The sequence below is a fragment of the Myotis yumanensis genome, unplaced genomic scaffold (assembly GCF_028538775.1).
Source record: "Myotis yumanensis isolate MYYU_CA2020_CCGP unplaced genomic scaffold, mMyoYum1.0.hap1 SCAF_12, whole genome shotgun sequence".
In the NCBI taxonomy this organism is placed as follows: domain Eukaryota; kingdom Metazoa; phylum Chordata; class Mammalia; order Chiroptera; family Vespertilionidae; genus Myotis; species Myotis yumanensis.
The window spans coordinates 25,496,441-25,568,529 of NW_027223763.1; the positions used below are offsets into that span (position 1 = coordinate 25,496,441).

Below are 72,089 nucleotides of genomic sequence, written 5' to 3' on the forward strand. Positions count from 1 at the left end.
TCAGTGAGCACCAAAGCCCCACTGAAGCAAGTCCTGCCCCATAAGGGTGTCTCCTGCGAAACAGATCTTCCAGTGTAGACACAGCTGGTCATCACTGCCAATTGGCCTGGAGGTCAATTCCTCCCAGTAATACCAACAGCAATCAAAGGTTAACTACAACAAGACTGTGCAAACAGCCCACAAAGGGGTGCACCAAGAGTGTCCACCTCAGGTGACTGGGGAGGCTGAACCACTGGGCCCTATATGACACCTACCACACAAGGCCACTCTATCAACTCAAGGAGACTTAGCAGCTACCCAGCACATAGAAACAAACACAGGGAAGCAGCCAAATTGCGGAGACAAAGAAACAAGTCACAAATGAAAGAAATGGATGAAAGCAAACTACTGGATAGAGTTCAAAACCACAGTTATAAGGTTACTCAAGAGTCTTCTAGAGGAGAATCGAAGATGGCGGCATAGGTAAACACCGGAGATTGCTGCCGCAAACAACCACTTCAAAAATACAACTAAAAGTCGGAACGGACATCAACCAGAACCACAGGAAGGCTGGCTGAGGAGAGACTCTTCAACTAGAAGGAAAAACAACAGCATTACGAGGCTCAGAGGAGGCGCAGTGTGGAAAATTTAAAGGTGCGGTGGTGCGCGCGCAAAGCGGGCTGGTGGCTGAGGGCACGGTTGTCGTTTTCAATCAGGGGGGAGTCTCAGACTCTGGGCTACAGATCCGGGCGAGTCTCTAGGGACCCAGACTCAAACGGGAGAAGCGGGACTGTCTGGCTATGGTCCCTCCGAGGTTTGCAGCGGTTGCTGGGGCAGAGAGGCAGAGCCCCTGGGGACGGACTGAGAGCAGCCATAGCTGCTCCCTCCCCCGCGCCCTGTTGATCCTGCCCCGCCCAAGCCCTGCGCAGAGCCATTTGCCAATCGCCTCAGGCAAAGGCTAGATTAGCACCTCCCCAGAGGACAGAAGTTTTCTACACAGCTGATTTTCACAGCCAGTCGGCCTGGTGGTCAAATCCCTCTAGTATTAACTACAACAATTAAGGCTTAACTAGAACAAGACTGCGCACAAAGACCACAAGGGGGTGCACCAAGAAAGCATAAAAGATGCAGAGACAAAAAAACATGACAGAAATGGAGGATATGGAGCTAAAAATCGCAATTTTGAGGGCTTGCAATAAACTTGAGCAGAGCCTCACGAAAACTAATGAGACCCTTGATGCTACGATAAAGAAATTAGAAAGTAAGCATACACGGACTGAAATAAAGAATATTATACCCAATAGCAGACCAGAGGAGCACAAGAATCAAACCAAAGATTTGAAATTCGAAGAAGCAAAAAACACCCAACTGGAAAAGCAAAATGAAAAAAGAATCTGAAAGTGTGAAGATAGTGTAAGGAGCCTCTGGGACAGCTTCAAGCGGACTAATATCAGAATTATAGGAGTGCCAGAAGATGAGAGACAGCAAGATATTGAAAACCTATATGAAGAAATAATGGCAGAAAACTTCCCCCACTTGGTGAAAGAAATGGACTTACAGGTCCAAGAAGCGCAGAGAACCCCAAACAAAAGGAATCCAAAGAGGACCACACCAAGACACATCATCATTAAAATGCCAAGAGCAAAAGACAAAGAGAGAATCTTAAAAGCAGCAAGAGAAAGAGACTCAATTACCTACAAGGGAATACCCATACGACTGTCAGCTGATTTCTCAACAGAAACTTTGCAGGCCAGAAGGGAATGGCAAGAAATATTCAAAGTGATGAATACCAAGAACCTACAACCAAGATTACTTTATCCAGCAAAGCTATCATTCAGAATTGAAGGTCAGATAAAGAGCTTCACAGATAAGGAAAAGCTAAAGGAGTTCATCACCACTAAACCAGTATTATACGAAATACTGAAAGGTATCCTTTAAGAAGAGGAAGAAGAAAAAGGTAAAGATACAAATTGTGAACAACAAACATGCATCTATCAACAAGTGAATCTAAGAATCAAGCGAATAAATAATCTGATGTACAAAATGAACTGGTGATTATAATGAATCAGGGACATAGAAAGGGAATGGACTGACTATTCTTGGGGGGGTAAGGGGAATGGGAGATTCGGGAAGAGACTGGACAAAAATCGTGCACCTATGGATGAGGACAGTGGGTGGGGAGTGAGGGTGGAGGGTGGGGCGGGAACTGGAAGGAGGGGAGTTATGGGGGAGGGGAAGAGGAACAAATGTAATCTGAACAATAAAAATTTAATTAAAAAAAAAAGAATCTTCTAGAAACCTCTGAGAAATTTAGTGAGACCCTCTAGGATATGAAAAAGGACCAATCAGAAATTAAGCATACACTGACTGAAATAAAGAATAATATACAGAGATTCAACAGCAGACTAGAGGATCCCAAGAATCAAGTCAAAGATTTGAAATACAAAGAAGCAAAAAACACCCAACCGGAAAAGCAAAAAGAAAAAAGAATCCAAAAATATGAAGATAGTGTAAGGAACCTCTAAGACAACTTCAAGCGTACCAACATCCAAATTATGGGGGTGCCAGAAGAAGAGATAGAGCAAGATATTGAAAACCCATTTGAAGAAATAATGACAGAAAACTTCCCCTACCTGGTCAAAGAAATAGTCTTACAAGTCCAGGAAGCGCAGAGAACCCCAAACAAAAGGAATCCAAAGAGGAACACACCAAGACATATCATAATTAAAATGCCAAGGGCAAAAGACAAAGAGAGAATCTTAAAAGCAGCAAGAGAAAAACAGTTACCTACAAGGGAGTACCCATACAACTGTCAGCTGATTTCTCAACAGAAACTATGCAGGCCAGAAGGGAGTGGCAAGAAATATATGAAGTGATGAATAGCAAGAACCTACAACCAAGATTACTCTACCCAGCAAAGCTATCATTTAGAATTGAAGGTCAGATAAAGAGCTTCACAGACAAGAAAAAGCTAAAGGATTTCATCACCACCAAACCAGTATTATATGAAATGCTGAAGGGTATTCTCTAAGAAAAGGAAAAAGAATAAAAGGGTAAAGATAAAAAAATTATGAACAACAAAGTGACAACAAATACATATCTATCAATAAATGAACCTAAAAGTCAAATGAATAAAAAACCTGATGAACAGAACAGACTGGTGAATGTAATAGAATCAGGGGCTTGGAAAGGGAGCAGACTGACAATTCTAGGGGGGGAGAGATTGTGGGGGGTGCGGGAAGAGACTGGACAAAGAGCTTACACATTGTCTCAGCGTGGAGGGGATTGAGTTTTGCTTTCATTAGGGGGCAGTGTGCACATTTGGACACAGAGCTCAATTTGTCAGCACAGAAGAGAAGCTGGGCTGAGGGCTGCCACTAGCAACCTCCTACTCAAACAGAGCCTCATTTCTTTAGAGAATAGCTGTTTGGCACAGCACCATTTAGGTAAAAATGGAGAGGGGGCTATATGTATGTGTGTGTTTGTATGTGTATGTATATACACATGTATGCATTCATGAATGTACTTGTGTATTTGTTCATCTGTGCATGAAATATCCCTGGAAGGATCCAGTAATATGTTCTCATTGGTTACCTACAGGGAAGAGAACTGAGTAGTCCAGAGATTGTATCAGGTAGAGACAGGATAGGCTGCTGTAAGAAGTGACCCCAGAATACAAGGCTTAAACAAGATAGCATTTCATTTCTCTCTCACATACCAGGGCTGGCATAATGGTGACGAAGTGTCAGGAACCCAGGCTCCTTCTGTTTTGTTGCTCAGCCATCCCTACAGTGTAGCCCTTCTCAGGATAGACAAGGGTGGCTCCCACCCCTACCCCTGCAATTGCATTCCGGACAGTAAGAAGGCGGAAAATATGCACATCATTGCCTGTTAGATGCTGAGCAAGCTACTTCTGCTCACCTACCATTGGCCAGCACCCAATCACTTGGCCACACCTAGGAAGTGTCTTTCTTAGCTGAGTAGTCATGAGCCCAGTTAAAATTAGGGGCTTTTTAAAAAAAAAAAGAAGAAGAAGAAGAAGAAGAAGAAGAAGAAGAAGGGGAGAATAGACATAAGGGGACAACCAGTAGAGGAATAGGGTGAAAGGGATATTTTCACTTCATAGATCTGTCTTATACCTTTTGAACCACATGAATTAAGAAAGAACATTGAAAGTCACAAATTGAGCACATATATTTACCTCTCCACTAGGCCATGGCCCATTAGAATAAAATAGAAGGTATTTTTAAAAGAATTAAATCATATTAGTGCTAGAAAACAAGAGAAGTTGCCAGCAGATCAGAAAGTCTGAGAAAACTAGAAAGGTAAACCATAGCTCTAAATGCCAGGACCAAGAACATCCCTTCTCAAAGTAATTCCAGAAAAACTCCAAACTCAGAGCCAAGAAAGAGAAGGCAAGAGTAGACCACAGGGCAATCATCAGGATAGCTGGGCGAAGAACTACATTCACAGTGGCTGGGCCAGTGAGCCTCCCACCTTTTCCCTCCCTCCCTCTGCCCTCTAACATACCCCCAACCCATAAGGAGCAACTTGGCCCAGGACCCAAACATTACTCTCCAAATAATAAGTGATCTATCCAGGAAGGGACCCTAATATGGATGTTGAAACTCAAGAGAGAAGTGGAATAGAGATTTAAATTGCTCTAGACATTTACGAGAAACATATAGGACAAGGGGGGGGGGGGGGGGGGGGGGCGGGATGGCTCTTCCCAAGAGGAAAGCATTATTTTTGCTCTAGTCCTTTAAGCCTCTCTGTACATCGGCCAGTGTGGGGATCCCCAGGCTGTAATCTAGAGGTGAGCCTGCTGACACATGGATCAACAGCCTATAGGAGCCTGTAGCCAGCCCTCCCCTTCAAGGGGTGGCTTCCCCGGAAAACAGGCTTTACCAGAGATCTAGACATATTAATGTCGTCCTTCATTATGAAAGTGGATGAATGGCCAAATATTAGAGGAAAACCAATAGCACGAAAGAGCTAAACAAAGATAAGTAATGGAAGGAGTCATCCTGGAAAAACAAGACATAATAGGGAATATTCAAGAAGAAAACTCTACGGAGAGGTTTGAGAGAATGTTAAGCCTCTAAAAAAACAAGAGCTGGCTGCCATTACAAAGGGAACCATCAGTGAACAAGAAATCATTTTGGGGAATTTAAAATGACTGTCAAAAAACTATTTTCGGCAAACAGAAGGAATTATAGAATAGCCAAGACTAAAAACCATACCAGTTATCTGTAAGTCAATGAAATCTCCTACAACACAGGAAAAGCACAAAGCAGTGAAAAATTAAAGTCCAGGAACAAAGAAAGATCCAAGAGGTCAACACACATTCATTGGGGAGTTTGAGAAAAAAAAGAGAGGGGGTGGGGATCACACATAATAGAAACACTTTCTGAGCTAGAAGAAAACACAAATCTTCAGATAAGCCCACCAGGTACCAGTCAGGATAAATAACAGTAAGATCCATACCTAGACACCTGTAGAAATTTCAAAACCCCAGGAACAACGAGAGTCTTAAAAAGAAAAAAAAAATAGGTCAGCTACAAAGGAATGAGAATGTGACTGAAATGACTTCCCAGCAGAAATACTTTTAAACTATGTCTTTAAAATCCCAACCATCTACTCTGGAATAGGAATTTGAGCCTAAATTATATTCCTGGCCAAACCATCAATCAGTAAGGGTGGGGGGAGGGATATTTTCAGCTGTGCAGAGAAAGCAATGCACTCAAATTCACACATGTACTTGAGCAAAGCAAAAGGAATCTAAGAATGAGATTTCAAGGAACATGAGGTTAAAACAAACTAATGAAAAGTTGTGATTGCTGGGAAAGTGAGGAAAATAAAAATGAAATTAAAAGACAGCTTTGAACCTTGACAATTGTGGGGTAGGGGTTAAGCACATGGAATTAACTTTATTTCTCTACTAGAGGCCTGATGCACGAAATTCCTGCAAGGGGCTTGGCCTCTGCGGCGGCAGTGGCTGCCTCTGCCTCTGCCCCTGAGGCTTCATTCAGAAGGACGTCCGGTCTAGTTAGCATATTATGCTTTTATTATTATAGATAGATCTGACCACGTTTTGTTCTACAGTGATTGGTATTTACACAACCATGATATGGGAAATGCTATTTTTATTAGGTTTAAGTATTCAGAAGTTCACCTAGATGACTTGATTATAGTTCTGGAGCAGAATGTAGACATTATAAATTGTGAAAGTTGGGAAGGATGGAGACCACAGCTGTTCATGTAGAGGAATGGGCATGATGGAAAGAGGCACAGAGAAGCTGCAGAATAAACTGAATTATATGACCCCATTTATATGTTATATGTCTATTTTATGTGCATAGTAAAACAGCTGGAAAACTTACAATCACTTTTACTTTCTGCACTTCCACATATTTTAAATTTTTACAAGCATAACTTTGACAATTAAAAAACTTTAACTAGAATACTAAAGATGTATTTATTTTATTAGCTTGCAAGGGCACTTAGGGTTTTTGGTAAGGCCCTGAGCAACAAAGACTGAGTAAAATGAACTGCATTTCGTGAAACCCACAATCTAAAGCTAAACAGAAGCCTGCAGTTCTAAACAAAACAACGCCCCCATCACCATCACCACAAAAAAAAAAAAAAAAAAAAAGCTCAACACTGCCATCTACTGAGGATTTCTTGGAGAATCTGAGTTAGGAAGGCTTTTTGTTTTGTTTTATAAGTAACACTAGAGGTCCAGTGCACAGATTCGTGGGGTCCCTCGGCCTGGCCTGCAGGGATCGAGCCGAAACCGACTCTCCGACATCCCCTGAGGGGTCCTGGATTGTGAGAGGGCACAGGGCAGGCAGAGGGACCCCACTAGTGCACAATCGGGGCTGGGGAGGGACCGCGGGAGGGCTCCAGGGTGTCTGGCCCATCTCACCCAGGCCCAATAGGCCAGATCCCAGCCACAAGCAAACCTACCAGTTGGAGCGTATGCCCCCTGGTGGTCAGTGCGCATCACAGCTACTGGTCGAATGGTCGAACGGTCACTTAGGCTTTTATATATATACTAGTAGCCCTGTACACGAATCCGTGCGCCAGTAGCTCGCTGCTGCCCTCCTGTAGCTCTCTGCCTGCTGCCCCTCCCTCCTGTAGCTCCCCCGCCCCCAGACCCTCCCCCTCCCCTCCTCCTCATAGCTTGCTGCCCTGCCCCCTCCTGCTGATCCGTGATCCGGTCATTACGCGGTCAGTCGTTACATAACGACCATTTGCATATTACATCTTTATTATATAGGATAGATTGCCTTTTGACACTTGCACAAACTTGAAATCTGGCTTGTCTTCTACCAGCAGCAGGGATTACTAGCGACATATGTACAAAATCAGGATGGTATGGAGAGATACTTGGGCAAGTCTGGGCAACAGTTTAAGACATGGAGTTTGTTCACCTCAGCAAAGAACTGACCCAAGGATATGGCCTCATTTCTGACACGGCTGAAGGGTACAGGACCAGTGAAGAGTAGGGATAGGGTACCAGAAAGAACCTTTAATAAGTCTTGCTTTCCAAAAATAACTTGTCCAGTGAAATAGTGAATGCATCCCTGGTCTCTGGAAATGGGAGAACAGGGAGAGCCTGTCCTGGAGCTACAGAAAGAATGCTGGTGTTCCTGAGCTCGATGACATGGCCAAGGCATTCAGCTCATGTTTTGGAATGACTCGAATATACCAAGGAGCCGGAGTCTAAGAGGAACCAAGTTGCATCTGATTAGCCATCTTGCCACACCCAACCTGTTAGCAGGCACTGGATTTGCATATCTTACTTACCCACCCTTAGGACACGTTCCCTAAAAACTCAGGCCCTGAAATCTAATAAACCAAACTCTTGTTCCTTTTTAAAGTAAAGGTTGAAAATATCAACATCCCAATAAGATCAAAGCAACCTTCAACCCAACTTATGGTTTTAAAAAAGGAACACAAAACAAAACAAACAAGTAAAACCGCCACCGTATTAGAATTACAAATGTAGTGGAACTGAAAAGACTTCCAAAATCATCTGGTTCACTAAGCTCAGACACTGGGCTGCTGTAAATAAGAATTCTCAATGTGGTTGTGTTTGTTTTTTGTTTGTTTGTTTTTGGAAGGCTAGTACAAGAACTAGGAAGAGGGGGATGATAGGTACAGGATGTTATCTAGTCAATGCTCAATAAATATATATTGAGAATGTAAAAATGTCCTTTCACATTAATTTCAATCGAGCTCCAAACTTCCACTTTATTAAAAGTTGCTGGGCTCTAAGGAGAGCCCATTGTTTTAAAGAAAACAACAAGTATGAGAAAAATACAGAATAATAAGACAATAGAAGTAGAGCCCTTGCTGGTTTGGCTTCGTGGATAGAGCATTGGCCAGTGGACTGAAGGGCCTCAGGTTCGATTCCGGTCAAGGGCACGTACCTCAGTTGCAGGCCAGATCCCTGGTCCTGGTCAGGGCGTGTGTGGGAGGCAACCAATCGATGTGTCTCTCACATCGATGTTTCTCTCTGTCTCTCCCCTTCCCTTCTACTCTAACAACCAATGAAAAAATATCCTCGGGAGAGGATTGATTAACCAAAAAAAGAAAAAGAAAAAGAAAAAGAAAAAGAAAAAGAGGGAAGCCAGGCCCTCCACTTGGAGAGCCCCAGCGTGAAAGACTTGCTCCTTTAAAGTGAACATCCAGCTCCACAGCTGCGCTCAGATCAATTCATGCTCATTTAGGATTCCTTTAGCAGGATGATCGTTCGTTCAGGCTCTCCTTGTTCTGATCCAAACCCTGGGCTAGGCAATAGGTTCCCAGAAATGAGTGACTCTTGAAGTCTTCATTTCCAGCTGCAGAGGCAGGCCTCAGAACCATTCAAAGACACAGAATTTGCATAAGGGCTTAACGGGAAGCATGTGTACAATATGACATGGCTTTACAGAGCTACACAGAGAAGATTCCACTAAGATGAGGCACTGTGCTCCTTGACAGGGCACCCCAGACATGCCTGGGTCCCTGGAAGACAAGGGCCCCAGCCTTGTAACATCAAGTTTTTCTACTCATTTCTCAGAATAGCCCCATTTTGTAAATCCTTGATTAGGAAGCTAAAAAAGTGCAGTTGCCAGATATATCTAGCAGGCCATATATGTAAAAACACCTTTTCCAAATCAGGAAACACCAGAGGCAGAAGAGACCTATATAAAGCTAGTCAAGCTGTTTTTCTGAATCTATGTTTTTTTAAAGAAAATGTCAGTTTTTCCAATGAAAGCTCTACAGAGGTGTCTTATTATGAAGAAAGAAAAAAACCCCTAAGTCCAGTCTTTGAGTTGAAGTGACTAGTCTCTGCTTTGAGGGCAATCTAACCTGCAACCCCTATGTCCCAGCCAGTCAGGGGTTCGAGCACATCTCCTCCAGCAGTTCTTTAAAGAATCAAAATAATAATATGGCTCTAACACAAACTTAGCAAACTTGCTGAGTCAGAAGCAAAGCAGTTCCCCTGCAGACAGGTCCTATCCTGACCACTGGCAGCTCAACAGCCCCCAGCAGGTGGGAAGAAGCCAGCACAGAGATGCACCCTGGGCAGGTGAGCAATTCTCTAACATGTTTCGATACTGTAATTTTTCCTGGGTAGGAATCCAAAGATTCTAGTCTCTAACTTCAGCAACTACATTTCATAACAGCATGGCTCACTCGGTCAGACACACTTTATTTTAAACTAGAGGCCCAGTGCATGAAATCTGTACACGGGTAGGGTCGCTAGGCCTGGCCGGTGATCAAGGCCGATCGGGGCCTCCCTCCCCCGGCTGCTGGATGCTGGCCGGGCGGGGCCTTCCTTCATTCTGTGCCACCCCTTGGTGGTCAACGCACGTCATAGCGAGTGATCAGTCTCCTGGTCGACCTCTAGTGGGGACAATCTGCATATTAGACTTTTAGATAGATAGATAGATAGATAGATAGGTGACGCCATTGTCACTTGGGGGAAAAGTAATTTATTTGCATTGTTTCCATTGTTCTACTGTAGTGTTAGGACTTGACATTAAGTATCACTCTTCTACTTCCTATTTACAGTTCATTCAGAATATTACTACAAATACAATATACATACTTTAAAAACTTATGAGGAACTGCAGTTTTTGTTTTTCTCTCCTCTTTACAGGTTTCTCAAAATCATTCAACTTAAAGGAAAATTTATATGGACATTTTCTGTACACATCTGAAAGAGCAGAGATTACATGATAAAAGCCAAAAGGATTTTACACAAATACAATAAAATACAGAAAACAGAAAGTAAGAAGATGTTATTTGGGGTACAAATATAAACAATACAGTACCATTTGAGTAATGTAACAATATAATACTCACGCTTTATAGAAATAAAACTGCAAACCTGGAGAATGCTCTGACAAATATTTAAACACATATATACAATGAGGTAAATGTACCTTGGTCTCTTGAGAGGTAATTTAAGTTTAAAGCAATTGACATTTTGAAGCATCTCCTTGACATATAAAGAAATAGCAAACACCCCATTCCATTGGCACAATGTGAAAAAGGGATTATCAAAACACAGTTCATCATATTCATTCACAAATCTAGTTAAAAAAATAAAAATAAATTCAATGAAGTTCTTTTTAAGCTTTAAGAAACAGGTTGAATGTTATTAACCACATTTTTAAAGTTTACAATTAAAAATAAGATTGCATAACGGGATGGAAAACTTTGAATGTACTGACAATCCTCAACGTCCTAGAAGTCCAGCATTCCTAGACAGAGGGCCATGGCTAACCCAGTGTTCCAAAACAGACATAAGAAGCTGTACTACATGTCCAGAGCTATCCCTAAGATCTCAAAAATATGTGAATTGGCATTTTTTGCCAAGTTGTAACAGAATCATAATTTGGAATCTCTATTATCTGGAGCCAAAACACCGCCACAATCAAGAAACAAAAAACAGGTGACTTACAATTGCTCTTTCAGTGTGAGGATAAAAATTAACTCTTGATGTGACATGTCCAATGGGATACTGATTTTGTTATGCATTTTAATTAGCACTTTGCCATCATGTTTTACAGAATATTCTATGTGACAGTTCTCAGATGTAGAGAAAAATAAAAGGTAACTCATGCATAAGCTGCAAAGTGGACAAGTGACCAGTTACATTTGTAGTAAGAACTGAAATTTGGAATTCTTGATGGCATGGCACTCTATACCAACTCAAGGCACTTCTTGAGCACTATTATTACAGTAGAATTATAGGCTCAGCTCTTTGGGCTTCACCCTGTCCTATAGGGAATACAACTGGCCACGGCTTCCGGCATATCTCCGACTGCCATAGCTGCCACTCGTTGGCCAAGGCTGAAGTCAAAGTAGGGCAGCCAGCAGGACCATCATCTGCCCGATCTCCAAACTTGGAGATCCTTCTCAGTAACATCCAATATTCAAGGAAATGAAAAATGAAAGTATGTCCCACAACTTCCACAACCATTTTAGATATCACAATAGATATCAAAGTCAGCTATTTAGTGGAAAGGCTGCTGGGGAAGGGGAAGGGGAAGGTTGGCAAGGTTATGGTATCTGAGTCAGGGATCAGCAGGAAGGCAGGTTGAAAGAAACAGAGCTGAAGTTATAAAAGGAAGGACCATGAGTGTCTGTGCCCCCGTAGGCCATACCTCCCCATCCTCATTCCTCCAGGGTACTGACAAAATGGATGTGGACAGGTAATTTGCCTGAAGGTATATATTAGCCAAGTTGAATCTTAGAAGGTGAGCACCTGAAGACAGGCAGTATAAACAAAGGCTTAAGTTTCTAAACGACAAAATTAATACTCTAGTCAAACTTAACTGCAGATGATCTGTTTCATTTTTTAAATTACTTTCATTTTCAATATTAGCCAATTGAGGTTTATCAAACTGTCATTAGCCAAACAAGGAACTAGCTGCAATATGTAAATAAAATTTAGAACTAAATTTCAACTTTAAAAAAATTCCCTGACTCATCAAAAATACATTTTATCAACTTAAGAAAAGTATAATTGTAACTCAATCTTTGATTTCATAAACAATATAATCAACAAAATTCGATTACCTTGTATGAAAGTGAGCAATCATATGTCACAACTTTAAATCAGACAAGAACTTTTGGTAGGTTCTTAAAATTATATAAAAATAGTTTGTGATAAAATACATTGGTCCCCTGGATTTCATAAAGCAGATCTGGTAGGTTTAGAAATGGCAGGCGCGGGGGAAAAAGAGTGCCTAATCACAGAGCTAGAGATTATTAAACAGGAAATATAACACAATTATAAAAACAAACCTGTCAAACTCATATATCTGCTTTAATGAAATTATGGAAACTACAAAAATAATTCAAAATATTGGAGTCAAAATATTAACTTCTAAGCACATTTCCCCATGACATTTTTAAACACATGAAATTGACACTAAATTCCTGTGTAATGTCATTTTTTCTAAAATTACTTTGGTTTTAAGACCAAATAGTCTTTCAAACTTAGTCTATGTATAAGAGATAAGACATTATCAGAATGCAGTTTAGTCAGCGTCAATAACCACTACCTCTTACTGACCTGAATACTGTAAAGGTTATTCTAACTCTTTCACTGGGAAATCGACGGCACCATAAAGTCAGTGTCTGCCTCACAGCTAAATAGTTTTGCCCCTCAGAATAAGATCACAGTGATAAAGAAAACGTTAAAAACTGTAAAAGCTCTGCAAAGACTTTTAGCACTGGAAGTAAAACCAGTTGTTATAAGCTAGTTTCAACTTAATGTGAGAAGACCATGACCAGTTTATTGTAAACATTCAATTTGACCAAAAACATTTGTAAATGGAGAACCTATACTCAGAATACGCTTTAGCTACCACTCTCCCAAATACCACGAGTGTGCTGAATTTATTACAGAGCCATGTAAATTAAGCAGTTAAAATATCTGCACACAGAAGGAAAGACTGAATTAAAAGCTGCCTTCCTCAAAATGTAGTGACACCTCAAAACCACACTAACTCTAACCTCAGTTACAGACAGAAAACCCACCAGTGACTCCTACGTAACAAATGTGACTCTCTCGCACACCTGTTATCTACTCAATTAACTACCTTTACCTTCCTAGAAAAAGGCCTATCATTTAACATTAACCATATTCTAACTTCAAACGTAATTCATTTCTTAAAAAAATAACACTGTCTTTGATCACATAAAGAACAAAATGGCTTACAGAATGCCACACAACTTTCCACAAGCAGCTAGACAAATTTTCCTTTTTAGAAAAATTAGTCTGTATGCTACCAATTTTAAATTAAAGTACTATAAGCATCTAGAGTGCCACTTGATATTTTTTAAAGTATACTTAGACAACACAACTAAAATGCAAAACCCTAATGAGAGACTATCCAACATGACCATGATAACAATTTACCAATTAATGCCACTTCACTTCTTTAGTGGTTTAAACACATTCTGGTAGGAGAAAGGCATTTTCAAACTGGAATACAAAATGACATCAGAAAAACTCTCCAAAAAAAAAAAAAGCAAAAGAGAAGATGTCTGGTTTACCCAGATAAACTATCTGAATTGAAACACTACAGGTTTTAACACGCACAGACTTTAAGCAATTCCACTCATTTCCATTACAAAGACACAGAAGTGGCACTTACTGGTATAGTACAATCCCATTTGAAGGCATGTAATATTCTGAATATGTGAAAGAACGATAATAGTATACAAAATAAAACTGCATAAATTATGTTCTTCACTACTATATGAGGTCATTTTTAGACTCAAGCTAAGAGTTTAAGTGTTAGTTTTAAGATCCTGAAATTTACAGAAGAGTACATTCAACGTCTGAATCAAGAAAACTCTTTAGTGGTTCAGAATCCTCTGAGAATGTACTAACCAGGAGTAAATTCTTTCTTTAAAAATAAGAAATGCTTCGGATAACTCAGCAATCCAGCTCCTTTACCCTTAACAATGATCTTCAGCACAGCAGAGTTACCTAACGTTAAGACCAGCAATTTTAGCTTTAAAAAACAAAAAGTTTTGTATTAATAAAAAATAAAGGTAGACTATACAACACTTTGTAACTGTCCTGGGAAAGAAGAGTTCATAGTGCACAGAAAGGACCCACATGGCTGATTCCTGGGCCCAAAGAAACCCTGGGAAGTTTTAAATTGACCTATTACACTGTTGCAAAAGGAGCAATGTCCTTCCGTTCCCTCTCAGTGAGGTAGAACAAGTGACCTCCCAAATTAGAGCCCAGGAGCAGATCTGAAGAAAAGGAGAGTTCAGGCAAAGCCGCAGAGTTACATTTTGATGCCTTCCTGTTGACTGAGTTGTGACAAAGTTTTCTTAATCCGCAAAGCTGTAAGCCTCGCTGCTCCATTGGCATACCAACATTCTCTCATAATTTTAGCCATTACTCTCAAGGCCTACAAGAAAATACAAGAAAAAGAATTAATGCATGCACTCTATCAATCCATCTAGATAAGAATATAATTTATCTGCGAGTTTTACTTCTAAATGACATTTCTAAATGTACAAGTTTTTTGTTTGAGCATTTGTAATACCATGTGAACAGAAATAACCTAAATTCCCATTGATGAGGTACCAATACTAGCAGCTGGAAAGGAGACACAGAGTGACTCACTCACCTGAAAAAGCTGAATCCTAAATCAGAGCTCTGTAAGGCAAAGAAGGAACTTGACTCACACTAATTTAGAGGGAAATTCAGGCGAAAAATAGAAGCATTAGCTAGAAGAGCTGGAACCCCAGATACCTGCCCTTCCCCCTTCCCTACCCCAGTAATAGACTAGAGGTTTGTATCTGAGAGGGTAAAATAGAAATTTCTGACTTGGGGAACATAGATGAGAAAATTCCATACTGACAATACACTAAATGCTAAGACCATAGGCTTTCTCCCCAAAACACAGGCAGCAACATGTACATACTACGCCAGGCAAGAGCCTGGAAGAGTCTTCTCTGGAGCATGTGAGCAGCCCTTAGAGGAGAGACCTGAAGGGACTGAGATCAGTGGCCCCTGTCAGATCACTTAAAGATTACAGTCAAAAAGCTCCATTCCTTTGCACAGAGCTTCCTATAAGCATTCAGTGCCCTGTTTTTAAACAGAGCATGAGTTTCATCAAACATTTGAGAGAAGTCTATAAAATGCAGAAGCTGACACAAACAGAGAAAAGCAGCTTGGAGAAAACAGAAGCTGTATACAGAGAAAAAAAAAAATCAACAATCTATCATTAACATCCTCAAAGAGATCCAAAAAATATGGTATTGGATATTTCATTGATAGGTTTTTATTTCTGAGGTCTAACATTCATAATCAGAGTTGAAAAAAGCAAAGAGTGGGAAATGAAAGAGGAAATCAAATAAATATTTCAGAAACATTTCCTAGAAGTGAACATTTGTTTCTAGATTAAAAAGGACCAAGTGCCCATCACAGACATATATTCATTCAACAAATATTTACTGAGTACCTACCACATACCAGATTCTGTCCTAGGTACTAGGGATATGGCAGTGGACAAACACAAAATCCCTGCCTTCATAAACCTTATATTCTAGAGAGTTAAAGCATAACATTAACAAATAAGTAAAATACATGGAGTGTCAGCGGTAAGTGCTAAGGAGAAACATCATTTAGGGAAGAAGATAAAATATGCTAGATGAGGAGGATGCTTTGTTGTTGGTGGTGTTGTTAACCCTCATCTGGGGATATTTTTTCCCACTGATTTTTAGAAAGTAGAAGGGAGGGGAGGGGGAAGAGGAAGAAGAGAGAGAGACACAGAGGGGGGGAGAGAAAGAGAAAGAGAGAGAGAGAGAGAGAGAGAGAGAGAGGCATCGATGTGAAAGGTACACATGGATTAGTTGCCTCCCACATGCGCCCAGACTGGGGCTGGGGATGAAACCTACAACCCAGGTACATGCCCTTGACCAGAAATCAAACCTGTGAGTGGGCAGACACTGTAACCACTGAGCCACGCCAGCCAGGTCAAGAGGGATGCTATTTTAAACAGATGGAGAAGTAACATCTCATTGACAAGGTAACATTTAAGCAGAGACCTAAAGGAGGGGAGGAATGAGCAAACCAAGAAACATGAAAACATGTGATCCAGGAAGGAGAATTCACGACAAAACAGGCAAAGAGAATCCCAGGACCAAAGGTGAGGGATATCCCAAGATGAAAGCTGTACAGCTGGGTTAGAGAGCAACCAATCCCGACTGGAAAAGGTCAGAAGGTTCTTAAAGGCATTTCTTTAGTCAGTTTCATCTATTTTTTAAAATATGTTTCAACTATTGAGAGGAGATTTATAAAACCCTAGGAAAGTGAAAAACTGAATTAGTGATAAGTACATAAAAAACTAACTAAATGGAGAAAAAACAAACTGAATGGCATTAATTCAGCATGATGTGGTAGTCACTGCAAGTTCAGGTATGCTCTTAAACTTTTCTTGATGGGTAAAAAGCCACCTATCTGTTCAGGAAGAATCTGTTCGAATTATAGAGTAAATACACAAATACTCAAGTCTGTACTGCAGTATTAAGATCAAATTTTTCAGAGGCAAAATCCAGCCCAATTTCATTTGTTAAACATGCCGATTCTTTGCACACATAAGACGTATCTGGGTCTAAGTACATGGTTTTGTTGGAGATAGCTAAGGAGAGCTCTTGATGTCAAAGGTTCTACTGAGTCCTACATTATTTTGAGATGTAAAATCAACTACTTAGTGGTCAGCTTTTAATTCCTCCTAAAGTACAAAACTTCAAATCTGGAGGGAAATGTTCTGCCTCACCAGTATTATGATTAGTAACAGGCAACAATTAAAGATGGATTCCATAAAATTTGTCTTAAAAGTTCTTTAAATTTACAACTACAAAGAGATTTCTAAAACTTTTTGTAAGAGCTAGGGTTGAGAAGCTCAGACACTGTGGGGGGAGCTTTTTCCCCAAATTCCTGGTGAGTGATCATACGGGCAATGAGAAGAATAAGACATAAAACTATCAGAACCATCTTCATAATCATCTTATCCAAGTTCTTCATTTTACAAAAAGTCATGCTAAAGTTAGAGAACTGAAGGCATTTGCCCAGCGTCGCTCTGAAACGGTACCCAGGCTTGACCTAGAATACTGGTCTCCCGATTCCTGTCAGCACGCATCCCACTATTCTGGACTGCCCTGATTGAAGGGAAGTATTCATTTAAAATGCAGGTGCTTTGGTTATCGGCAGGTCCAAATAAACACTGTTCTCATGGCCAGTGCAACTACACCATGGCCCTTTCAATGTGCTTAAAAACTAACATGAAAAACAAATTATTCCGTTTCACTCAGTTTAACTGCTATGAAAAAGAAAAAGAGAACCTGTGTCTGTTTTCCTTAAAGAAAAGTAGCAAATTTGCAGTTACTAAACAGTAGTTTAGAAAACTGCATAGTGTCTAAAAAAAATACTCACTTCACAGCTCTGCCATCTGTTTGGAATATTTGGCCTCAACTTCTGTTCACAAACAACTTTTCTCATTTCTTCAACTGATGGATCAGAAGGTACAAGATCATAATAAGGCAGCTGGTAATCTTCATGAATTCCTATATTGGTAAAAGAAAGAAAGAAAAAATGGATTTTTTTTTTTTTTTTTTTCTTAAATATATTTTATTGATTTTTTACAGAGAGGAAGGGAGAGAGATAGAGAGTTAGAAACATCGATGAGAGAGAAACATCGATCAGCTGCCTCCTGCACATCTCCCACTGGGGATGTGCCCGCAACCCAAGCACATGCCCTTGACCGGAATCGAACCTGGGACCCTTCAGTCCGCAGGCTGATGCTCTATCCACTGAGCCAAACCGGTTTTGGCCGAAAAAATGGATTTTAAAGAGTTTACTCAGATAATGCCAGACCATTCTTTGACCAGGCAGGAAAGGAAGTCCTGAGCGTGCTATCACAGGGTTCCATTACTAAACTAGGTGAGTGAACAGGGTTCACAGCTTGCTCTGTCTCATCCGCATCTCTATCAACAACCTACCTCCCTAACCTGATTGGGCTCACACCCTGAAACTATATATTACTGTGGGATCATAAAGGCTATTTGAATGATGGTGAATTATGAGCTGTGGGGACTAGATTGATAGTTTCCTCTAGAACTCTTAAGAGTTTTAATGAGTTTTTCTTCCATGAGTGCATGGCCTCTCACTTGGCATGGGGATATACCCTCTATCACTGAGATGGGAATCCTACAAGACAAGCCTGAGGTGCAAATCCCTTCCTTTACTTGCATCTGTCAATGACCTGTTCTCTCTGCTACAATGCAGAGCACACTCTGCCCCTCACTGCCTCAAAAACCTGAGACCCTAGTCCAGTGATGGCGAACCTATGACACGCGTGTCAGAGGTGACAGGCGAACTCATTTTTTTGATTGACTTTTCTTTGTTAAATGGCATTTAAAATATAAAATAAATATCAAAAATATAAATCTTTGTTTTACTATGGTTGCAAATATCAAAAAATTTCTATATGTGACACGGCACCAGAGTTAAGTTAGGGTTTTTCAAAATGCTGACACGCCGAGCTCAAAAGGTTCACCATCACCTAGTCTCAGCCAAGTGTGGGCTCCCAGATAAGAGCCTTTCTCAAGGAAACATCAAAAGTGCTCTACCGCCAGAACCGGTTTGGCTCAGTGGATAGAGCGTCGGCCTGCAGACTCAAGGGTCCCAGGTTCGATTCCGGTCAAGGGCATGTACCTTGGTTGCGGGCACATCCCCAGTGGGGGGCATGCAGGAGGCAGCTGATCGATGTTTCTCTCTCATCGATGTTTCTGGCTTTCTATCCCTCTCCCTTCCTCTCTGTAAAAAATCAATAAAATATATTAAAAAAAAAAGTGCTCTACCTAAAACTAAATTTAAAAGTTAAAACAGACCTGGTCAGCATGGCTCAGTGGCTAGAGCATCAGCCCACACACCAAAAGGTCTCGGGTTCAATTCCTGGTCAAAGGGATGTACCTGGGTTGCAGGTTTGATCCCTGACCCCGGTCAGGGCGCATGTGGGAGGCAACGCATCAATGTTTCTCTCTCTCGATCTCTCTCTCTCTCTGTCTCTCTCTACCCTTCTGCCCCGCTCTTAAAACACACACACACACAGGAAAAAATATCGTCACTCCTTGAGGATAAAAAAAAAAAAGTTAAAGCAAACTTACGTCAAAAAGCAACGTAATGGCGGTGTAATTGTACTGTACTCTGTATACCTAATTTCCAAGTTGGGAAAAATAACCACCATCTCAGGAGGAAAAATCAGTTTGACTCAGGTGCATGCTAGACAGTTTCCTGGGTGACCACCAAAGCAGTCATCCATTCAACATAACTCTATTTCAAGAAAATAAAGGGTTAGAGTCTGATGCCTTCCAAGATTCAAGAGGAAACAGGAAAGGAATACATTAGGATAAAGCTGTGCATTAGGTAAAGCATGTCACGTTGTGTTCCCCCATTACAGGTTTTGGCTCCTTTATTTTCTTGGCACTCTCCTGATCACCTGGTGAGCATAATTTCAGACTGTTGATGTGTTTAATTTCATTCAATAAAAGAGAAAGAAATTCTTAAACAACTTCTGTTCATGACAAACTGTTGAGGAAAGGGGAAGAAATTTACCACCAATGGAACATCTTCGAGCTATTTCCCAGAATACTAAGCCCATTGCATAGATGTCAGCACGCTTGAAGGATTCAAAGTGTTTCATATTTATGGAATCATCTAGAACTTCAGGGGCCATGTACCTAAAAGAGAAATCAGTATTTTATTTTATTGAATGGTGGCCATATTATTTTTGAACTGTTTAATAAATTTTCTTTTACCCCTGAGAATTAAAAAAGAAAAAAAAAATATATGACTTTCCCCCTCTTTCAGCATGGTACTGCTGGGTTTTTTAACTGACCCATCCTTATAAATATTTTCCCAAAGTAAAGTACAAAGTAAAAAATCATTCCATTACTATCACACAGTGTTAATGTTTGATGAATATGCTTTCAGACATCTCTCTATTCATACAAATACAGTATTACATAACTGAGATCATATTAGACTCAAGAAAAGTATTATATAACCATACTGGCTTCCAAATTAATGATGTCAATTAAACCCTAATTGCTACCTGCCTTATAATCTTAGTTTTCAATGAAAGCCACAGGAAACAACTGTGACTGTTAACAAATGTCCTGATGCACACCACCTACTTTGTCATGTACTTTGCAGGAACTATTTATTTTAATCTAGAAGTCTCCTCATTAAAATCGGGTGGACAATAGGGCAGGGACACAGCCCAGGGAAGAAAATAGTAGATTAAAATGAATGCTAATTTTCCTATTGATGCCACAGTGTGGAGTCCTGAGGTTTCAAAAGCCCTACTAAGGTTACAGATCAGGACCTACAAAGACCTGTGGCAACCACTGTACTGCAACCAGAGTTTAGAATTCTGAGAGTCCCTAGTGAATCCAGAAGTCATAAATACAACTTAGATAAAGCTTGGCTCACTTCAAGGCCAAGGTGGTAGTTTGAAGATATGTTGTGTTCACAGGTTCAAATCTCAGCTCTTCAGCTTACCATCCATTTAAGAGGTTGGCCACATTACATAACCTCTATGAGGTGTATTCCTCATCTGTGACTTGAGAATAATGACACCTACCTAGTTAGATTATTTTGAGGACAAATATTTACTGAGTATCTACTATGTATTAGGCACTGTGATGGATACTGAGAATACAGATTGCTTCCAAGTGGCCTACAACCCAATGGAATATACAGACAAATAAATAATTACACCATAATGTGTTAAGTGCCTTAACGGTCCAATTTCAGCATGCTATGAGAGCTGTTGGCAAGAACACCTAATAGTCCAGGAAAGGCTTCCTATGAGAAAGAAAGGGTGAGTACAAGTTAGGGAAACAGTAGGGGAAAGTGGACTCTAGGTACAGCACATGCAAAAGTTTTAAGGAAGAAAGGCAGGCATATTTTCAGGAACTGAAAATAGTTTGGATAGTTACAGTACAGCATTTGAGGAGGGCATCAAATGAGATAATATATTTAAAAATTTCATTAAAATGATTGGCACACAGTAGGTACCCTATAAACATTAGCTCCTATTGCTATTATTATTAACATCACTAATGAAAATATTTTCTGGAAGGACCATCTTTCATCAGCAGGCTTCTTTTTAAGTCAGGTAACCTTGGTTTCTGAGCAGACAAAACCATAAGATCTTCTACCTGTGGCCAATCTAATAAAGGTTGAGTTTCAGAGAAAATATGTATATGCAGATGAGAAGGAAAAGAACTTGCTTTTAAAACATATTAAAGACTATTTATTCACAAGTATACCGTTTTGTTCCCACTCTGTGGTTTGGAGCAATATCAATTGTATCTGTGGCTGAATCATGCCTTACTGCCAGTCCCAAGTCTGCAATACAACAAGTTCCGTTCTTCTTTACCAAGATATTTTTTGATTTCAAATCTCTGTGAGCAATGGCTGGTTTTCCTAAAGAAAAAGAAATGAAACATAATTGCTTAAAAGGTAGTACCAATCACAATTTTTACCTGGGTCATTACTTAACAACCTCAAGTGAAACAGGTAGCAAGTGGATAATCACTAGAGCATAGAGATTTGTTGATGTCTGATATCCTACATAGCACAAAAATCATAGCATAAACATTTAATAACTAAAACATATTTAATTTTTCAACTGTCAAAGGGTCTCATGCAGTCTTATCTCAAAGTCAAATATAATTTTGTTAGATGGAAGATAACATTTATATAGCATTTCCACTTTCATTTGATACTACACATAAAAATACATCTCTTAGACTTGAATTCTGAAATCAATATCCTCAAAAATCACAAGTAGGAAACTGAATGCCATTTTTAAGAACTCACAAAAATATCAGTATTGTTACAATGACTACAGGATCTTTAAACAAATTCCTAGATTCCTGACTCCATGTGAGATTTTCAACAGAAATATAACATCTCCAATTAGACTGACTTCCTACAAAAATGTTCTGAACAGACACTAGATCCATGGGAATTGAAAGTGAAAACAGGATTGCTTCATGTTACCTTGGGTACCAACAATCTCCATATGAAGATGGGCAAGTCCACTTGCTGTGGACAGAGCGAGTTTTATCATTCCTTCCACAGTAACTGTGTATCTGTTCAAATAATCGAAAAGGGATCCATGCTCATGATAATCTGACACCAACCAGAGCTGAGTCCATGTACCATTGTCTGCAAAGTATAATAACAATATTTCAGACAGGCTGTAGAACATTTACAATTTATTTGTTCAAAAGTTATCACTTTATCCCAAATCCCACTACAATATGATCGAACCTTAAATTTGTAAATATTTCCTTCATATTTTCCTGTATTTTCATTTTGTCTTATACTTTTACATATGCATCCTTTAGGTCCTCAGAGTAAGCCTCATTTCCTGAGATAAGGCTGGATGACTAATCCCATTTAAGAGACAAGGAATCGGTGAAGGGCTGAGGAGGGGGTGAAAGCGGGATGGAGGGGGCTAATGGGGGGCGGGCAGAAGGAGACAATCTCTAATGCTTTCAACAATAAAGATAAATTTAAAAAAAAAAGAGAAAGACAAGAAATCACAGTTCAAAGATGGTAATCTTGAGTCTACAGAGACAGTGGTAAAGTGGGAACTCTTTAGTGCCTAGAAAAATGCCTGGTTCAGGTTAGGTGCTCAGTGATTGTTTCTGGGAGGAAGGAAACAATGAAGGGAAGCAGGAAAATGAGAAGTATCAGGACCCTAGTATGGCCACAGTGTGGAATGGAGCAGTATGGAACAAAACTCAAAGTGAGGTGAAATGAAGAAATGCAAGCTTTAATGAGAGGCTCTGAATATAGTTAACAAAGAAGCCACACGAGATGATTATGACTCTAAGACTTCATAAAAGTATATCACTGACACACGGAAAAACTGAGCCAGAACTGAAATGTCAGGAGAAGAAAAAGTTGGGACCGAAACCAGTTTTACACACACAAGGTGATTTTAAACCTCAAGAACTAGGAATGTATGTACCAAAAGTTCACTTGTAAGCTGATGCATGAATTTGCAATGTGTTTTCCCATGGGAATCAAGGTAAAGGTTTTGGATAGGCTGGTCCACAAAAGCCTATTTAACGTACAAGTAGCTAGAAATATATGAAAAACCGCATTTCATAAAATTGTGAGGAAAAGTATTACAATAGTAGGAAGCAGCACAATTCAGTAAACGATACACACCTGAAGTCATTGTGACCTGAGTTCAAATCCAGGAGCTGTTATTGACTAAGTGACTTCAGACAAGTTTCCTAACCAGTGAGCCACAGTGTCTCCCTTTACACAACAAGAATACCTTACTTTGTAAGACCATTAAGAAGATTTTAAAAATAGAATAACAGATTTTTTTAAATGCATTTAGTACATTAAAGCACTTAGTTCCATAGCATGGGACATGAGAATTTAAAATGTGCTGTTTCTTTCCTCATTAGTTATAAAACAAAAGACAAAACCCAAATTGACATAAAACAACTTCTATATTTTGAAGGCTGTTATCTGAAGGAAAGCAACTCTGATTAGAAGAGATCAAGAAAAATGTTTTCAGAAGATTCTGGAGGGGATTTTTCAGTACTTTCAAAAGGATTTAGAGATTTATGATACTAGTTCTTTACAAACTTGTTCTTCGTAAGTTGATTCTGTTCAAAGTGTACCTTGTCTCTTCCATGACACAGATATATCACTACTTTATCTGCCTGCTTATTATCCATGACTGAATTATGAAATACAAGAAATAAATAGGAACACAGGCAGACGGAAGACAGAATTTTCTGAGGTAATTGACAAGAAAAGCAGAAGGAAAAAAGATATGTAAGAGGCTGTGCATATGTAAAAGGTTATCTGGGTAGATTTAACTAAACCAGGAGAATGAAGATAAGGGAGAAGGGAACTGGGGTAGAGGGGCAAGGGAAGAGCCAGCAAGGTCAGTTAGTTCCCATGGTGACCACCAGATGACAGCACCAGCTTGGTTGCTGCTTGAGCAAATGCAAAGAGAAAGCTCAGCCCACAGCAGCAGGAGCATTTTGTGCCAGTTTGCGACTTGGAACATGCCTAACAGAAAATATTTTCAGGAAACCAATAAAATATATTCAGATTCAGTCTCTAATTCTAACTACCAGTTTTCAAATAATACAAGGAGCAAGTTCAGAGACAGTATAGGAATTCAATTAGTAAAATCCAGACTGATAAGCCCTACAGGACAAACAATTTAGTTTCTTCAACAAATAAACTGCAAGAAGAAAAAAAACAAAAGATGGCGAAGGAACCTAGAGATTTTAAGGGACTTAAGATTAAAACCAACCAAATGCAATGTGTGGACTTTGTATCCTAAAGTGAATAACCAATTGTTTAAAAATAATAATAATAGGAGACAGCTGCAGAAATTTAAAACTGACTAGATATTTGATATTTTTTAAAGTGACAATAGTAGTGTGATTATTTTTCATTAAAAGTTCTTTATAATCTAAAGATACAAATGAGAATGTTTATGGATGAAAGATATATTATCTGGAATTGGCTTCAAATAATTTAGTTAGGGGGGCAGTGTAGATGAAATCAGAGATCAAATATGATTGGCAATGAACTAATAATTATTAAAGGTGAGTAATGGAAGTTCATTATACTATTCTTTTTTATATAATGGAAATTTTCTCTAAATAAAAGTTAAAAAATAAACAAGTAATAAATGCTTGTTGTATATAAATTTGAAAATACAGAAGCAGAATGAAAAATCAAATCATCCATAATTACTGAGTTTAAACACTGTTAACAGTTTGAAGCAATAAATGTTGTTGAAAAAAATGGGAAGGGAGAGAAGGAAAAAGATAACTATGGTTCTGGCCAATCTCAAAAAGATAATGATAGCATTTTTTTAAAAATAGGGAAGCTGGAAAGCATTTGATTCAGGTTAGGAATAATGAGAGTTGAGTTGTAACATACGTCTCTGACAAAAGCTATAAGAGTAGAAATTGTAGACAAAAGATAGTAGGTGCAGCCAAAAAAGTATTTCAAGTACAGTCTGAAGTCACTGCTCACAGTCACCACTCATTCTGACTCTCCCCTGAAAGGGCTTCCTTGCTTCCTCAGCATCTGATCTGACCCTGGACCTTAAGCACCTGAGCCAAAGCAAGGAAGTGTCAATGTGGTTTTGGAGAAACCATGTATCTACTTAATAATCTATTTAAGCCCCAGGGAACTTAAAACAGACTACACTGAGAAGTTTTTTTTTACTCTCCTTATAAATAAAGTTATTAGTGTATATCAGAATGCTCTTAAGGTGAAGAGGTTAAATGGAAACAGATATCTGGGCTCTATCCTACCTCAAAATGTTGAGCAACCCGAGTTTATAAGTTTTTCTGTATTATGACTTTACTCAATAACTAACTGTCCAGAAGCAAAATAACAAAGCACGTGGCTTTTTAAAAAATTAGCTGTTATAAAACAATTAGAGATTTAGGAACGGGTTGTCAAGAGTCAAGGAAATCTTTAAGGAGTTCCTGGTTCTAAAGTCTTCTAATATATTCCATTTGACCAAATGGGTCTAATCTATATGACACACATCTATTTTTCTCATTAAATTTGACAGGGCTCAGTAGCCATATCTGTAAAAAGGCTTTATTAAATAGATTTTGTTACTACTACACTCAAAGGAAAAGTAAATGCTACTGACCTTTATTGTCTGCTGCTATAAATCCCAAGATGTTTTCATGACGTAACATTACAGTTTGATAAATCTCTGCCTCACGGAACCATGAACGTTCTTCTCTAGAAGAGAATATTTTCACGGCAACTTCTTCTCCTCTCCACTTTCCTCTCCAAACTTCTCCAAATCGACCTTTGCCAATACTTTCTTGTAACACAATAGTTCTTGCAATTGTTCTCTGAACAAGCAATGGCAAACCTGAAGATAAAAATAAATAGTATTCAATACAAACAATTAACAAAAGTATGGGTATCCAACACCACCATAGGAAACGTGTAACTCTTTTAAGCTCTACTTTTAAGGAACTTACAATCTCAATGAAATAAAGACCACATTTGCAGACACAGTAACTCATGATAAAAGGTAAATAATAAATACATTAAAAGAATCCAGAAACTCCTGGCTAGAGGGTCAAGGTAGGCTTTGTAAAGTAAGTTGAATTTAGACTGGCCTTTACAGAGGGATACCTAAGGAGAAGAAAAGGAGGTAAGGTATTCAGGTAAGAGGAATATGCAAGCACAGGTACAAGAAGGAAATGAATGATACATTCTTAGGGAACCAGCTTAGATAAACAGAAAGGAGGTGCATGTAGTAAAGCAGTGGAAGAGAAGGTAAACTGTCACCAAAATGTGACAAATACTAGAGATACCAAGCTCAACATGACCAATGAGAGCTGTGGGTAAACGAAGAACTATTAAAAATGTCTGAAAAGAGGCTATGTATGGAGAGAAATAATTTTAAAAAAAAACTGATTTTAGAAAGATGAATCTGGTAACAGTTTTAATTGTGGGAGGAGAAAAATATGTGAATACAAGACACAAAAATAAATTCTGGCCCAACTTTTAATAAATCAGTAAATTATCACAGAAACCATTTCAAGATAGGCAATTTACTTGCTAGGAACTGGCTGCCTATGCAATACTAGTATCTTAAACAAGTGTCTAGCAATTTACTTTAGTAATTTTTTTTTTCCAACTGAACTTGCCTTACTCTAAAACGCGTTTTTTGAAATATTGCCACACGTATTTCATTTATAGAAAAGGATTTACAACTACCTACAACATTTAAGTAACACTGTATTTGGGACTATTCCAGTTCACCTAAATAGCTGACAATTCAGGACCTATGTAAATGGGATGGTCAAGATAGGCTAATGGGACAAGGAAAGTTTTTGTTATTCCCATCACCCTTGGATTCTAGATGCAGACCTAAAATTAAAAACCACATCTAGATTCATCATATTATCTATATTTGGTTACTATAACCCACATGAATATCTGAGCATTTTCAAAAAGTAATAATTTTCTTCTAAAGACAAAAATAAACAAGTCTAATTTAGATCTCTATGTTCTCTGCTTTATTCTTCTGTACCTTGAGAAGAGTAAACTTCAATAGGGAAAATGCTTCACATTAGTGAATAGAAATAAGACCTAAATAAAATGCATACATTATAACAGATCATAAGCATGAACAAGACATAAGGAACATTGGTATGAGACTCACTCTCTTTCAAACACTGCACACATATGCATGCTCACACACACTTGACGATCCAATGACAGCTTAAATATGGATACATGCACAACCTGAGACTCAAGTTAATGCAACAGGGATTAGGTTAGCTCTTCACTGTCTTCTCTGCAGTTCCCAAGTTAAAAGTAGTCTCTGAGAGAGATAGGACCTTTCCTCAATTATGGCCCTGGTATTGAGTAATAAGCATGTATATTCATAACATGAAATGTTTAGTTTTACCTTTTCCTCAATGAGTAAAAGAACTAAAAGGGGCATTATGTATATACATTTTATTTACTCACAAGCATGAGTCCCATGCATGAGGTAGCAGGCAATAAGGCTTTATAATGAATAGAAGGGAAAGAAATGGCATTTTCTGTTGTCATTCAACAGACAATAGCTTCTGTCTGGATTAATCTGCAGGCCATTTAGCACCCAATGAACTATGACAGGGAAAGGAGGCCTTAAACTAAGCTTTTTTGTACAATGCAGCAAATAGATCCTGTATGTCAGATTTTTCTTCCAAATATCTTTTCAATAAGAGTAACACATGTCATTTGGATATATGTTACCATTTCCCACGTGTTTTCACACAAACATTTTTGTTTCACTTGAACCTCTTAACAACCTAATTACTTTGATTTTAACGATGAAATAACTCAGACATGAGACATCAGCTAACTACCCCAAACTACAGTTACTTGCAAAAAATGTAAACAAGTTTTTGCAGGGTAAGGCATAAAAGAAGTGAAGCTTTCACAGAGATCACAGAGCTGTAATCCCTGATGGATCTATAACTATAGATAAAATGGGAAAAATAACAATTCAAGACTTTACTTCATATCTATATCTTTAAGGTAAATAAATGTATTCTTATTGGAAAACCAACTGCCATCCAGACAGTAATTTCTTTTGCTCCTTTAGGTAGGCTTGTTCCCCTGGAGCCTATGCCAAGTGGCATAAGTTGCTTTGATTTCCCTGGGTCTAAGTTTGGCAACAAGAGACGGGTCCAAGGGATTAATTCCAAATGATCTGTAGCCACCCTGATTTCCTGTGACTTTTGGTCCTTGCTTATCATATTTTGGTCCAGAATAACTTTTAGAATAAGCCAGATCTTCTTTGGGGAACTCTTTGGAATAACTCAGAATCAATGGGAAATCCCAGGGAAGCCCTAAAACAATCTCCACTCCTCTACCACTTCTGCCCAAAGACTGTCGCATCTTCAGTACTAAGGCTGCTCCATCTCAATTCAACCTCTCATTGCTTCCTTCCTCACAATGTTCTCAGGGGTCCCTAAAGGCTGCCCTAAGAGATGTGGGCTCCAGTGCCCTATAAGTCATAACAGAACTCACTTACTAAATATATATACATGGCGCCAAATTCTACTGAAGAAGACTTCAGGTCATGAAATCAGTTTCTAAATGAACAGATAGATATATGCATCTTTCCTGATGCATATCCATCAATATGTTAATTTCCTTAAAATAAATAGGCATTTGACATTTATGTGAACTTTATTAGCAGATGTGATTTTGTGCTTCAAAGTCATATTCTTCCCCTAGTCACAACTTCTGCTTTAACGTTCCTTTAGTCACTTGGTGATAAAATTAGTGAATTTTTCATTATATATTTTCAAATCTTCATTTTACCCATAAATATAACCCTTATTTGAAGTTGATTTATACCTTTCAAAGGCGATAGTATATCTCATTTAAAGTCCTAACAAACCACTTTAAGTAGTATTACCAAGTATCTGTTCCATATTTCTGATGAAGAAATAGAAGCCCAAAGAGGAAACATGGTTTGACCAAGGTCAGGGAGCCAAACAGTAACAAAGTGTGCACTGGAGTCTAGCTCTCTTAATTCCTACCTGAGTGTCACATTAAAATACTATAGAGGATAGAGGTCTTCCTCTCTTAGTATCCTTCCAAAGCAAGAAGTCAAAAATAAATCCCCTTTGGTTTATACATAAAGCAGTGCTATGTCAAATTCCACTTCTGAGAATAATTCTGGCAATTTCTTTTTTTTAAAATATATTTGTATTGATTTTTTTACAGAGAGGAAGGGAGAGGGATAGAGAGTTAGAAACCTCGATGAGAGAGAAACACTGATCAGCTGCCTCCTGCACACCCCCTACTGGGGATGTGCCCGCAACCAGAGTACATGCCCTTGACCAGAATCGAACCTGGGGCTCTTCAGTCTGCAGGCCGACGCTCTATCCACTGAACCAAACCGGTTAGGGCAATTTCTTAGTCTATTTCTAATCCCACAAAAAGTGACCAGAACTGAGAAAAGCAAACATCACAGGGGCCATGGATCCATCCAGTTATTATATTAAATAACAAGGTGGTTAGACTTTTTTCTGAAGTGAGAAAATGACGAAAAATTCATAAAAAAGTAAATAACCTTCACAATTTGAAACACACTTTCTGTCATGCCTGTTTCTGTTCAAAGACAAAAATAAAGCTGTTAAACAATCCTAATAGAATGGGTAGCTGCATATCATTTGAACATCTTTAAACTCAGCCTGACCTATATGAGAATAATTCTTCTTATTCTTACTATCACATGGAGTCCTGAGAAGGTGAGAATACTTTGAAATTTACACAAACATAAAGCTGATATACTGACTTATTTCAGTAAAAGTAAGTTCTAATCTGTCTACACTAAAGTAGCCATAGTCAGATATAGACCAAACTTAAAGACCTTTACTAGGCTCAAGCTGGACTAGTATTCACACTATCCCAAGTTTTAACACACCAAGTCAAGTGGCTCAGCCAATTAATTAAATAATGCAGTTAATTTTTAAAAGATTTCTTAGGAAAAACAATTATATTACCTGATCCAGACCCTGATGTTGTCATATCATAAATTAAATCTTTTAATGTAGTACCCTCTGAAATAAAAGGGCGATCTAATGAAGGGTCCTCTTCATTTGGCACTCGATGGTGAATGACAGTGCGGTTATGGCAGATATAGACCATCAACATGAGTGAGATGCAGACGAAGCAGACTGGTCCAGCAATGACAGCTGCCAGTTCAACGGGACCAAGGCCAGGTGATGGCTTTCCTGAAAAAGGGCAAGTGAAATAAATATAAAAAATACGATATGTGGCATCCACAATTTCCTAATTCTCCACATTTCCTGTAGTTGGCCACTACCACCATTAGTCATAGAGCCTCATTACAGCAGCTCACAGGGCTGGAAACCAGAACAAGTGAGTCATTCAGCCTTCTCCCATGGGTTCTCCTTTAATGATCACCAACTTAGTCAACATTCACTTGTTCTTCCTGCATTTTTCAGCCGTCTAAATAAATAACAAGGCCAGCTACCACCAGTATTCTAGGACCTCCCTATTTATTACTCTCATGGTCACTAATAAAAGAACTAGATGAGCAAAAGTTAAAAAAAAAAAAAAAAATCTAGATAGAGCCTCACTACTCCAAAACAATTCAGTTTAGTGTAGGTATGTGTGTGTATATATGTATATATATCCATCAATTTTGTTCAGGCAAAATATATTCTTTGTTTTTTTATAATAAAATTTGCATGTGTATACTATCTTCTGTTTTAATCACTTGAGTTTTTAATTCAAGAGCACTTATTTTCTTATCATCTCTTTTAATAATTATTGCTTTACATTGTTTCAGAAAGTTTTCTATAATAATAAAAGTGTAATATGCTAATTAGACAGGACAGCTGAACGACCTTCCGGACAAAGCCACAGAGGGGCCGAGGCAGAGGCAGTTAGGGGCGATGAGGCAGGCAGGCAGAGTGATTAGGGGCAATGAGACAGGAACACAGAGGTGGTTAGGGGAGATGAGGCAGGCAGGCGAGTGGTTAGGGGTGATGAGGCAGGCAGGCGAGTGGTTAGGGGCAATAAGGTAGACAGGCAGAGTGGTTAGGGGCAATCAGGCAGGCAGGCAGGCGAGTGGTTAGGGGTGATCAGGCAGGCAGGCGAGCAGTTAGGAGCTAGCGGTCCCAGATTGCAAGAGGATGCAGGCCGGGCTGAGGTAACCCCTGCCTTGTACATGAATTTTGTGCCCCGGGCCTCTAGTTAATTATAATTACTTTGGCATTCATCCTGAGCCTTGCTAGCTCACTGCACACCACCATTTCTTTAATAGCACATCTTCTCCATTCTTGATATCCTTATTTGGATTTATTTCTTATAACATAGAATTCTAATTCTAGTAATTTCTTTCAGGAAGAGTACATGTGTGTCCTTATACCAGTGATGGCGAACCTTTTGAGCTCGGCGTGTCAGCATTTTGAAAAACCCTAATTTAACTCTGGTGCCGTGTCACATATAGAAATTTTTTGATATTTGCAACCATAGTAAAACAAAGATTTATATTTTTGATATTTATTTTATATATTTAAATGCCATTTAACAAAGAAAAATCAACCAAAAAAATGAGTTCGCGTGTCACCTCTGACACGCGTCATAGGTTCGCCATCACTGCCTTATACGCTGAATACTTAATTATCTAAAGATGGCTTTGCCTTTATATATGAAAAATCTTGGCTTCTCTAAAGAATTTTAAGTAACATTCACTATATGATGTTCCACTGCCCTCTAGTATTTTAAAAAAGCACAAAATCTGAACTTTTTTCCCTTTTATAGTCAATCCGTGTTCACTTGTGCTGAATGCATATACATTTTTTCTTTATTCTTAAAATTGGTTTCTCTTTTATTATATGTATTTAGATAAGTATTTTTTCATTAATTTTGCATAGAAAGTCTACTCTTATGTCTTTTTCTGAAATATTTATACTAAGCATACTGGATCACCTAGATCTGTCCTCTGTATCTCTTAATTTGCTCACCAACTGTCTTTTTCTCTGAATTGTTAGTTTCTCAAGCTCATCTTGCCTTAAGCTTGTCTCACACTTGACTATAAAATTATCGTATCCAGTCTGCTGTTCATTTTCAATACTGCATTTTAAAAAATAATTCATCAATCAAGCTTTTCATATGAAAGCAATCTTTATCAACTGTGAAATGTCCTCATTTTACAGTGAACAACTGAAAAATAGACTTTGGTCTGTCTGAAAGTTCTTCCCTATCATGTGGTAAGTCTATTTCAAAGGGTGACATCTACTCTGATTTATCCAGTTCACTCCTTTTAAACCACTGAAGCTTTTCATTTGGTAATTTTTTTGTTTTTTGTGTATCAAAGACCTGGGAATAAGGAATTTGTGCATTTTTAGCATTAGAAATGAAGTGAGGCCTTCTCAAGGTTTTGTTGAGTTTCCATTAAAATATTTTAAGTCCAAATAATGGAAATGGAGAATTCTGGAATTACCATTTTGTCATATTAGAATTGCAGATGCTTACAAAAAGAGCCAGAAAGGTTAATACATTGTTTGCGGGTAGTTTTTATCGCGAGCTAACAGGTGGCTCTACTTCTTACAGTCAACGTAAAACGTATAAATACGTTTCCCGCATACAATGTGTTAAGAGTCTGACAGAGCCTGGCCACAGGGAGCTTCCTGGTCATGCTGCAGACTCAGTTGCACTTTGCTGTTATCACATGTACCAGGTGGGGGACTGCTGCCCTTCTCTAACTGGTACTAGTAAATTGTAAAGTTTCTCACAAGTGTAGGCATGTGGGCAGTATTCTTCCATTAATTCTGCTTGCATTAATATAGGTCCCCCCTATTTTTATATTCCTTTTGATTACTATAGTAGAAATTTGAGGACAGAATTAAGTGTGCTTAGATTGACATCTTAAACCAGAACCTTAAATTAATCTAATCCTAAGAGTTTATTCTTGAAATTTCTAGCTTTTCCAGAACATTTTTTCATAAGGCAAGGTGAAATTATAAAATGAGGGCATCTGGACTGTTTAGTGCTGCTTTCAATTCCCACCCATTATTGATTGCTTTAAAAGGACAGATCACTAAACAAGGAAGAAAAAATTCACTCTGAAGACGTTCTGAGGACATACTGCTGTGGTGAGCAGAAAGTATCATGGAATCAACCTCTCAAACAACACACACCCAGGAATCAGGATCTTGGCTACTCTTATAACCCTGCCACTGTGGACAAGTTTGTTCTTGTCTCTAAACTGAACAAGCTGGGGTAGACAATCTCTAAGATCCCTTCCAGTTCTAAAATCACAGTCAGAGTCTAAGGCTTTCCTTTGTGGTATCAAGAAAAAAAACGTCTTATGCAATAACTTACCAACAGTTGGAAGTTCTATTTTATTGCAGTGGTCCTGATTGCAGCAGTATGTTGTAGTAACAGACCCAGCTTTTGAAGATGGTGCACATACAAATGGCCTGTCTCGAGGAATTAGGTCGATTTCAGCTATACACATACTATTGTGTATAATTTTGTCTGTGGTCTCTGTGACAGAGACAAAGCAGAGTCCATCTGTGACACAAGTAAAATTGTCTTTTGGGCAAAGGAGGCAGAAACACTGTAATGCTAGGAAAAGAGAACAAGATTTTATTAGAAAATATTCTCAAGGTTAACATTTTGAAATTATCCCATATTCACTATAAGACAGTCCTGATCTTATAGTAATTTCTTCGCACTTTTCAAAAAACAAAACTCTTTATTCCTCTTAGGAGAGTTGAGAAGCACATATATGTAAGAGCCAAATATGATAAAATTTGGACCAAGGTTCTTGTCTAATGCTTTTTTGCTTCCAAGTATAGAGAAATTGTTACATGCAGTATCATCAAGGTAAAGCAAGCATTTGCCCTCCCGTTTGAAACAAAGTACATTTAAATTTTTACTGGTTATACTTACTCTTACTAGTCCAAAACTATGCATTCACATACTCCCCCTATCGAAGAGCAATGTATGAAAATACTACAATCTTCCAATGTAGGTTGGAAATGCTATTTGGGTGGACTTATGGTAATGGAGTAATGGAAATAGATTTGTATTGCACCACTCTTTTCTCTTGTACAAACCCTGGGAAAGACATTTCTCTTCTAGCCAGGATTACGGTGCTTTTTCAGTAAGCCAAGGAGACTGCACAGGTAACAATACATATGTGCTCTAACAAAACAGGCAACCTGGCTACAGAAATGACTAGAGAAACACCAGCTCCATGCTCACTTCTATCTATTTGATCTTTATGGCTCAACTCAAGGAGTGACCCCTTTATGGTAGTCTTCCTAATTATCACCAATACCTTTCTGTGCACACACAAATAGACCTTCCACCATGCTCTCCAATGATTAACTGTTTCCCAAAGCACACACTGCTTTACCAGAATTGCTACTTTTGTTTTTCTCTCCCCTATGAAACGCTAAGCTCCTTGAGGGCAGGGACCCATATTAATCATTTCTGTAAATCCACATCTAGCATTGAGTCTGGTATGTAGCAGTATTCAAAAAATACTCATTGACTGAAAAACAGAATAGGCACGTACATTTCACTATGATCTCATGAAACTACAAAGCACATTTACTTCTTTAAGTCAAATCAAACTTCCCAATTACTTGTTGGCAAGAAAAAAGGAAGAGTTCGTGTATGTAGAATGGCCACCTATGACGAGGCCAAGGAAGTCTATACTATCTAGAAAGAGTGGCTAGGCAGACAGGCAGGTCAGAACGAAGCTAAGTCTCTGAACAGCTAACTTACTGTGCAGGCCTGAGTTGCTCCAATACTTCACATTTCCCAAGAAAGGCCTTCTTCATTCAGGACTGGCCCTTGGCCAGTTCCTAGGAAATGAACTCTGAATCCTTGAAATATTCTCCCTGATAAGAATGCTGCAAGCCTGTGTGACTGGGCCCAGATAAAAATCCTGGATACCAAGGTTCTGGAGAGCTTCCCTGGTTGACAAGTGCTGTCACATCATTGCTGAGCTATGGAGTGCACCTGTGCCACTGCACTGGGAAAGGACACCTGGAAGCTTGTACCTAGTTTCTCCTGGACTTCATCCCATGTGCCCTTTCCTTTTAATGATTTTAATCTGGGTATTTCCACTGTAATAAACGATAACCATTAGTATAACAGCTTTTCTTAGTCCCATGAGTCCTTCTAGCAAGTCTTCGAGCCAAAAGTAGTCTTGGATACTCCCACCTGCTAAACCCAAATTCAGGAATGTCAGGATCTCCTCAAGCAGCTAATTCTTGGTTGCTGGCTTCATTAACATACTTGTCTATTCTATTTCTAGATCAGAAAAGTTTTACCTTAATCATTATAAAAAATTTTGTTTTTCTTCATAGATAGTTCAGCTATTTCAATGATCTCTTCCTTTTTAGGAAGTATAAGAGACGCTATCATAATCTGACATTTAAAGACTGTTAAGATAAAGTAATTACTCATGGTGAGGTTTGGTGGTGGTTATAGGTTCCTTGAGTATAATTTCCTAAGGAAGGATTCTGAACCAGAATTCCATGGACTGGCTTTAGAGCGCATGAATCCCACAAAACTGTAGGCCAAATGCTGTATGTATTTATTTGCCTTTTCAAGGAGAAGTTTTATAGAATTACAACGGGTCTGTCACCCATAAAAGATTAAAACCACCATCATAGGAGATTGTCATCGTTCTCTCCTGAGTCCTCTTTACCCATAAGTACATTCAACCAAGGTTTTCTAAGTATTAGCTTTTTTATCTGTTACTCTACCAAAATCTTAGTACACAAAGATTAATAACTCATGGTCACAACTCTTGAACAAGAGTTCCAAAGACTAGTGAAGGAGAATGTTACAATATAATATGGTAATTGCTATATATAAAACTTCTGCCATGAATACTCTCCAAGTTCTAACATCTTCACAGCTCCCTTAGAGTACATGAAGTAACAGTTCAACACTTGGTCTAACAAATAAAAATTACTTTTGGGTTCTAATTTACCACTCACATTAAAAATGCTATCTAGGGCCACACATGTCTCACCATTATGACAATCATGTATTTCATGACGGTGGTCTTTACACATTCTATCTCTCTGCTAGTTTAAACCCACCCTCTGAATCTTTAAGAACAGCGGTTCTCAACCTGTGGGTCGCGACCCCTTTGGTGGTCGAATGACCCTTTCACAGGGGTCGCCTAAGACCATCCTGCATATCAGATATTTACATTACGATTCATAACAGTAGCAACATTACAGTTATGAAGTAGCAACAAAAATAATTTTATGGTTGGGTCACAACATGAGGAACTGTATTTAAAGGGCCATAAGGTTGAGAACCACTGCTTTAAGACCCTGTTCAAACAAGATTTTGAACCCCTCCTCTACCCTTAAGATAACTAACTAACTGGGCAGCTCCTTTCAGTAAGTTCCCATAGCTCTCTTAGCATACCTTTAGGATAGCACAAATCCAACTATTTATAGTTTGTTGTTAAAGTGTCTCTCATTACATTAAGAATAGCCAAGTTTCCCTGGCCGGGTGGCTTAATTAGTTGGAGCTTCATCCCGTGTACCAAAAGGTTGCGGGTTCAATTCCCAGTCAGGACACATACCTGGGCTGCAGGTTCAAACCCTAAGTCAGGGTGCATGTGGGGAGGCAGCTGATCGATGTTTCTCTTTCTCTCTCTCTCTCAAAAAAAAAAAAAAAATTTAATTCAATAAACATGTCCCCAGGTGAGACTATATAAAAAAAAAAAAAAGAATGGCCAAGTTTTTTTGATTATCGTTTCTTTTCTTATCTTTAAATCCTAGATTCCTAGATAGTGATCAGAAAAATATTTTCTAAAGCAGCGTTTCCTAAACAGGAGGTCACAAATATGTCAAGAGAAAGAGGAGTCTAAGAATTGTGTACATTTTTTTAAATGTTTAATTTAAAAGATAATCTAAAATGAATGACATTCTGGGTCATGAGTAACTACCATCTAAACAAATATTGCCAGTAGGCTTTCCCTGGTGCTTCTTCAGTTGTGTTAAGATCTCCTTCATGCCAAATATCCTCACAGCACACTGTACGAGCAAAAGTTTCACAGTAATTGTAATTGAAAGAGTGAAAAATCAGAGCATATGGCAATACAGGCATGATATATTCAAAAGCCAATAGCTAACCGCCAATACCATGTACAATTTGCAAAAGTTCATTCACAGTAAATGTGGTTGTATGAAACAACATTTTTCCATTCTCACGCCAGCATTAATTGGTTTAGAGAACCATTTAATAAAGATTTCAGTAATGTCACAATGTTAAATCTCATCTTCAAGACAGCAGACAGTTCATTAAAACTGGTATTTAAGGAATGCTTGCTGGCAAGTGTTTTGCTTAGGTATGTGGTCTGATTATCCTAAACTTACAAAGTCTTAAAGTCATTGATACCACCTTACACAACATAACTTATGAGAATGGCACTTGTAGCTTTTAGTATCATTCAAATTAAAATACAGAAACAGATTTCAAATGGAAGCACACCTAAGGCTATTTTTTTTCTGCTGTGAAAACTAAACATTATCTGTCATATTGAATTGTATTAATTGGAAGGAAAAGAAGGTTTTTCTCACCAGAGGTTAAATTCCAGTCTTTTTACCACTCTGACTTGGCTGGTGATGACCCTTCTTTCCTTTACCCTGCCTATTACAGCACACTTACATTTAACTATACAGTGAGAATATTTCCAAATATGCACCAACAGGCAGGTAAAGAGCCCAACATGCACAATGCCCTAGCTACAGTCTGTTTAGCTACAGTTAAAAGCAGATCACACCAATATTGGCAAAGGTGAAGGCAAGAGTTAGAAATTATAACAAATCCTTTCAGGCACTAACATCAACATTTGTTAGTCTATTCCTCCACTCCAGTTCTGAGTAATCTGCCTTCCCCTCTTCTCTCTGCTCCCAGTACCATGCCCCAGCTCAAGGAGACCTGTCCTCGCTTCTCTTCTCCCTCTGGGGACAGTATACCCTATAGGTCCTCTTCTTTTTAAAAAACATGCTGCATATTAGCCAAAGAAACTGGAAACACTAATTCAAAAAACTATATGCCTCTATTTTCACTGCAGCGTTATTTACAATAGTCAAGATTTGGAAGCAGCCCAGGTGCCCATCAGTAGATGAGTAGATAAAACATTATGGTACATTTACACCAATGAAATATTACTTGGCCATAAAAAGGAAAAAAATTTACCCTTTGCAACAATATGGATGGGCCTGGAGAACATTAGGCTAAGTGAAATAAGCCAGTCAGAAAAAGACAAGTACCATATGTTTTCACTCATATATGGAATTTAATGAACAAACTGAACTAACAAGCAAAATAAAGACAGACTCATTGATAGAGAGCAGGCAGACAGCTCTGGTGGTGTTGGGTGTTGGTAGGGTGAAGGGATGGAGCAAAAAAGAAAAAAAGAGAAAATTCATGGACACACAGACAACAGTGTGGTGATTGCAGGGGTCGTGGGTGGGTGGAGCTGGAAGAGGGTATAGGGGAGATAAATGGCGATGGGGAAAAAAACTCCCTCCAGCCACTGCCCTGGGTTTTGTTCCTCAAAACTTGGGGTTCTTCTCAACTGCACCCCCTTGGGGTTACCCTGCAGTGGCAATGTCAAAGGAAGCTTGTCTAAATACCCTGCACCATACAATGTGAAAGTAAATTCTCCAGTAGTCTAGATAACATTTCACTCCCAAATTTAGGGCTTCAAACAAAAGTATGGTTTATCCAGACATTATTCCAGAAAAATTTCATTTACGTCTGCTACCTTTGAGTCACTTAAGAAGCATTATTTAATTCAACACACACTTCCATCTTGGAAGAACAGGGGACACTCCTAAATTCTCAATCACTTCTTTTTCCACAATACCTGCATTTTCTAGTCTCCTAAGCTCCATGAATTAACTGATAGAATGTTGACTGTTATCAGAGCAAAGCACACTAAGAATAGGCTGCCTAAATGGCAAGATGAGATTTAATAGGGGCAATTAATACAAAGGCCTTCATTTAGGTTCAGTATCAAATAAACTACACAAGTACAGGATAAAGATTTGCTTAGCAGATTTGGGGAATCTGTTTAACAACAGATTTTTTAAAAAGTCAGCAGTATTTACTGTTAATTGTAGCCATGGTGATGGGGGAAACAGAGGGAGAACTGGGCACAAAATCTCACAAATGTCCAATATAATAAGTAATCAGTAACTGTTGTTTGAATATCAATCTGCCATGTAAATATGAGTTAGAGATTCAAAGAATTAACTCAACCAAGGCTAATCTGAAAGGTCTCTTAGCAGTGGATACAATCACCTCATTTTATAGATGTTGTAACTGAGTTAATTATCTTAACCCTATATATCAGTGATTCCCAAAGTGGGCGCTACCGCCCCCTGGTGGGCGCTGCAGCGATCCAGGGGGACGGTGATGGCCACAGGTGCATTTGTTTTAACTTTTTTTGTATTACCTTTCTATTCTGAGTTCAATAAATAGTTTCATAATTTCAAACTTTAATGTTTCTAATTGACATCTTTCTTTACTATATTTTACGAAAAAGGTAGAAACATTAATACATATATCTTTCTGTTTAATTGCTATTAAAATTTTTAAAAAATTAATTTCCAGGGGGCGCTGAGTAATATTTTTTCTGGAAAGGGGGCAGTAGGCCAAATAAGTTTGGGAACCACTGCTATATATACTAAATCAGACCATGAGGTCAGGATGTGGTAAATTTTGTTTCATAAAAAATCATTTCCTAACTACAGCTCCTCCCTACAAAATGGAAATGGCTGCCTCAGAAGGTTATGACTTATCTGTCGTTAGAGATATTTAAGCAGAAGCTTAATGACCAATAAGTGAGAGTTCATGAAGTAAGGATGTCTTACACTAAATGAAAGGTTGGTTTAAAACTCTACAATCCTTTAAATGGTAGGATTCTATTGTTTTACAAATTACATCAAATATTAAACCATCCATGTTTTCATGTTTTGACAAATTCAACTTAACATCTTCAAGGCACAACAATTACAGCAAAGCACCTCATTGTCTAATTGTTTATCTAGTTCCTCCATTAAACTGTGAACTTCAGTTGGGGACTGGATTAATGCTTTATGCATTTCTGTATCCCTAGGCCTTGGCATGCCAGGAGATCCAGTATGTTTGTTTGTTTGTTTGTTTGTTTGTTTGTTTCTTTCTTTCTTTCTTTCTTTTAATATATTTTCATTGATTTCAGAGAGGAAGGGAGAGTGAGAGAGAAACATCAATGATGAGAAAGTATCATTGATCAGCTGCTTCTTGCACATCCCACACTGGGGATTGAGCCCGCAACCAGGCATATGCCCCCACTGGGAATCGAACCATGACCTTCTGGTTCATAGGTCGATGCTCAACCACTAAGCCATGCCAGCTGGGCCAGTATGTGTTTCTTGAATAAACATTCAAGAAATATCTCTTTAGTATGTCAGTTGTTGCTACCACCAGGGTCCTTTATAAAATGGCCAAGCAAGCCTGGCTGGTGTGGGTCAGTGGTTGAGCATGGACCCAGGAACCAAGAGATCGTGGTTTGATTCTGGTCAGGTGCATGCCCAGGTTGCGGTGTGATCCCCAGAAGGGGGTGTGCAGGAGGCAGCTGATTGATGTTTCTCTCTCACCGATGTTTCTCTCTATCCCTCTCCCTTCCTCTCTCTCTAAAAATCAATAAAAAACATATTAAAATGGCCAACCAAGCACATTTCTTTTTTTACCCTTTACTACCTTCATTTTTTAAAGTCCTTTTTCCATCTCTCAGTGCACACCTTTCAACTTTGCAAATGCATACTTAGGTGCATCCCTAAAGCCCATATGATGTAAAATATCCCATTGTCCAGAATAACCTAGCTCACTCCATATAAATGGAGGGCGAACCGGCACTTTCAAAATTACAAATGAACATAACCTCTGACCCAGAAGGAATGTAACCTATAGGTATACTTGGACATGGATAAAGTGTTTTACACACATGGTTATTAATTTCCTAATGGTTTATATTAGATTGTTTCTAATCTTTCCTATGCATCTAACCTATCAATAGAACTGATAAAATAAAATAACATGATGTACCAATACAAAATGGAAGACCATACAGCTACTAAAAAAAATTATGTTTTCTATGTTCTAATGTAGACTTACCCCCTTGAGATGTATTAAACCAAAGTACATAATGCAGAACAGTGTATTTGATATAGTAACATTTGTGCTAAGGAAGGGAGGGAGGGAGGAAAAGAAGGGAAGAAAAGAGAAGGAGGGAAGAAAGGAAAACGAATACTCATTGGCTTGTACTTATTATAAAGTTATCACCTGGAAGGATATGGAACAAATAGGTAACACTAGCTTCCTAGGAAGAGAACTGGGTACAGAGGATAGGGGTACTTATTCAACAAATATGTATCACCTACTATGTTCCAGTCCCTGTCCTAGCACTGGCCAGAGAATCAGAGCAAACCTTCATACAACTCTAGGATATAACTTAAACGGTGTGCACATGAAACCATGAATGGTAGCTACTATTCCCTTTCTCCATTCATAGATACCTGTGCAGAGTTTTCCGGCAATATGACTTTTGGAACAGGGTTAGCCCAAAAACTTCACAGTAGTAGCATGAGAGTTACCTACAGGGAAGTAGATTTTCAGTTCCAAATTAACAAATTGTTGGAACACAGCAATAATCCTAACTAATAAAGAATCATAACTCATTAACCATAAAATGTTCATGCTGGAAGGAACCTAATAATTACCTGATCCTAATCCCTTAGTTTATAGACAAGGAAACAGAAGTTTTCTACAAGAAGTTCTCTATGAGTTACACCAACATAATCTAGACTTATTCTAAAAGCACAGAAAGAAAAAAATGAATTATTAGATGATCTCTGGTGATTTCCCCCAAGTAAGACAAGACAAAAGGACTCAACCTTTTCCCTTTGGGAAAGCAGAGTGGCTATAGATGTGACTTGGTTGCATAGATACTGAGGTCTACTAATAAACCTAAATGAAAGTGGCAGATCATTCTGGCAGGGGAATGAAACAGAAAATGTGGTAAGAGAAGGAAGTAGTAACCATCCACCAGCTGCCTTTGAATTAAGGGCAAGAGGAGAGTTACACCTAGGCCAGCAAACAGCAAAAGAACTATGGGAGCCACAGTTGAAGAAATCTGCTGACGGGGCTATGCAGTTAGTACTTTTAGAAGCAGAGAGCAAGGCCTGAACACCTTTTTACCAGAAAAGAACAGTGTACGTACCCTGTGTAGAAAGGAAGAATACACCTTTAGGGGGACAGAGATGATCAGGAGGAGATTCCTACTATCAAGGAGTTCACAATGTAGTGCAGAGAATAAACATGCCACTGATTAGGGGAAATGCAGACAAAATGCAGAGAGAGCAGAAAAGGGAGACTTCTCTCAAAGATTAACCCTACAATGAGGCTTAAGAAAGCCTAAAGAAGAATGGGAGTTCATTCCAGGGAGATGATATTCAAAAATATTGTACACAGATTCAGGAATAAGAGAGTTAGGCAATTTAGGAAACTATAAATAGATCGTATAATCATCTTGATGTAAGCAAAAAAAAAAACAAAAAAACCCACAAAACTCAATACCTATTCATGATAAAAAAAAAAAAAGTCACCAGCTTTTCTTAAACCAATTAGAAAACAAAAAATTCAAAAATATATAATTTACAAAAGCATCAAAAAATCCAATATCTAGAAATAACTCTACCAAGACATGTAAGACCTTCACAGAGAATGTTTCAAAACATTCCTCAGCACTGCTATTTCCTGCTCCACAAAAGCATATACACTTTCTACTCTTAATTGAGTCTCCTGTCATTCCCATCCCTTTGTAGGACAAAGAAAAAAATTAGTGAATTTAGTCAAAAGAAGGATGGTAGATATTGTCAGAAATCTCAGAGGCTTGGTGAACAACGCATACAGTTAAATAAGTTTTAATTTTCTTGCCTTCCCTAGTCTGAAATGTTCATGTTCCTTGTCAAACAAGATGTCAAAGCAAGCAGCTCAATTCTGGTTGCAGTTACCTAGAGGAACATAGCTGAATTAAACTAAGCAAGGATATTAAAGCCCAGCCAAAACAAAGGGGCTTTAATAGCATTTTATAAAATTTCTAACCATTGAATCCATGGCCTCCCTTGGGACATAAGTACGCAAGTATCTAGTGTTATCTGAATTCCTTTCAAAGGAACATTTACCCTTTAAGACTAAACCAGAGCTTGGGATGCTCTGTAACCAATCTAATGAAGTTTTCAAACCTCAGAATCTAGATGTACAGAGATAGCATTAGGAATATGGGTTTCAAATTGCTTGTAGCATTGATGCTAGCGTTCTGGTTATGGAAGAAGGCCTCTAGTGGGGTGAGGTTATTAAAAGATAAGAGCCTGCCAGGGCTTGATGTTACTTATCCTTCAGAGAATTGAAAATACAGCACAGAATTATGCAGCATATGCATATGCAGCATGGAATTATGGCATCTACACACAAGTCAATAATTACTAGGTCCTAGCTATGGTTTAGAATGTTTCATACGTGACTATATCCATTTGCTCCATGAGACTTTTCCCCCCGTTTCAGGATCTCTAAGCTAAATTAGATGCAAACAGCCAATCACTCAGAGCAGCTATTTCCTCAGGGCACACCATCTGCTTGCAACACACAGCTAATTCTGAGTCTGGTGGTCCTTAAAGAGTATCCCCTAAGATTTCTACTTGACTCCTATTTATTAAAACTCTTCCCTCCTTCCCCTTCTCTCACCATAAGGCAAGGGAAGGTTGGATTTGACAAAACTTAAATGACAAATGAGAAAGAGTGGAAAGGCCCTAGCTAAAAGAATATCTATATGGCCTTAAAAAAAAAAGAAAAGAAAAGAAAAAAAGAATTTGCCCTAGCCCAGTGGTCAGCAAACTGTGGCTCGGCAAACTGCGGCTCACGAGCCACATGCGGCTCTTTGGCCCCTTCAGTGTGGCTCTTCCACAAAATACCGACTTCTGCGCATGGGCCATGAAGTTTCAATCGCACTGTACGTGCGCGCCCGCACGTGGTATTTTGTGGAAGAGCCAGACTGAAGGGGCCAAAGAGCCGCATGTGGTTCGCAAGCCGCGGTTTGCTGACCACAGCCCTAGCCGGTTTGGCTCTGTGCATAAAGAGTTGACCTGTGGACTGAAAGGTCCTGGGTTCGATTCTGGTCAAGGGCACATGCCTGGATTGTAGGCTCTATCCCTAATGGGTGTCATGCAGGAGGCAGCTGATCAATGATCCTTTCTCATCATTGATGTTTTTATCTCCCTCTCCCTTCCTCTCTGAAATCAATAAAAAAAAAAAAATAAGAATTTGGTGGAAGAAACAATTGTGATCTTAGGGAGAAAGACTGTGAGAACAGAAAGATTCAAGCTTAGAAATGCATTAAAAATAAGAAGGAAGAGGGAAAAGGGGGGACAGATGTAACACTTTCAACAATAAAGATTTTTTTAAAAATGTTTTATTGATTTTTTACAGAGAGGAAGGGAGAGGGGTAGAGAGTTAGAAACATCGATCAGCTGCCTCCTGCACATCTCCCACTGGTGATGTGCCCGCAACCAAGGTACATGCCCTTGACCGGAATTGAACCCAGGACCCTTCAGTCCGCAGACCGACGCTCTATCCACTGAGCCAAACCAGCTAGGGCAAAGATTTTTTTTTTTTTAAATAAAAAAATAGGAAGAGAACAAAATTAAAATTTACCACAGGAAAATAGAAAGCAAAACAACAAAAACAAAAATAAATTAGAGCATTTGTTCACAGGAACAGGATCTACAGTGCTAATCGGCTTGTTTGTTGGTGGGTTAGGGAATTTCAAATCTGCAACGCACAACTATCATTTGTAATTTACTTTTTTAAAGACGAGAGAAAAAGAAAGAAAAGGACAAGGTAGACCTGTGGTTCTTACTCCTTCAAGAATGTCAAGGAAAGGCCTTAAAATGTGCACTCCCAAAGGCTCTGGCTCCAGGGTTGCTTTACTTCCTTTGGCTGTAGCAAGTACTGCTGGTTTGTCTGTGTTTAGATCAGTAAAATAAATACTCTGGGGTAAGATTTTTTTAAATTGCCCCCAACCCCAACAATTTATTATGAACATTTCAAACATTCAGAAAAAATGACAGAACTGTGAACACCTATATACCTATCACCTACATTCTATAAGAGTTACTATTTTGCTACAATAATGTCATTTATCCATCTATGCTTCCATCCGTTAGATGGTCTGACTGGACAGTATTCTTCCATAAATTTAGGCAATTTTCAAAAAAATTGTTTTCCCTAAAAGAAGTCTGAGTCAGAAAAGGGTTGCTAAATTACGTTCTAAAGTGAGGAGGAAGCCAGATAGATTCCTGTGCAGTCATTAGCTGAACTATTATCCTGAAATGCCACATGACTTCTGAGCCCCAATTTCCTCACCTGTAAAAAAAAGTCAGAGGAATTCTATGAAAAACTATCTTCTTCATAACTATCTTTTACTTCATGTTTTCTATGTGTCAGATGTATGTCACAGTTTTATGTGCACATCTTATTTAATCTTTACAGGTCCCTTAACATTTTTGAGATACCATATTCATGAAAACTATCAACTGTTTTTAGTAGCATGTAGCCACTCTCCATGCTCCTTTCTATATTCTCAGTACTCTTCACTAGCATCAATTTTACACTGCTTCGGTGGAACTAGCAAGCAGAATTATCTTTCCTCATTGAGAAACATGAGCAAACTCTGGCCCCTGTTTGTAATTTTTTTCCAAATGGGAAATGAGATAAAAGAGCTAAAACTACTTTAACTTGTTTATTTTGGTAAAATAATTACATATAATTATTGTTTAAGGAAATCTACAATACACAATCTTGATGTTTTTATTTAAATCGGTTGCAGATTAAATAACACAATAAAAAATGTCAGTTTTCAACTGGAGAAAGTACTCAAATCAACAGCCATGTGCTAAACAAAGAGACTCAATTAGAGCACATTATGGTTCAATTTGGAAATGAATACATCAAGCAAAAAAAAAAAACCAAAACAACCCTCCAAATATATATTGTGTGTGTTTGTACAGATTGAAAAGCCAGTTACTGCTTTTCTATCTCTATATTCCTCCTCAGGTTTAACTACCTCCTCCATGTTCAGTGCTCCCGAATATGTGTATAAGACTTCACTTCCAGTAGAAAACGCCATTTATTTGTTTTTGCTTTTTTCCATGGGAGCTATTTGTATTTCATTGCATATTTAAACAACTTATATTGTAGATGTAACAGGATGCCTGCACAAGGTGTCCTAGAACTATAAATATACACTATTATGTAATCAGTGAGGTTCACACCTAGGAAATCTAGATGGAATGGTTCAGACTGAAGCAAGTGAACAAAAATAAGGACATTCAGCCTGGCCAGCATGGCTCAATGGTTGAGTGTCGACCCTCTTTTGTTTCCCGGTCAGGGCACAAGGGCACATGCCAACTGTGGGCTTGATCCCCAGAAGGGGACATATCTCTCTCTCTCTCTCTCCCTCTCTCTCTCTCTCTCCTCCCCCTCTTCTTCTCTGAAATCAATAAAAAAAATATATTTTTTTAAATGAGGAGGTTCAGCCCTGTTGGTTAGAACAAGGATACACAGGAACAGGCCTAAAGTAGCTCAGTAACTGCAGAATAAGAAAAGAGAATGAATCCACACAAGTCATGGAGAGTGATAAACCAAATTCTTCACTTTATTTCCCAATGCCCCTTATACAAAGACTTCTACAATAGATTCTGCTTAAGAGCAGGGAGAAACCTGATTTTCCCAATGAAATCAGCCTATACCTACCAAAGAGTGTCCTTCATGGTGACACGTGTGGGTATCTTTTATTTAAATATTGGGGTTACTAAGGAAACTACATATGTAGGACCACTCTTTCTGAGTAAGGGAAGTCATCATTACCCACATAGGAGGCAGCTCTTCAAATAAGAAACCCAAGCAAAGACACCCTCTGGACCTTGCTGTACTGTGCCTGTTTGCTGAAAGGTATACGTCTGGCTCTGTTCACCTTTGGTTGAAGTACCCAGATGATGTCTGCCAAATGGAGACAGGCCAGAAGATAAGGACATGAGGAAAATGTCTTTGTAAACCAGGTTGATCAGTTTCATGCAGTTTCATGTTGCTCTCTATTCATTATCCCCTCTAGCTTTTAGCAAAGCTTGATTTAAATGTTCCAGCCTTACATCAGCTGTTCTGTTGGCATTAGGTTAAGACTAGTGTGTTCATACTTGGATCAGAGCCTTAGAGTGGAGAAGAAAAATGGCAGCAGCAACACTAAACTGAACCCTCAAATACATGTTAAAGACAAAGCCTAAGAAAATAAGAATCAGGGCAGCCAGGCCCCAGGAACCCTTACCACTTGGAGATTCTTCCTGCATTGCAACCTTCCTGTTTGGAGTTCCATATTACTAATTAAAGAAGATGGCAGCTTCCTCATGAATTCTCAGTAACAGGCAATGAGATCTATGTAAACTATCAGGTTCCCTTACTACCCTTCGCTGCTAGAAAACTCAGAGCTAAGTATTGTGCTCAAGTTTTCTTCAGCTAAAAGGTATAGATAATTGTTCTCTTTCTTTTCCCCTTTTGCTTATTGGTTCTTATCTTTCTGATCATTAGTTTTGGTCTTATGTTTTATTTCAAGCTTCCTAAATCCAGCTTTGAAAAATGGTCAAAGTACACAAGCCAATCTATGAATAAGTGTTGCCCAATATGAAGAGGCCAATCATATTACATTAAGAAAGTTACAAAATAATGCTCATCTCTAAAGCCATAACTGCTAGGGAGGTTGAAAGCCTGTATACCGGCTAAAAACAATGAGCAAGGAAGCTTAGATTATACCTAAAAGTACAGAATTCTAGAGTAGAAACAGAACTTGGAGTTAATCAATTCCAACTTCCCACCTAGCACAAGAAATTCCTTCTACAACTTCTCACACAGAAGGCAATCCAGTCTCTGCCTGAATGCTTGCAGAGATGAGAACAGAACCTTATCATGCTCCACTTTTGACAGTTCCCACTGATAGAAAGTCCTTCCTTATTTAAGTGAAATCTGCCTCTCAGTCTACCAGTTAATCATAGTTCTTCATTACATACACATGTATTTCCTCTTCCAAAAGACGGTCCTCCAGTTATTTAAATATGTAAGTCCCATTTATTAATTATTTACTGGTATCAGGCTATGTGCTAGGTATTTTGTAAACACTGCACTATCTTTACAACTATCATTTAAGTTAGGTGTTATCCTCCTTTGAGAAGTGAGTCCCAGAGAGATACACTAATCAGAATCTAATTCCAGACAAATATATGGGGGTTCTTATATCTACTACTATAAACAAAGATTTTATTACATTTCTGGCAACCAAGTTACATGATTTGAATGCTTTCAAAACTGGAAGAATAACAAGTGAAATCCATCCAAAGAGAAAAATAAAGATGGTCTAGAAATACAACTGCACCAATGTTTGGTCCATGGAGAAAACCAATAGCATGAAAAGCATTTAACAGGGAGCTCCAGAAGACAGTCTGAGGTTAGACCTATGAAATCACAACCATGACCTAAAGCAGTGGTATAAATGCAGGCCAGAAACCAGAGCAGATTCCTAAGAGGTTAATCATATTACTGCAGAGAAAGCAGCACAAACTAAAGACTAATTTCAGTACAACCAGAAGATCACACATACTTCTGACTATATTCTTCTTTGGTGTTGGGGGTGGAGGGAGGGCAGCAGCAAGGGCACAGCATGGACATGAAATCCAGGAGGGAAGAATATCACAGTGAAATGAACAAGGCTCCAGATCTAAGCTAGGAGGTTGAGGTCAAAATAAATACTACCCCACTTAAGGTAGCAGAGAATGAGGTGGAAGGTGAAGGATGATAATCATTTCCTGACCTAAGATTCTCTCTCATTTCCAATTATGTTCCAGTCTTATATGTTTGCTGCCTATTGAACAATCCCATTTGGCTATACTATCACCTCAACCTCAACATGCTCAAACTAGAATTCATTCCCCTTTGATCTTTCTGTTGCCAAATTCCTTACTACTTAAAGGCATTTCCAGGAGTAAAAATCCTGGGGTCATTTTTTTTTTCATGGAGTCCTTCTTAATTTTTATACTCCATTTTATAGCTAACTGGTACCACCATTCAGCTAAAAAGCACTCAGGCAAGGGAGCAGCCATGCAAAGGCACCACTACCTTCCAAGTTCATTTAAATGTCATAAAGCCACCCTTCCACTCCATTCCCAATGCCATCATACCAATCTCCAAATCTCCTACACAGCCATCTTGCTCCATGTTCTCTATGGTACATTTAGACTTCTTTTTCTACTTTAAAACCATCTTCCTGATTTTTAAGACTCATAATTCTCTGAACTCACCTTTTACGTGCTGAACTTCCTAAAATTCTTGAAACTAGCACATTCTTTCTTCACACACATCATCCACAATAAACTCTATCCATCCTGCAAGGCATGAAGAACAAGCCCTACCACCTCTAAAAAGTAGTCCCTGTGGTTGCTAGTATTGGATCTGTATTCATATTTCCACAGCATGTTATTTCTTGAAAACAAGCCGGCTTCTTTTTCTATACTTCCCATGTGTTGATCACTACTAAATATTTGCTGACTGAGATTTAAATGAACCATTTCTTCTGAAGCTCTTTACCAACATAAAAACACTTTTATTAGTTTTGATAACTACTGAAAGAGACAGAATGATTAAAGAATGGTCTTATTATACTAATAAAAAATGCATGGGGGTGGAATAAGCCAAAATATTAATCACAGATAGTGACAGTTTTTTTCTTTCCTCTAATTCAAATGTTCAGATCTGTATTACTTTGAGAAGCAAGGAGTTTGCTACAAATCTGCATAAAGCAATACTAATAGTGAGTGATCAACTATTACTAGACTCATCAGACAGATTCAAATTACCTAAAAATATATTGTCAAATAAAAACTACAAGCATCTGAGTAACTTGCAGTTGCAAAAAGGCAAACTGTAATTAAGACAAGCTAAAGCAGATTCTCATGGTTTAAAAAAATAAAGAAAAAATAAAATCTTCCTGATTAAGAAGTAACCATAACAAGGTATCCTATACAAAAAAGAGCTAATATGCAAATGGTCATCACACCCTCACATCATCACGCCCTCACACCTTCACAGATAATGGCTCAGACACTCAACACTGGGGAGAGAGGAATGGGGACCAGCCAGGCTGCGGCCCAGTAGGGACAAGCCACCCGTCCCGTGGTCCCAGGCGCCAGTGGTTACGTCTACACCTGTGGCCCGGGAGAGGGACAAGCCGCTTGCCCCATGGTCCCGGCGCCTGTGGCTGCAACCCAGGTAAAGTCACCCACGGTCCCCCTGCGGCTGCAGCCAGCCCGGGTGAAGCTGGCCCAGGTCCTGGGTGCCTGCAGCCGGCCAAAAGGAGGGATCAGGCCAGTAGGGGAGCAGTTAGAGGCAATCAGGCTGGTAGGGGAGCAGTTAGGGGCGATCAGGCAGGCAGACAGGCAGAGGTGGTTAGAGGCAACCAGGCAGACAGGCAGAGGGGTTAGGGGCAATCAGGCAGGCAGGCAGGCGAATGGTTAGGAGCCAATGGTCCTGGATTGCGAGGCAGTCGGACTCCCCTGAGGGGTCCTGGATTGGAGAGGGTGCAGACCAGACTGAGGAACAGCCCCCCCCTTCCTGTGCACGAATTTCATGCACCGGGCCTCTAGTCCTATATAATAAAGAGCTAATATGCTAATTAGACCGAACAGCAGAACAACCAGACAACTTTCTGGACGAGGCCGGAGCTGCGAGGGCCAGCCAAGGCTGTGAGGGCTGGCCAAGGCTGCGAGGGGCTACAAGGGCTGGCCAGGACTGCAAGGGCTGGCCGGGGCTGCGAGAGATGAGCCCTTTGCACAAATTTCATGCATCGGGCCTCTAGTTTACTATATATGAAAGCAGCATGATGTACAAAAGAGTACACACTATGGAACACTCAAATGCAGGCTCCCCCATTCACTAACACTAAGACCTCAATTTCCTGGTCTGTAAAATGGAAACAGAAGCTCTTCTATTTACAAACTTTCAGATACAAACAATGTTCCAATCTAAGCAGAATCCTGCCAACTCTGCTTACCCAAGTTGATGGGGTTAATGGTAATGCACAACCATTTGAGTCTAGCCATCTGTTTGATCTGAAGCAGTGACCTCCTTTTATAAATGTATTCATAATTAAAAGATGAAAGACTAAATTTAACATTTTTGGATAATGTAAGAGAAGTGAAAAGAATCCTAGGTTAGAACAAATGTCATAAAAATCTAGTTACCTCCTAAGCACTGGTCACCTGGACCTAGGACTTATAAAGTCTTGGAAATTAACTGGCACATAAGTAAGAAGCATTTGTACTATTATACAGCCACCACCCAGGGTTGTTTATGAGCTTTAAATGACACAAGGCAGGTAGAATGCCTGGCACATTCTTATAATATATTCCTTTCAGATTGATAAAGTGGTGCAAGGACCACTGAACCTTCAAGAAGTGTCAAAGCAAGTAAAAAAAATTTTTGAAGTTAGAAATCATTCTTTATAATGTACAATCCTCTCAAATTGTCAAAATGAGAAAACAGCTTTACAAAAGGCCAGATCTGATATATAAAATTAGACTCATAAAACAATCAAACTTATTTCAATCACTAATGTTTGAGAAAGTGTTTATCTAAAGCAAAAAAAAAAAAAAAAAATGCAAATCAACCAGTTATAAGTTCATATCAAAAAGGGATAACCATACGAAACCTACCTGCATTATCTGAGCCAAAACCATATTGGATTTAATTCAGAGCAGCAGCACATCTTAATGTTTATGGAGCTGCTTGGATTTTATATTGAGAAAATTCCGTTTTAAAAAGGCATTAAATGCCAAAACCGGTTTGGCTCAGTGGATAGAGCGTCGGCCTGCGGACTGAAAGGTCCCAGGTTCGATTCCAGTCAAGGGCATGTACCTTGGTTGCAGGCACATTCCCAGTGGGGGGTGTGCAGGAGGCAGCTGATCGATGTTTCTCTCTCATCGATGTTTCTAACTCTCTATCTCTCTCCCTTCCTCTCTGTAAAAAATCAATAAAATATATATATTTTTAAAAAGGCATTAAATGTTATCCTAAGTATTAGAGGTAGGCTGGGTCACGATAGACCATACATTTTGAGGAGATTCCAAAAGTTTTCTTGAGCCAGTCCTGTGGATCAAAGCATGAAAATCCCTGAGAAGTATGCCAGCATCTGCCCTCAATTCCAGAAGCAGGAAACAAAGATGTGACCCAATCACATGATATCAAACCACAGTCCATCTGTTCTGAAAACTTGTATTATGTAAGACACCACCAAGAAAGAACAGCAAAAGCCATGCAGTTTGTCAACATGTGCAGAGAGCTCTGTGGTTTGAAGAGACACATTCTTTCTCACATCAAAAAGGCCATCCACAGGACAATGACATTTTCAAAACCCACTTCATTAGACATAAGCATATCTGATACAACATAACAGTTCAAGAATGGTGTCAAGTTCAGGTAACTATTTTAACTAGGCCTATAAGAATCTTTCAAAAAAGGTCCTTCCCACAAAACAAGATTTGTCTTCCTCTTGATTATTTTGATTATGTCAGTTCCCCATTTAATTTCAGTAACAAAGTAAATCATCTAAAATTCTAAACCTGACCGTGTACTACAAGGCCTTTCAATTATATCCCATTTCAATTAAACTCAAAACTGTTTTACCATCTTCCAATGAACAATAAGCCTGGTTTCTCAACCAATAAACGCTGTACCAGGTCCTTTTATCAGCAATATAAGAGATTGACCTTCTCTTGCAGACTTTATATCTTGTAATCATTCCCCTCCCTCCCACCTACAGAAGCCATTTTTCTTAAGTTCTCTGAAATTCAAGATAACTTCACTTAGGTAAGCCACCCTATGGTAGGCAGTTAAACAGACATGAGCAGAGCAAGGACAATAGACCAGGTAAAGACAGTCACCAGGGCTGAAAACTCTAGCAATAGACAAAACTGAGAAAACAAGGACCTACCCACAGGGTAACCTTTCCTCCCCTAGCATATCGCTGGTCATTTGGTTTAGACCCCCTGATCTTTCATATCACTGGCTATGTGGTTTGGACACTCCCGAACACTCAACACCTTTCCTCCCCTGGCATGTCACTAGTTATATGGGCCAGACCCTTAGATGGGGATGAACAAGGGCCTGGAGACTAGTCCTTAAGCATTAAGCCCCCCAGGACAGTCAGGTTCTGACCAGCATCAAATACACCTAAGTCTCAGTTGTGCTTCAGCTCCAGGCCCAGAAAAGCCAGACAAGCAAAGCCATGGCTGACCTCAGCACCAGATGCATTGACTAATAATCCCTGTCCTGGCGCCCACCAATCAGTGGAGGCCAGGACCCTGAAAGGATACACCTGGAAAGCTGATGGATATTCTATTGAGATCCTCTTCTGGGACCTCCCCTAAAATCTCCATCCTTAAAAGTCCTTAGGACAGAAGACCCAGCAAGCTCTCCCTCTCCCCTTTCCTCGTCTCCTCCCCCCTTCCTCCACCCCCTGCACATTGTCTTTACCCTTCTCTCTCCTAAGCTCTAAGGGCCCCCCCTTTTTTTTTTGCCTCATTAGCTTGTTGTTTGAGTCCATTTCTTCTAGGGCTCACTTCTTCTACTTCTGTGACTTTCTTTCTTTTCTTTTTTTTTACTTCTGTGACTTTCTAAGTAAACTTTCTCTTATAGTTTGAGTCTTGACTCTGAATTCTTTCTTAGCCAGAACTCAAGTACCAAGGTTGCTGAACCTTGGTCGGGTCTGACTCCACTGGTCTAACACCTGTTGCCATTTTCACTGCCAACAACTCCGTTAACCCTATTTCTCCCCACCACCATTCCGTGCCCCAAGTCATTCATATTTTAAAGTGCCATATAGAGCACAAGATTTGGAATCAGAAAACCAAAGTTCCTATCTTGGTTCTGCCCAACCCTGAGATATTCACCTTACCTCTCTCAGTCATGTTTTCCACCTATAAACGGAAGTAACTTAATGACTTTCACCATTAGAATGCCTAGTCCTTATGGGCATCCCATAATATTCTCCCTCACTTATCCCACTTTGCAATACCTTTCTGATTTGTTTCCAATCACATATTATAGAGGTTTTAGAGTTGCAAAAAATATATAATAATAATTATAATAATAATAATAGTGGTTAATACATCCAAATCACAGTAAAGAATAAGAAACTTAACTCGAAAGAGTAACTTGCCAGCCAGTCAATAAAAGCTTTGGTTTCTGTACTGGGGTAGGCCCTGGCACAGTTGAGGGGCACAGTTGAGGGACACCGTTTGCAAAGAGAGCTTAACACTCAACAAATCTCTCTTTCTGCCCACCTGCATTCTAGCCACCCTTCCGTCAGTTTAAGTCAGTGATTCCCAAAGTGGGCGCTACCGCCCCCCGGTGGGCGCTGCAGCGATCCAGGGGGGCAGTGATGGCCACAGGTGCATTTGGGGGCGATGAGTAACTGCTATTAACATTTAAAAAAAATTAATTTCCAGGGGCTGAGTAATATTTTTTCTGGAAAGGGGGCAGTAGGCCAAATAAGTTTGGGAACCACTGGTTTAAGTCCTAAAGTATCCAGGAAACCTCCCCCAATCACTTCAGCTTACATTAATCATTTCCCTCTTTGAATTCTGATGCCTCTCTACTGGGAGTTACATTAAAAATATTTATCAACTGGCACCACTATGGTACTAACCAATCAGAAAAGATATCTGACCAATCAAAACACACATGGTCAATGGGAATTGCTGGTTGAACATCAATCCAATCTATTACTACCAATACCAAATAGCAACCTCAAACTCTAACACAACTTTCTCTTGATCTTCATAATCTCATGAATTAGGAAAAGTAGGTATCATACCCATTTTCTGTTTAACTAGAGGTAAAGTTGGGACTAATAACCAAACCTAAGAACAAACTGCTTATTTCACCACATCATATGACTCATTCTGAATATATATAGAATTATCAATTAATCCTATATCATAAAAGCCTAATATGCTAAGTGTCTGGTTGTCCAGTCGTCCGTTCAACCAATCAAAGCGTAATATGCTAATGATATGCTAAGGCCACTCAACCACTTGCTATGACATGCACTGACCACCAGGGGGGCAGATAGTCAACCGGTAGGTTAGCTTGCTGCTGGGGTCTGGCAGATCAGGACTGAGTGAGATGGGCTGGACATGCCCTGGAGCCCTCCCATGGTCTCTCCCTGGCATGGTCAACCTCCCGCATGCCTCCACGGCCCCGACTGTGCACCAGTGGGGATCCTCGGCCTGGCCTGCACCCTCTCACAATCTGGGATTTCTCAAGGGATGTTGGAGAGCCGGTTTTAGCCCAATCCTGCAGGCCAGGCTGAGGGACCCCACTGGTGCATGAATTCGTGCACCGGGCCTCTTGTATTGCATAACTATTAATATAACAGTATATTACATGGATGCTCAGTCAAATGGAATGCATTTAATCAACAAGCATTTAAGTGGAACAGAATATAAAACACAGTGCTAGGTTCTGAGAGCATAAAGAAAATAAAAGGCATAACCCTGGCCCTCTGATTACCTATAATATGTTCAAGGGTATAGTTAAATAGTTAGTACAGGATGGTAGAAACAGGCAACGAAGTCTGAAGTGCTATATACAGTTCAGGGGAATAGAGTACAGGAAGGAAGTCAGCACTGAGAACTTCTCTGCTCACACTCCCCAAAGGGGCAAAATCATGTAATTTTGAAAAGGCTGAAAAGCCAGGAGTCAGTAGGAAAACAGAAATCACTGGAATTGAGGGTTTGCAACAGTGAGAAGTGTTGGATAATCAGAGATGGCCCTAATCATAAGCCTCAAGTGTTGGTCTAAGTGCTGAATACAAATGGGAAATCTTGTAAAACCTTTGTAGGGATGACTGAGGAAGATGAGCTCAGCAGTAGCCCATAGAAAAACCTAGAAGAGAGAAACACTGGAAAGCAACTAGATTTTGAGGGATGACACAGGCAGGAGGACTAAACTGATAGATGCATACGAAGAAAGGAAGAGACACCCAAGAGATACTAATATAAAGAAGAGTTGGTTTGGGGGTGTGTTTGTAAAGAAAAAAGTTACGAATCGGCAGAAAGGAAACAAGCAGCACTCTCACATGATATATATATAGACATACAGTGGTACTAAACTGTGTACTAGGGACAGGGAACCAATTTCCCTAGAGACATCTATGTTGGAGATAGCAGAAGCTGAGAAATACAAAACTGATACCCAGACAATAAGCAACTGTGAGCTCTTAAAAAGGAAGCCAAATTATAAACTTAGAAAAGCAGTGAGCTTCTTCAGAATGTATGAAAGGATGGGCTGAAACATCAACATACCCAACAAGGGCAGGCAGAACAACTGAGCTAGTCTATACTTAAGTGCATTAACACCTGAATCAGCTTTGTATTCTAATGTATGTCACCATCTGTAAACTCCTCCAGAGCCTGGACTACATCGATCACTCCAGTATTATTACTTGATTCATGAAAACTTTGTGTGCTAAGTTAGGTGAAAAAGAATGAACTGCTATTTGAGTTAACAATGGTGTGGAAATGTAATTTATGCTTGAGGAATAACTATATTGATTCTCCCATCTGTCCACCCATTTATCTTGTCCTCCTCCTTAGACTAATGTCAAAAATTGATGGTTTCCCCTAAGGTAGGCCCAGTGAGAGGAGTCAGAAAGCCAATCTGATTTTCAAATTGTGAGGGCAAAATCTAAAAGGGAAGAATAAAGCTTATGCTCATTAGAAGACTGAAAAAGACAAAAGGGCCAATTAGGTGTATGTATTAAAGTGTATAGACTTAGGAAACACTAAACCCTGGGTGCAAATCCTAACTCCAGCTCTTAGTAATTGAGTAAAAACAAACAAAAAAACACCTCTCCACACTGCAGTTGTACGCGTATAAAACGGGGCAAATGCTAGCCCTGAGGATTCAGTTAGGAGGATCCAGATAATGTACTTTGGTGCACTTTTAAGCATCCACATCACAGTAAGCTCTTGGTAAACAGTAGCTCTTGATAATAATTGGCACCCTCTGTCCTGAGTTTTTGTTTCTGAAAGCATCTGGTGTTCAGTTTCAGAAACAGAAATGTGCTTCCACTGTATTTTAGTTGCTAACACTAAGGCTCTATAATTCAGTTTCTAGTATTTCAGTTTGGATGCTAACAAAGTTCTTCACCCTCCTCGGTGGTAGGCAATGACCGGATACCCAGTCCCGATTTAATATTTTGGAAAACGGAGAGGGACATTCTCCCCCTTGAAAACCAGCTGCACAGACGACTGATTCAAACGAACAGTCCCTCCAGAAAAGGAACCTCACTGGCGATGTTCCTTCGAGGAAACAGAAGCGTTTGACCACTTCACGGAGCCATCCCCATTCAAGCATTCCCAACCCCGCAGAGTGAACAAAAAGTTCAAGTTTCTACGGCGAAAACCATCTGCAGCCTCCCGATGACGGGGTTCACTTCCACAATCCCCAGACGCACGCGAGAAGCCCTCTGCTCATCCTCGGGGCCCCGCTCCTCACACAAAGCTTCGCAGCTCCTGTCCCGAGCCACCGCCGGCTACAGAGGCGGCCCCTCGCGGCGGGGTGGCCCCGCTGACCCCGGGGTCGCCGCCACACGCCGCCCCCTCCGCCGCGCGGGGAAGCCGTGCAGGTTCAGGGCTCACTCCCCGCGCGGGAAGCCTGGCGACTCGGACCCCGATCCTGCCCCGGGAGCCTCGCGGGCCCACCCGTTCCGAGCGGGGTGTGCCTGGGACAGCGCCACACGGCGCCCGGAAGGAGGCCGGCCTCACACCCCGCTGCCCGCGCCCACTCGCTCCCCAGAGGGCAGTCCCCCATCTCAGACGGGCCGGAGACACCACCTCCCCCGCGGGGCCGAGAGCGGGGTCGGCCGGCCGCCGGCCGCCAGGCATGTCCACCCGCGCTCGGACACACGCCCCCGCCCCGCCTTCCCTCTCCGCCCGCGGCTCGCGTGGCGGCGGCCCGGCCAGTAAAGCCCGGCCCCTGCCCGGGCGCCGCCACCTGCGCCCCCGGCCCCGCGCCATGTTTGAGAAAGAGAAGGAGAGAGCCAGAGGCCGGGCCCGGCCCGCGAGCCCCGCCGCCGCCCGCCCGCCCGCCCGCCCCGCCGCCGCCCGCCACCCCCGCCGCTCACCCGTCGCCCCCGGGACCAGTGTCATTGCCGCCGCCGCCGCCAGCACGAGGAACAGCCAGGGACGCGGAGCAGCGACCGCTACTTCCATGGTCCCGCCGCCACCGCCTGTGGCCCGGCCCGGCCCGGCCACTGCCTCGCCTTAGCAAGCCCGCCTCGCCCCACCTCCCCCGCCGCGGCGGCGGCCTCGCTCCGGCCCTTTGTAACTGCTCGGGGGCCGCGCGTCCATTGGCTGCTGGCTCCCGCCGGCCCCGCCTCCCGGCCGTCTGCTAGCCGCTAAGCGGGACCCAGCCCGGAGCCCCGCCCGCGGGTCCTTGGGACAGCCAATCCGGAGCCGCGGGTGCCCGGCCGCTGGCCACGCCCCCAGGCTCCCCGGGAGCTGCGCTTCCAGAGACCCCTGCCCCAGCCAAAGCCGCTCCACGCTCGCTGGAGACCGAGTGGGGGCAGGGTCCACACTAGCCCGCGTCCTGCCGACCCCACAGTCCAGGAGGGCCCAGGCTGGACGATGGGTGTGTCTGGGTGTGAGTCACTTTCGGAAAAAGAGAAAGGCTGTGGTCACTGGACGCTCTTTTCTTCTAGCCTCCTCTAGGAACCTAAGATCTGGTCCTGACCCCCAAACCTCGCCGTCCCCATTCACAGTCCTACACTACGAGTCGCCAACGCATTCACCCAGATCCGCAGTACCGGGCAGGCTTCAACTTCCCTCCGCAGATCCAAGCCTCAGCTTTCAACACTCCTCCTAAGATCCTTCCTCTGTGCCCTTCATATATGACTCAGTCCCCTGACTCCCGCTGTCATCTTCTACCCCCAACCTAGGCATCCCCTTCCCCCAAATTTCAGGTCCAGCAAGTCCCCAAATCTTGGCCTCATATCCCAGCCTCAGAGTTCAGATCCTGAGCTAAGACATAACCCTATAGCCTCCCGCCTCCCCCCGGAACTCAGAGCAGACCCAGAACCGGACTCCAAACCACACACCTTCCCTCTCAACCCTTTCTGATTCAGGTGGGAAAGGGAAGGTGTCCACCTTCACCCCCCAAATAGGAGGATTCCCCTTTTTAGCATGCAGCACCCCTGGGGCGGAAGGGAAGCATTCATCGCTTTGAGCTGTCTCTGACAAGCCTGCACAATAATTCTGAGGTGTCACTAGAAACCCAAATAAACTTGACTACGTTTTCATTCTGAATTTCTAATTGACTGTGAGACTGAGAGGCGCGCCACCCACCTTCCCTCTGGGGTGCCAAAATGAGCTCCAGATTTGTAATTCTTCCTGTAAGACTAGTCCTCTGTTCAGACACAAACAACAGCCTAGGAGGCTGTAACATAGAACAGAGGACATTTTCCCACAGAACCTTTTAAGGAGAAAACTATTTTCTGTGTGATTTGAACATGGAATGAAATAAACCTTGGTAGCAGGAATCAAAACCAGCCTCCAGTACTGGCTTGTAAATTCCTTTTACCTACCTGTGAAGACTTTCCTCCTGAGCTGTAGAGGGGCAGGGCGGGGTGTTGGAGCTGGGATCCAAGGCCTGCCCTATTCCTTTCTTGGTTAGGACACTTACTTGAGCAAGTCAGTTAACCTTTCTGAAACTCCATTTCTTCATTTATGAAAAGGAAATAATATCTACCTCCAGAGGTTAGTGAGAGAATAAGATATGGGGGTTCTGCCCTTTCAAGTTCTTGTTCTAGGCTCTCCCTCCAGATCCCTGATCTGCTCCTCTCTTCTCCACAGGTAAGGGCCTGGTGTACACTGAGCAACCTACCAAGGGATGCAGCTACTGCTAAAACCAAGGACCTCCTGCTTTCTGGGGCTGCTGGAGACTACCAGAAGCAAGCTCTCCTCTTGCTCCCTGCAGCAGGCAAACCAAACCTGGAGAGACTGCTTCTGGCAGGCTCTTGTCCCAATCTGCTCTTTCATTGCCAGTTTTTTCAATGGAGACTTGGTGGGTAAGTCAGGGCCTTCGAGGTCTCTAGACTGCTTTTTCGCTGCTCTATTCTCAGTACCTTACATAAGAGATATTGATTGAATGAATGAATGACTCAGCTCAGACAAGCGACTGTTTTTCTCTCATCATTAGGTTCTTCATCTCTAAAATGGAAATGTAATACTACCAATCCCATTTATAAATAAAAAGGATTGGACCACTTAAGTGACATAAGGTGTCTGGAACAGTATCTGGGACATAGCAATATTTAGTTAATGTCATTTCCTTTGCCCATCGCCTTCCAGCTCTGTATGATTCTTTTTTTTTTTTTCTGTATGATTCTAATCGGCATTCATGTTCATGGTAATCTGTGCCTTTGCCTTACAGAGCCTCAATTAATCAGTGTTAGGATATCTCCTATGACACACTTTCAGCTCCTTAACATTTTCCATGGAATTGAGTGTATTCCGTAGGAAACCAAGGAACAGGAAAAAGAAACAAACTATTTTTAAATTTTATTTTCCTAATATTAGGAGGAAATTTCCATGAGCCACAGCTCCATAAGTAAACTACATTAAAATGCAACAAAAATTATTCAGTTTTAAATCATGGTTCTCAAACTTTAAAATTTCTTCCCATTACCTGGGAAGCTTTCAAAAATGCAGATTGCTGGATGTCAGCCCTAGATAGTTTGCTTCAGTTCATCTGAAGCAGGTCCAGGAGTCTGCATTTGTAATAAATACCCCAGGTAATTCTGCTGCAGATGTTACCGGGCCACACTTTGAAAGGCACAGTTTAGAACCTGTGACCTTAAACTTCAATAAATAAAAACGCATGTGCTTACTTCACCTGTTGAGAAAGGGTGGGCACTGGAAGAAGCCTTTGACTTTGGAGGCCTGCAGGCCCCACTTGAAATTCTGCCATTTACTAGATCTAGGATATGTGCACACTACTTGATCTTTCTGAAATTTCACATCCCCTTGATATATATCCTCATATATTTGTTATAAGAACTAAATCAGCTATTGCACATGAAGAATCTATAATAATAAAAGTGTAATACACTAATTAGACCGGACAACCTTCCAGAGGAAGCTAGGGTTTCGAGGGAAGCCCAGGTCCCAGGTGCTGGAGGGAAGCTGGTGCCGGCAGCCGGGGGGAAGGAAGGCCTACTCTTGCATGGATTTCGTGCATTGGGCCTCTAGTCTATCATAAATGTTAATTCCCTTCACAGTCTCTACAGGCGCTCCAAAATGCTTACAGGTGTTTACTCCAACGTCTTGATTTAAAGGAGAAAAGAAGTGAGAACCAGTCCCCAGCTTATCAGCTGCAGAGCCAGGATTAGGAGGCTCTCATGCCAGTGCCTTGCTCCCTGCACCATACAACTTCTCAGTCTTTGTACCGAGTACATTGATTCCTTTTCCTTTTGGATTATTCCTTTGAGTAAGAAGGTTTTATTTTCCAAATAGAGAGCAGAGAATGTCTGCTAGTTGTCTAACTTATATCCATTCCTACATTCACTTTATAACAGAGTCCTCATTTCCTTTGGGAAAGCAGTTCACCTAGCTAAAAATCTCAATTTGCCAGGCTCCAGGCACCTAGGTATGGCCATGTGACAGAGTTCTGGTTAGTAAAAATATAAATATGAATCTATCAGAGCTTGTGGGAAAGATATCGCTTCCCCATAAAGAAGAGAGACTCATCACCTTCTCACCTTTTTCTTCCTGCCTGAAACACAGTTGCAATGCCTGGAGATGCAGCAGCTAACTTGTGACCTTAAGGATAATGATGACCATAACTGGAAACAGCAGAAATAAAAATGGAGAGAGTCTGGGTCCTTGATAAATACTGTGAACAACTATACCAGCTCTCAAGTGCTTACTCCTGGAGTTCTTAATATATGAGAAAAATAATTTTTTTTTTTTTTTACTTTAGACACTTCAATTCTAGTCATATGCTAACTATTGTAAATTTTATTTTTATCTTATTTTTTAACCCACAATATATCATTGATTTATACCATTATTATCTATTGCTAACTCTTGGTGCTCCTAACTGAATGCCAAATCAACTCAGAATTTAGTGGCTTAGAATTATGACCATGTATTATTTCTCATGAGACTGTGGTAGGCTGGGCAGTTTTTTCTGGTCTAGGGCAATTTAAGTTTATCTCAGCGGAGTTCACATATGAGTCTGCAGTCAGGTGGCAGATCAACTGGGAGCTGAACAGGTCTCTAATGGCCTAGAGCACTTCCTCTGTGTAGTTTTTCATTCTCAGCATGCTAACCTGGGCTTGTTAAAGTGATGGTTTGGGGAGGCCAAGATAATGAATGGAAGTTTACAACTGGCCCAACATCACTTCTGCCACATCCCATTTGTTTGGGCATGATTGGGTCAAGGCCAAATTCAAAGAGTGTAGAAATAGCCCTAGCCGGTTTGGCTCAGTGGATAGAGCATCAGCCTGCCGATTGAATGATCTCAGGTTCAATTCCGGTAAAGGCACATGCCTGGGTTGCGGTCCCTATCCACAGTAGGGGGTGTGCAGGAGGCAGCCGATCAATGATTCTCTTTCATCATTGGTGTATCTCTCTCTCTCTCTCCCTCTCCTTTCCTCTCTGAAATCAATAAAAATATATTTTTTTTAAAAAGAAAAAGAATGGGGAAATAGACTCCATCTCTTGACAAAAAGCACATTGCAAAGGGGAGTGGAGACCAAGAGAGTTTCTAAATGTGGCCATTTTTGCAAACAATTTTTACTACTTTTTCTGGTCTTTTTTTTTTTAACCTCTGGACATTACATCTCAAATCATTTTCATTCTGCCTGAAGTATACCCTTTTAAAAAAATATCTTTTTAAAAATGTTTTTATTGACTTAGAGAGAGAGGGGGGGGGGAAGAGATAGAGATAAAAACATTGATGAGAGAAAAATATCTTTGGTTGCCTCCTGCACGCTCCCTACTGGGGATTGAGCCCGAAACTCAGGCATGTGCTCCCACCAGAGTCTTGAAACTTTTTCTGGCAGTGAGTTAGGTATTTCAGATTAATTCAATCCTTTTGAGGCTTCTTTTAAAAATCTTTTAGGGCAAGTCTAAAGTAACCATTATTCTAAGACTAATTTTGCCTCACTTGTAAGGTATGGCCTTTCTCACATCCCTGCTAAATGCTCTATATATTCATCAAGGTCTCTCTACTCTGGCTGAAGAGAATTCAAATGATTCCTGACCTAGTCTGAACTCTGAGAATTGTCTATTTTATACCTTCTCAGTTACTATTCTTTCCTCCAAAGTTGTGCTTGCTGGCTTTATGGGGTTTCACTCTAAGCATGCATAGATTAGTATTCAGCCAAAGACTCAAAAGGACTCCTATGCAGATTCATAAAACTCGGCATAGCCCCTTTTTCTCTAGAACTCTGCCTTGCAGATTCTAGCAGTTGCAGGCTCCCTGAGCACTAACCTCTACCTTCTTAACTCAGAAGAAATATTGAGCATTGTTATTCATTTGCATATCATCTTTTGTGAATGTCCATCAAAGTATTTTACTCTAGTCTTTTATTAACGATTTATAGGAATTATCTATTTAATCTGGATATGAGTTCTTTGCAGATGTGTATATAGTAAATATTTTTGTTCTGTTACTTTATTATGTTATTTTCAAAGAGCAGTACTTTTAAAAATATATTTTTATTGATTTCAGAGAGAAGGGGAAAGGGAGAGAGATATAGAAATATCAATGATGCGAGAGAATCATTGATCAGCTGCCTCCTGCATGCGCCACACTGGGGATCAAGCCCACAGCCTGGGCATGTGCCCTGACCAGGAATTGAACTGTGACTTCCTGGTTCATAAGAAGATGCTCAAACACTGAGCCATGCCAGCCGGCCAAAGAGCAGTAGTTTTATGTTTTATTTTATAGTTAGTTCTTTTTGTGTTCTGTCCAGAAAATATTTGTCTACCCTCAATCACGAAGATATTCTCGTACATGGTCTTCTAGCTGCTCTATAGTTTTAGCTATTACATTTAATTCTTGAAACCATCTTGAATTAACTCTTGCATAAGATGTGGGGTATGAATCAGGGTTCAATTTTTTCCATACTGATATTCAGTTGATCTAGCATGATTTGTTGAAAATATTTTCTTTCTCCATTAAACTACATTGGTATCTTTGTCGAAAATGATTGACTGTATACTTGTAGGTTTATTTCTGGACTCTCTTTTCCTTTACATTGGTCTATTTATCTTAAGGCCAATATCACTGACCTGATTACTGGACTTTATGGTAAGTCTTAAAATCAGATGAAGTAAGCCCTCCAACTTTGTTCTTCTTCTTTGCCTAATCTACGACCCTTACCGTTCTCAGTAAATTTTACTGATAGTTTGTCAATATCTATAAGAATTTTGGGAAAATTGAAAACTTTATAACATTGATTATTCTAATCCATGAGCACGATCTATTTCTCCTATTCAGGTCTTTCATTTCTCTCAACAATGCTTTGCAGTTTTTATTGGCAAAAGTCTTTCATAACACTTGTTAATTTATATCTGGGTAACTTTTTATTGTATTGTAATTGGAATCAATTTTCAAATTTTATTTTCTAATTGTTTGTTGTTTCCATTATGTTTTAATTTCAATTATTTTATTTTTCATTTGTAGAAGTTCTATTTGGATCTTTTCCAAATCTGCTTGGTCTTCCTTTATAGTTTCTTTTTTCCAACCTATGTATTTTAATTGGTCCTTTTTAAAAAAAACAACATAGCAATCAGTTATTTCATAGTCATGTTTGTATATAAAAATTCCAGCACTTCAATCTCTGTGGGTCTATTTCTGCTCTCTGTTGTTCGTCATTTCCAGCCCCTCTGTGTAAGTAAAGTTACTTCTTATTTAAAGCCATGCATTTTCCTTGAGATTTTATTTGTGGAAACTTTTTAAGGTCTGAGATAAAGGTAGGGTTCTCTATGGAGGATTTGCATTTGTTCTTGTAACCTGTCCCACTACCGGTCTCAGATTACTCTAATTTAAATGATCGGCTTGAGTTTTTTTGTTTTTAATTTGTTTATTGTTTAGAACACACGGGTAACATGAATTTGGGCTTCAAACTACATGAAGGATAGATTGTGATTCCTGATTTGTAATGATGATATTATTCTCTCTTTCTTACTCAAAACCTAGGTTTTTGAAATCCCCTGGTGGGTGATGGGGTTAGTACTCACTTTGTTCACCCTTTTACTGGGAATGCAGACCCTTGGAGTCGTATCCTTATGGAGGAGGTGTCCCTGATCTTTGTACTCCGTGTTTCTCTGTATTCTGTGAGGCCAGGCAACAGAAGCTCAAATTCATCTGGCTCGATAAATGTCCCAGGAGCAACAGCCAGCTGCGGAACTCCAGTTACCCTGCTCAGTTCCTTCTTTCACTTAGTATTTTGGCCTGAGAATCTCTTACTTTCTTGCCAGCTTATAAGTGCAGTTAGGAAGATATATTTCCCCAGCAATTTTAGTTTTTTTCAATGGGAGTGTCAATCCACCAATTATGAAGAATGGCACTCCTACTACCTAACCGCCTCCATTCCCAGACATCTTACAAATCACTATCACACTGTCTGTGACAGCAGAACACCATTGTAACTGCTCTAGGTATCAAATGGAACTAAAACAAAAGCTATTTTGCCAAGAGAAATTCAGCTTCTGGCATTGTCTCTGCTGCTTTTCCAACATTAAAAACAGCTCACAAGCTGTCTACCCCCGCTTGCCTCTCTCAAGCTGGTTTTCCCAAATGCTTGGGCTGCTTTAAGAAAATGTTTTGTTTTGTGTTTTGCATTGTTTTTGTTTTCTCTTAGACTTTTGTTATGAATGTCTCATTTTAAACACACTAAGGATAAATACTTTATCTGCTTTGGGGACTTTATTTACTAATTTTTTTATTAATTTTACAAATGCCCCATGGATACTAGAAAACAGAAGTAGACTCCTTTTTGTAGATGCAAACTTGTGAGTATGTGTATGTGTGTGTATATTTAATCCTGGTGGTTAATCTTGGCTTAATTTTGACTGCTTGGTGGCAAAGACAGACAGAGGTGCATTCAACTCTCCTCACTGCTTTCCCTGTTTCCCTGGAGATACATCCTGTGGCCTTCACCACCCACCTCACATCATCATAGAACTAAAAAGTAATGCTGGCTTCCTTGGCCCTCTCAGCACTGAGGGCTAGTAGGCTTGAGCCACCTTCTCTCTGATCCTGAAAAGTAGTCCCACAGCTACAGACTGTGGCTCTGTTTGCACGAGTCCTGCCCTCAGACAATTGACCTTGACCCGTCCCAGCCTTGCTCGCTGGGACTCATCCTCCAGTGGGCTCACCACTAGGTTCCTGTGGTGTTCCCATATCCAGGCTGCGGCATTTGTGTCTACAATTCCTCCATCTGGCCCAGCCTTCTTCTTATCATCCCCCCTTGCAAGACTGGAATCTCTGGCCCAAACTGAGCTCAGTGTGTGAGTGTTTGCTCTGTGCTGACCAACCTCCTTAGGTGGTGGTTTCTGCTTTGGAAGCACCCTTGGCTGTTCTCTGTCTGTCTCAACATCTTGTTCCTTGTTAGAATCTCTGGGGCTGACTGCCTGCGTGTCATCTGTCACTCTTTCTTTGGTTGCAGCCTGGCTAGTCTCATTGTCTCACTGTGGTCCTATACCCTTCCTCCTGTTGGTCTGCCCTTCCAGTTGCATTGACTTCCAGAAGACATGGAACGCATGCCCATTTGGCCTCTTTGTAGGAGACCTGCATAAATTTAATTTTACACGCACACACACATCACATGCACATTTAGAACTACACATCCAAACATCCAAAACAACAGCGTCCGCATTAGATGAGAAAATTAAAACAAAACAACAGCAGCAGCACTGGGGAGAGCTTAATACAACTCTATTTGGCAGGGCCAGCAGTCAAAAAACAAGCAAGGATAACTACCAGAATTAAGCATGCACACAGGCAAACACACACACACACACACACACACACACATTCACTCACAGGTTCACATGCATGAACAGCAGAGCCTAGTTCTGTTTTCCAGTATCCATGGGGCATTTACAAAACTGACCATAAATTAAGAAACCTGAAGAAATTCCTCCAAAGCAGAAACAGGAGAGGATAAGTCCTGTGTCCCTCATGTGTTTAAAGTTGGACATTCCTAACAAAAGTTCAAATGAAAGCAAAACAAAAGAAAATATTCAAAAACCCTTTTAAAATTTCCTAAGCAACCCAAGCATTTGGAAAAATCAGCTTGAAAGCGGGAGGGAGAGAGACAGCCTGGGAGCATCTTCTCACAGTTGGAGAAGTGGAGATAACACCAGAAGCTGAATTTCTCTTGTATTGTATTGCCAATAGCTTTTGTTTGAATTCCCTTTGGTATTGATAGTGATGAAGACGGCAGGACACTGCAAGGAGGAACTGACAGCGACTTTCAGTCTGTCTGTGTAGCAGGTGTGAAGGTGGACAGTGGGAGGGTGGAGGGGGGCAGGGTGGATAGTGGGCGCTCCAGAGGATCACCCACAGCTCTGGATCCAGGCTAGCACGGAAAGCGAGCAGGCTCCCCACTGCCCCCAGTGCAGCCTCCACCCACCTAAATCAGGCAAGCACCAGCCTTGCATAAATCCTTCCTACCTACAGGGGAGGGGCAAAGGAGCCCATCTCCACTTAATTATAGTGTCTTGGCCACAAGGAGCCTCTAAAAATTCTCTGGACCAAAGAGAGATGCCAACTGTCTCCTAATGGTCTTTTGCAGAGGAAATGGGAGATCCTAGAGCGCCGTCACATGACCTGCATTGGAGGTAGGAAGAAGGAGTATGAGCCTTAGCAGGCTTGGCATTCGCTGCCCCTTAGCTTGGTTGCCTGTGTTCCAGTTCCATCTGCATATCCGCTTTTTATTTTATTTTTAAAAAATATATTTTTATTGATTTCAGAGAGGGAGAGGGAAGGAGAGGAGAGAGATATAGAAACATCAGTGAAGAGAAACAATCATTGATTGGCTGCTTCCTGCATGTCCCACACTGGGGAGCCTGCCACCTGGGTATGTGCCCTGACTAGGAATAGAACCATGACCTCCTGGTTCATAGGTCGACCCTCAACCATTGAGCCATGCCAGCTGGGCTGCATATCCCACTTTTTGAAAAAATATATTTTATTGATTTTGTACAGAGAGGAAGGGAGAGGGATAGAGAGTTAGTAACATTGATGAGAGAGAAACATCGATCAGCTGCCTCCTGCACACCCCCTACTGGGGATGTGCCCGCAACCAAGGTACATGCCCTTGACCGGAATCGAACCTGGGACCCTTCAGTCTGCAGGCTGACGCTCCATCCACCGAGTCAAATTGGCTAGGGCAGTGGTCAGCAAACTCATTAGTCAACAGAGCCAAATATCAACAGTACAACGATGGAAATTTCTTTTGAGAGCCAATTTTTTTTAAAAATATATTTTATTGATTTTTTACAGAGTGGAAGGGAGAGAGACAGAGAGTTAGAAACATCGATGAGAGAGAAACATCGATCAGCTGCCTTCTGTACATCTCCTACTGGGGATGTGCCTGCAACCCAGGTACATGCCCTTGACCGGAATCGAACCTGGGATCTTTCAGTCCGCAGGCCGACACTCTATCCACTAGCTAAACCGGTTTCGGCTAGAGAGCCAAATTTTTTAAACTTAAACTATATAGGTAGGTACATTGTTATTAACTTAATTAGGGTACTCCTAAGGCTTAGGAAGAGCCACACTCAAGGGGCCAAAGAGCCGCCTGTGGCTCGCGAGCCGCAGTTTGCCGACCACAGATGCTCGGGCATATCCCACTTCTTAAACCAAATCAACAGGATCCAAGATGGCCCCAACCAGTTTGAAAGTTCCCAGTGGACCTGGACCGCCCTTTGTGTATCTCAGCATTCCCCTAAGTGCCCAATGTTATATTAAAGACATAATTGCACCCCCACCCCAAGGGCAAGAACTTACATTTGATCTTATTAATTGAGAGTAGGCTGTTCATTCTGAGCTCCCAGACAGGAGACCTGACTTCTAGTCTGGTCTCTGTCACTGAGTTGCTCTGTGGCCCTTCCCTGGACCTGTTTCCTTATTTGTAGCAAATATGGAGGGTGTTTGGGAAGAGTAGAGAGTGAAAGCTGCTTTCTAAATCTGATCCCCTATGTTGGTGGCCAGGGAGGAGGAACATTGCTTCTCAAAGCCTCAGGGTGATTGGAATTTTTTGGGTTATAAGAGAAAGGAACCCAATTCAAAAGAGCTTAAGCAGAAAAGGAAAAAGGAAGAAAAGTTGTGCTACATTTACACAATGGAATACTATGCAGCTGTAAAAAAGAAAGAACTCTTACCATTTGCAACAGCATGTATGGACCTGGAGAGTATAATGCTAAGCAAAATAAGCCAGTCAGCGAAAGATAAGTACCACATGACCTCATTCATATGTGGAATCTAATGAACAAAATAAACTGATGAATAAAATAGAACCAGAGACATAGACGCATGGAACAGACTGACAAATTTCAGACGTAAGGTAGAGATCAGGGGTGGGAGGGGAGTGGTTAATCGGGGGACTTATGTGCATTATGTGCATAACGTATGGACACAGACAATAGAGTGGTGAAGGTCTGGGAGGGGCCGGTTTGGGGTGGAGAGGGTGAATGGGAAAGAAAACACAAACAAACTAAGGGGGCATCTGTAATATTTTCAACAACAAAGATAAATTTTTAAAAAAAGAAAGAAAGGAAGGAAGAAAAAGAAAGAAAGGAAATTGGCTGTCATAACAGAATAGGATGATGTCATTAGCTCTCTTACATATCTCTCTTCATCTCATCCTTTTCTCTATGTAACCCTGTTCTCTCCTTCAGACATCTTCTTGCATATGTTCGGGATAGAGGGGATGGCCAATGCCTCCTCCTGCCAGACATTCTTAAACAAAATCCTAGGGGTAGACTTTGATTGCGGTCAGGTGCCCATCCTTTGGGTCAGGGTTTCTCAACCGAGAAGCCACTGGCCTTTTGAGGAGGACAATTCTATGCTGTGGGGCATTGTTCAGGGCATTGCTGATGGTTGAGACCCCTGGACATTAACTGCCAGAAGGGCTCCCCAATCATTGTGACATCAACAACAAAACTACAGCTGACCACCCCCCCCCCATTTCAAGCACAAGGGTATGGGGTGCAATACCACCTTATGTGGAGAACCACTGCCTTGTATCACTTGTTGAAGCCAGGGTCCTGGGTCACTGGGACTAGCTAACCCTTAGTCACCTGCGTTCTCCTGTGGTGCAGATCAGGACGGATAGAGCACTGTGTTTGGCAATCCCACCACATCCGTATGGCGCAGTGGTTGAGAAGGAGTCATTTCCCAGGGGAACTATCACCAAGTTCCCATTACCAGAAGGGTTGCTGCAGGGACAAAGACCAACAGCTGTTGATTGCAGCCCTCTACCTTCATCTGAGCAGAACAGTGAGCGCTCTCTCCTCCCACGAACCAGCCTCCAGGCCTCAGCCACTCAGCATCCTAAGTCTCAGGACTTCAGTTCAATAAACAATCCCCTTTAAGCTGGCATCAAGGCCCTCCTGATCCCTCGTGTTTTTTACTACCTCTCCATATGCACTCTGATCTTTGACCACCAAGAAGGTCAAGGTTCCCTACGTCCCCAGTCAGCACCAACAGTCTGGACTAGACTTGCCAGACGGAAGGGGAACCAGGGAGGGCGGTTTTGTGAGCTGATTACACCCAGGGCAAGTGCTGTTTCCCACTCATGAGCTCATTGGAACTAGGTCACATCGTGCTTCCGGGAAAGAACAGAGGCCGCGAGCCCCGCCATCTTTGGAGTTCTGAGAAAGAGGGAAGGCAGGGCTGTTTCTTCAACAATCTCAGTGCTTTCATAGCTCCATTTGCTGAGCTGAGCTGAGCTGATGAAGCATGAAGCTGCAGGAGTCTGGTTCTGGGAAACATCTCATGTGAGTCAAAAGCAAAGGTCAGGACACATTTTTAGGAGAGATTTCAGAGAACCTGAGCACTGGGTGAGCACTGCTCTGATAGGGACAGACCTGCCCCCTGAGTCATCACACCCAGCTCCCCAGAGGACAGTGCTAAACTCCTCCTTCGGGCCCCAGAATGTAACTCAAACTCCTTTTCCATTTCCAGTAAAACAGTACTTTTCAAAGAAATTTAACTGTGAAGCTAAGGAAAAGTAAAGAAAAAAAAAATGCTGAAAGTCTACCAAACTTATAGAATCTGTGCGTCTCAGCTTCTAGAAGATTCTGCTCCACACTCTACATGAGAGTTCCATTTAGGCATGAATCCATATTATTTCTGAGGTGGGTGCTCTCAATTCCAACGAAAAGCCAGTCAGTCCCCTGGATGCACTGCTTTCCCTCTTCTTGCTCTCATGGGCAGGGTTGCGTAGGCAAGGGCAGGTGCCCAGGGAGGGGAAACTATAGCATGAGACCTTCCCACTCAACTGTTCTTCCCTTCTTCAAACATGGGTAGGTCATTATGTCTCGGCTCAGCTCTTTTTCTTCTAGTTGCTCATAGTTTAGTGAGGGAGATGACTGCATACAATGAATTATCTCTCTTAGCACTGCAATCCCAATATAGCTGGACCATCTCCAAACCCCCTTATTATAATGTTTCATCAAAACAAACAATGGCCTAACTACACCCC

The 72,089-nt window shown here is 40.6% G+C and overlaps 1 protein-coding gene across 1 annotated transcript; it reads right to left on the reverse strand.

The window, feature by feature from the left end:
- Positions 1–9,945: 9,945 nt before the first annotated feature.
- On the reverse strand, positions 9,946–58,623 carry TGFBR1 (transforming growth factor beta receptor 1). Its single transcript, XM_070431084.1, has 9 exons — positions 58,488–58,623; positions 33,491–33,736; positions 30,139–30,369; positions 25,755–25,985; positions 22,091–22,258; positions 21,355–21,511; positions 19,634–19,758; positions 17,453–17,583; positions 9,946–14,420 (listed from the first exon to the last, which is right to left on the reverse strand). Exons 1-9 carry the CDS (start codon positions 58,573–58,575, stop codon positions 14,295–14,297), a joined length of 1,503 nt encoding a protein of 500 aa, XP_070287185.1. The 5' UTR covers positions 58,576–58,623; the 3' UTR covers positions 9,946–14,294.
- Between the last annotated feature and the right edge of the window lie 13,466 nt (positions 58,624–72,089).

Excerpts from the sequence above, each read along its gene's own strand:
- TGFBR1 (XM_070431084.1), bottom strand. The coding sequence starts at position 58,575 with ATGGAAGTAGCGGTCGCTGCTCCGCGTCCCTGGCTGTTCCTCGTGCTG. Across the intron at positions 17,584-19,633 it reads TCGAAGATGTTCCATTGGTG|GAATTCATGAAGATTACCAG; the intron begins GTAAATTTCTTC and ends TTACCAATATAG. Across the intron at positions 14,421-17,452 it reads ACAGATGGCAGAGCTGTGAA|GCCTTGAGAGTAATGGCTAA; the intron begins GTGAGTATTTTT and ends ATTTTCTTGTAG.